Genomic DNA, 72,089 nt, shown 5'->3' with positions numbered 1-72,089 from the left:
ATTTCTTCCCATCATCAGCAATGCATGATTATTTTCAAAGTATACTAAAACATACAGATGTGCTTTTGATGTTCATTTGAATGCAGTATTTTCTTCCAAATTATTTTCTACTAAACTTAAAGTACCGGGTTCCATCCTTTTAAATTTAGTTCTTTTCCACAGTTATGTTAGAAGCTGTGTGTTCAGAGGCTTAAGTACCTGTAGTTTCATAGACTAACTCCACACTGCCAAAGGCTGAATCACACCAAAGAGACAGTAACTCATACGCATTACTTGTTTACATATACTTAACTGAAGAAACAAGAGCCAAACAAACCTTCTGACCACTCAGATGAGAAAGGTTGTTTATCATCCAGGAAAAACGGAAAATTAAGTGACTATCAAAATATTTATCTCAGCTATTACAACAGTATTTTAATGAATTGCTAATTGCCAAGTAATAAACTATCTCTGCAGGCCTAGCCTTTGGAAGGATGTGGGACATGTGCACAGTGTCTTGGGAGAAAAGAAACACAGCACCCACTGGCTTAGTCAGCCAAGCCACATACCCCTGAGGACTCCCTTATTGTTTTGGAAGGACCAGGAGAAGAAACCCAGCAGCACTTTCTGAATTACTGCTCTTTACTATCCAACATATTTCCATGCACATGGGCTGACACACAGAAAGGCAAAATAAACTCCCCACTTCTCCTCCTGCATTTGATTTTGAGAAGAATCCAAGTGTTTGACATTGCCAACACTCATGTCAGGTCCCAGCACTAAGGTCAGGGTAATTCTTCCATGGCTGCGTGGAGGGCGAATTTTTCCTCCCTTCAGAGTCAGTCACAGTTAAGTTCTAAATTCATAACTGGAACATAATTCACACAGCAATTTACATGCACCAAGAGATTATGTGGCCTCACTCTGGAATGCTGCACCACAAAGGAAGTTTCTATAGTTATTTAAAGCAAGCAAGCCTTTCCCCAGCTATTAAAGAAATTTAATCTTCTTATCCCTATATGGAAGCAGTCTTTGTTTATATATTTAAAAAATCCCCTTGCAATGCCCTATCCCCTGACCATTAATTTTTCTGTTCTTTTTTGCTTTGGCAAAGAAATTGTGAAGGAATGAGAAAAACTTTTATTAGGCATTTATTATCAATTACCAGATAATGAAAAACAGCAAAGTTAATGGAAAAAAAAAGTTATCACTGGATTTTGGTTTAGATTCTCCTTTTCTCACGGGAAACCCTGTAAGAGAAGACAAAGAGGAAGCAATCTGTGAGGTTTCTCAGATGGTTCCAGCAAGGCTGACAGATGGACAGAGATATTTTTTCACCCCCCTCCCTTGCTGAACAATTAGGGGATCTGACCCCTATATCTTGTAAGCTGCACTAATGTCGCAGAGATTCAGGTGTCTTCTTCAGGAGAAGAACTAGTTCAAGCTTATAGGGCTTCCTCCACTAGCAGCTCATGAAAACCAAAGCATAGGCAAGACTATCATGTTAGTCTGGCCACCAGTGTCACAGGCAGCAAACTGTAGAGGCTACTGGTTCCTGCTAAATTCCTCCTTTGGTAAATGGGTGAGAAGGGTGTTAACAGAGGAAGAACTGCATAGATTAAAGGCTTCATCCCCAAAAAGTTTCCTTGTGAGGTCTTTTATATTGGTTTCTCAAAGAATTTGAGAGCTAGATTGCAAGTTATTAAATCTGAATATCTCTCAGATGTTTTGCTAGGCGTTGTCCTAAACACTGTGTGTGTGTGTGCACAGTGTCCTAACCAGTGTTCCCATTACTGTAAAGACAGCTACAGGAAAAAGAATTGGGCATCTCTCCCACAAGACCAAATCACATCCTTCAAATACATCATTCTTTGTTCATGCATCTCATCTTGGAGATTCTTGTGATACCCCAGCACAATTTAAAGGAGAAAACAAACACCTTCTGCGCAGATGAAAGGATATATGATTTGTAATAAAATTCTAACATTGCAGAACACTCAAAAAATGTCACAATAACTATTAGTCCAAATTGCTTGTGAACAGCCATATGACTACAAGTGTATTACCAAGTTATGTACAATACTAAAGCTGATACAAAAATATAATCTCTTTCATCAGAAAGTTTCACCTTCAGTCAATTGGGGTTTTTATATTAAATAATTATAATCCAAGAATCCTGTGTAAGAACAGAATGTGTTTTAGAGTTTTATGTAAGGTAGAATAAGAAGCAGAGAAACCAAGATCAAGCTCAATTGACACTGACACCTTCACACACACAGAAGGTTAAATCTGATACTAATTGTTAGGCATGCCAAGGGGGAAATAGCAATGTTGAATTATTATTACATTGTGTGGACATTTTCATTCACATGCCAAGGTTTGAGCACAGTTGAGCTCCCTGATGTAAAAGTATCTAGAAGGCATATTTTCCTTCCCAATAGTTTTATTACAGGCAATAAAAATTTTAGCTTGATATCCAAATGGCATTTTATTTTTAGAAGTCGTAAGCAGTCCATATGTATTCCTTATCATATTCATATCCAGCATTATTGCCCTAGGGGTGAAGGGGCACAAGCCATCATTAAAAACAAAACGTCACCCCAAACTTCTAATGTCTACAAGTCATCAATAAGTGATCTTTCATCATGGGTTTCCTCAGCTATAGTAACATAAGCTATGTATTTATTTTTTTTACCCTTTATTCCAGTCTCTGCAGTTCAGAAAACTTACTTCTCTGCTGTTTTTCATGGCCTGGTCAACCATTAATCAAGTCAACTGACATTAGTAGAAATAAACCATCTCTATTCTAGACTTTTGGGGAACTCACCTGATCTCAGTTTGATAAAGAAACAAAAAAGACTAATCTCATTCATCCAAACTTTCCCTCTTCCATCCCACTTGGAAAGTGTATCCCTTTGCATATTTCCATCAGCCCTGACTGGCTACTTCTTCATTGGCCATTTGGATTGGAAGAAAGCCTGTTTAAGTCCTATCTAATGAGAACTGAATGGTAACAAGAAAGAAAAGAAAAGCAGATATGGAGGGGAAAGGGTAAGGCAGTTAAGTGATTGTCATTGGGTGCTAAATTGCGAGTTTCAGTAACTTGAAAGGCTATAGTATCAGACTTGTGAGGAAGTGGGGGGAATCACAGCCCTGGTGGGTGGTACTGGGAAGCTGGGAATACCAGGAACCAGAGCTCTGGTAGGAGGCCGGTGCGTGGGTTGGCATGATCAAAGGCACTTGGTTCCCCCTGCAAGTGCCCCAACAGGAAGCAGCTGGGGCTGGGAACACTGCTGGAGGAAGTCTGCTCACAATGAGAGTGCTTTGGTGACCAAAGAAGGCATCTCATGGTCCCTGGTGAGCCTCTAGCACTTGCTGGGGAAAGGAAGTGTAGTGGATACTCTCCACCAGCCTTGGCTGTTCATTACATCTGTTATCAGTGGCTTTATTTCCACTTCTATTTGTACAGTTTTCTCCAAGACAGCTAATTTAAACTTTGCCTTTTTTTTTTTTTGTTAGATTCTTGCACAAAGAAAGTTCATTCACCACTAAATTTCTAAGGAGATGTGCTTTCAGTCACCTCGAAAAACTTTCTCAGTTCTCCTACATTAAGTTTTATATTTCACAAGTAACTATACCCCTCCTTAACTCAAGTTTTCTGTAGTCATTAATAGCAGTGGTTTGGATGCGTTTGGCATCTGTAGATGCTAGCACTGGGAAAAGTGAAGAGTATCAAACTCAACCAGTTTCAGTAATTTAAGGCACCTACTGTTGCACTCGTTAAAGATTACAGACTCAACATCCCATTTCCAAAACTCATTCTTACTCTCACGAAAGTCCAAGGGTACTGAGCACATTTCCCCACTTCCAACAAACCAGGCGTTTTTTGCAGGTAGGCAGGGGCAACCAAGCCCCCCAGTGAAACAGTGAGGAAATCACTTACCTGCTTTCAGGTGGCCACAAGCACAGGGCAGTTCTTCTAGGGAAGTCAGGGGACAGAGGTCCCACCAACCCTCCAGTGAGCATCAAGCAAGCACAAGAAAACAAGGCAGAGCTAATATCCAGAAAAAACAAAAAACAGCTCAGGGCAAGAGCTGGAGGTTTAATAGGTCTCCAGGCCAATGTCCAGGGGTGTGGGTGGGGGCCCCAGGTGGGGCTGGTTAGGGACAGTAACACCTGTTAGTGCCTCTCAGCCCCTGACACTTGCAACTGTAAAAGGAAATCTGGTGTGAAGTTTCACAGCACATGGTGTGTCTGGAAAAATCTGATCTGAGCAAACTGGCATTCTTGGTCCTAACTTTTAACCAAAAATAAGCACCAGGAGAGTTACCTGTCAATGTTTTAAGAAACAGCATGTTCAAAATCCAAAGCAAAGAAGTAACAAATCAGAAGACTGGGTGAAAAAAAACTAAAACAAAACAACCCCTTCCCATCAGATCGTATCATACCTTAAAAATCACGTATTACTTAATTCTTCCAAAAAAGGCAATCAATGTTGTATTTATAACATCTTATATAGGTATAAATTTCTAGATAGACCTATTAGGTAAATAATATTAGGTATTTTTATTAGGGAAAATGTTTTCCAGCTTTTATACATTATGAGGAATGATCACAGGAGTATCAAAGGTTTTGATGTGACATAATACAAATATGGGCCATTTGTAAACTTGGATACTACTTGCTTTCATTGCTGTGTTGCAAAGTTCATCACAATCAGTTTCAGCACTGACCCTTCTTAAATCACAGTGGAATATAGAAAACACAGTGAGACCTTGAAATGTCAGATTGGGTTAAATCTGGTTCAATTTGGGTGACTCAGTCTTCAAAATTTTATTTTCATATACTTGAAAATGTTAGCAGTACAACTCATAACTATCTCCATATTTGGGGTTTCAGAACAAATTCCCTTTCTCACATATGTCTCTAAAGGCAATGGTTCAGCTTGGCAATACGGCATACTTTTTTAGATTAACAAGTTACTTCTAATGAGGATAACAATCAGCCACCTCTTTTGCCCATTCAAAGTGCCATGGAGTTCAACCATCATTTCAGACACCATTTCAGACATTTCAAACACCACTTCATGCTCCAAAACTAGGTACATCTGTATATCCCAGACCTCTATTAGAAATAGTATTCATAAAGAGTGATAAGTCACAAAATATTAACCTCCTCAGTTTTGGAAAACTAAAAAAGATTACACAATTTTAGTTAAAAACAATAATAAAATTAAAATATTCATCTGAGTCTTGATTTAATTTCTATTTCTTTCAAATCTGGGGTAAAATACAGGTTTAATTTTAAAGGAGCGCTTTTCTTACAAATTTTGTAGTGATCATACATGTCTAATTGATTGCAAACAAAAAACATATAAAAGAAATGAAGTTCCGTAGTAGCTTTTGGGGGCTAGATTAGATCTCAAGATAAACAAATAATAATAATAATGAAATAGAAATGCTAAGTATCTTTCATTATACTTCCTTCATTGTCAAATTAATGAGAGTGCTGATTTTTGCGTAGTTTAGAGATCTTTCTTCAGGTAAGAAAATAGTTTTTTATCAAAAACACCTCTATTAAAATCTAGAGCTGTAATTACAAACACAAATTCAATTAAGAACGTACAATTAAATTGATGGATGCTGTCTAGGTACAACTCTAACTCTTCATCTCAGCTGTACCTGGAAGACACAATTCTTAACTGAACTAATCTAGACTATTTCTAACCCGGGAGATCTTTCCAGAGAGAAAGAGTCCCTCCCAAAACCCTAACCTCACTAGAGGAGCATGCCTATTGCTGCGGACAAGCTGCAGCCCTGTTGCTGGTGCCAACCCTTCTATTTGATGTGATGTATTCATGTGCTTGTCAAACCTATAGTCACTGCTTAAAACACTTGGGTACTGTAACAGTGTGGCAATGTCATGGCAGCTACAACAACCCCATATCTGGGAAGTAAAATTATCAAAATACATGTATATAATGGGCCAAATTCACAGTGCATAAAAATATGTAGCAATATGTTAAATGAGAATGTTTCCCAGTGTTGTAGTGCAGCATGTGTTTATGGTTTTGGACGCCTGTCCAGTTTTATGCCTTGCATATTTATTTATTCCTTTCATTCCTTTTGTTTTTCCCAGTTAGAAGCAAAGGGAAGAAATAGTATCATGTAACCAATTAGCTCCTTGTGGACCATAAGCAAAAGTCCCACAGACAGTTTGCAGGCTGCTATATGTTATGTTCTTTCCACTCCACAGATCAGCGTCACAGTGTCCCTTTGCACACACAAGAGGTAGAAAGTTCCCAGGGAGCTTTCAGGAGTGTTGTTTTCACATGGCGTGTTCCCTGTGCCAAAAACACGAACATGAAGATGTGTAGATGTGGTGCTTAGGGATATGGTTTAGTGGTGGACTTGACAGTGCTGAGTTAAGGGTTGGACTTGATGATCTTAAAGGTCCTTCCCAACCGAAATGATTCTATGATTCTGATTCTATGAACATGGCATGTTTGCTCTGCCACTCGCTGCTCCGTCCCCTCTCAGAATACAGGAGATGCAAAACGCCATGGATGCCAGCAGAGCGCCATCCCGCATCCAGAGCCTGGGACCAAGCACTGCAGGTCACTGGTACACACGACTCTGCAGACAGATCGGGAGCTTGCTGGATGCATACATACAGCCTTTTATGACTCCCCTACACTTGTGATATATACCCTTGTCTTGTGCCTTCTTTTTATTTTAGTTATGGAGGCATCAATACAGAAGCTGACTTAGCACATTTCCTTTGAGGATATACTGCTAAGAGTCCCATACTACATTTTTATCTCCCAGCAGGCTTGTACCCATTACACAATGAGCTACGTGAAGTAATATGGGGAGATGTTAGCGCTTACCTCCATTTCAGTTCAGTGTGACTTTGCCAGCTACTTATAGCGAGTGATCAAAGAGTTCAAGGTCAGAAAAGGTATCTGTAGCACATCAAATATAAATCTATTAAAAGTGAGACAAATCTTGTGTCATCAATTCAACATATGCAAATGGAGAAAGGAAAAGTAATTTCTGGCCATTTCTGAAGAGAAGCAGCCTTCAAGTTTGAGGGTAGTGTGCTTTCCACATCGCTCTTCAAAAGGAGAAGATGGCAGAAGAGCAGGATCAAAGATTTGCATAGCTATTGCTCAGAATCGTCATGGAATGACTGTCTCCTCTACCTGCAGATTCCACTGTACCCAGGGAGGAAGCCAGCACTTCAAAACCATCAAGTTTTCTCATTTATTGATTTCACTCAGGTCAAAATTTGTCTTTATAAAATCAAAATTTCAGTTTGTTTCTATACCTGACTTAGTTTTCTTTAATAGCATTATCCTACCCTTCTCTCTCACAAGTAAAAATAATCTGAAAAATATTTGCAGTCCCACTGCAAGAGCTATTGTTTTAGCTCTCAGATGTCTAATCAGTATTCCTAAAAGTGCAGAGACATTGTGCATAGATGTATTATAAAATGAGCCAGTCTTTCAAGGGAAAGATGTCAGGATTTGACATGTACAAACATGGGAATTTTCAAAGCTGTGTGTTGGGTTTGGTTTTTTTTTGCTTTAAGCTGGCTTCTGTCACCATTTCATCCTGCACACAGTTCTTGGGTAAGCCACCTTTTTGTTGTTTTTTGTTCCTCAGAAAGAAAATCTATGTACCTATCAATCTATGCACAGTATCTATTTAATCTATGGCAACGATTCAACTTTTTTGTACACAGCTTTCGGTTATTCACTGCTTGCTGTCAAGACTAATGCATGCCTATCAGTTTCTATCAATGCACAGTGGATGAATATGACATTGCATTTTTTCCCGATGTCACCAGGTTCAGTATGTAATAAAAGCTCAGAGTTTAGGCTAAATCATAGTACCCTGGACTCAGATTTACATGAAGCTGCTTGGGGGGTAGGATTCAGGGGTTCTTTCGTAGCACTGCCATAGCATGCTGCGTGTGCTTTATGCCTTGGACACAAAGAAAAGTTTTGGTGTGTTTATTTGGGGCCCATAGGACCCAGGTAGAGTGCTTTGGTGTAAAGGGTGACAATCCTGTTTTCTCCATCTCTAAACAGTCCAGGACAGAGGGGCAAGTGCCATATGCTGGGTATGCTTTGTTCTAGCTCTGCCACAGGAGCAACATTTCGCTTAAACCTGATGCCTTATTCTTCTGCTAAGATACTTCTTACAAGTTAATTCACAGGGCTTTTGTATCTCTACAGTAAACCCATTCTGCTGACTTGCAGCAAGCGATGACCTTTTTGTCAGTTGCAGAGATCATAATTAAATTAACATTAAATTCCTCTTTTAGGAAATCCCTCCAGTTCAGCCTTATTATACTGGGCCAGGATAGCTTGAGGATACTCACACAGGTGCAACTTCAAACAAAAACCTATCAATATATTGATGTTCCTTCATTATTTGTGTAATATTTCACTACACTCAGTAAAACAATATGGATTACAGAGATTATCACTGCTGACTATGTTGATAATTTCTTTAATAAAAGGTGTAAAGTTTAATAACTGTCATTCCAAGCATAAATTATTCCTATTTTTTGACATGCGTCAAGCAAAGATTATATCTCAGACTGGCCTTATTTATTTATTTGTCGCTTTGCTTTGGTTCTTTCTTTTTTATTTTTATTTATGCTCCCCAGAAAAATCAGGAAAGTCATCACACTAATTGAGAAGAATCATTTGGAAAAATACTGTAGGGAATTCTGATAGAACATTTAATTACACATAATTAAAATAAAGATGGTAAAACTCGTTTGGTTGTAGCTCATGTAGTATTTAAGCTATGGAAAGCATAGACCATAAAGAGTAACCTTTCTTTTTGCTGTATTTCTAACCAAAGTCCATGGGACTCACTGCTCAGCAACTAGCATAGGTCAGGTAGAAACAAGAAGGTAAAACAATAAGACCTATGGCCACCTCCAATTTGAAAATAAGATATATTAACTACCACTTGATGCAATACAGAACAGGACTTCTAAGGTTGAATCTCAACAATTCAGGCCGCTTTTGTTCTAACTATAGAGAATGGTGGATGCCATATAAAATAGCTTAAAGGATAATATATAGGGAAAAGCTGATGGCAGATTTTCCTGCTTCCAGACATTCTTGTTTAGTCGGTACTAAGCCTTGGCGCTTGCTCACACTGGCAGATGTATGCGAAGATGGTCATAGCAAAGGCAGTTCTGGAGTATAGAGTACTTGAACAGTTACATCAAGTGACTATACTGTTAGACTATTCGGTACCACAGAGAAATTAAATGAGCAGAAATTCATCCATTGTCATGAATGTCATGCTTTAATATCATTCCTATAGCCAAATCAATTTTGTGATGTAAATAAAAAATACTTATTAAGTGTATCGTGATGTGGCATGGGTTCATTCAAGATCTGACACAATGCACTCAAACCTAGTCTTCATGAATATGGACACTGTGAATGCACTGTGCTTTATAATAATGGGGCCTTGTATGCTATAGATTTGAAAGCTTGCTTTGAACTCCTTGAGTTTATATAGTGTGAGACAGATTATTACGAAAGCAGTAATGAGTACAAGAGCAAAAGGGGGAAAATAGGATCTTCTGGCAGGATTCAGCAGCAGTTACTTTGGCTTCTCAGTCTGTGTTTTCTCAAGATTATGTTTTTAAAACCAACCTTTCCTAATCTGGGTTCTTAAGGGGTTTTTTTTTTGCACTTCTCTTACATAGAGAGTTTCCTCCTTTGTGTTTACAGCTTATTTTTTAATGCAGATCTCTTTCACAGTATGAACTTTGCCAGTCAAAGCTCCATAACTCATTTTTGTAATTCTATGCCTATCTCACGCACATCCCATATAGATGTTCCCAGGGTACTTAAACCAGCTATAGGACTCAAAGTTGCCTTCAGGCTAAATCTACTCTAACACAAATTTCATGGAAAAACTACTAGTACTTTTCACAGGCTATGAAACTATCATGACTATTAGAGTCTCAAAATCAGAATAGCAAATAAGCGGAAATTCTCATTTCCTTATCTCCAGCCCAAAAAGAACAACAAAAAAAGCCCCCAAAGAAAAAAAAAAGGAAAACAAAAACAAAAACTGCATGCATATATCACTATGTGTCTAGCTTAGGAAATTTAATGTTAAAAAGACAAAAGATATGAACAGTATGTTTTATAACAGAATTTTCCTTTAGATTAGTAAACTATTTTTTTTCTATTTGTTGAAGTGATTCACCCTTGGGGAAAAAGGAAAAAATGGTTTTAACTGGCAGGAGGAAATAACATTGGTCCAGTCCACGTTCATAATATTAGTTTCACAGATGCAAATTAGTTTGAGAATTGCAAAACTGAGAATTTTCCGTCTTTTTGACGTGTTCTGTACAACAATTACAACTTTGACACAACCAAGTATTTAAATGTAAATGCTACTATATCTATTAGTAGCTGGGTCAAATGTTCATCTATGTTTTAAATGCCCAAAGTTAGAACACTGTTGATCACCTCTCTTAATTCAAAGCCAAGATATTTTAATGAAATTTCTGTTATTTTCCAGTAACAACAGGCTTAATTTAGTATAATTTTTTTCTAACATGAAAGCATACATTTTGTAATTAAGTTTTCACTACCTAATTATAATTTCCATGAAATTGTCTGTGAAATTAGTAGGCATAAAATACTTTCTACTGTGCCTGAGTGGCTTAGAAGAGTACATCTCAGTTTCAGAGGAGATTGAAGAGCTCATATTGAATTTCTGTAGGACAGAGACTTCTAAGTCACTTGGGCATTTTCGTCAATAGCAGATGATTCAGTGTAGAAAACAAAATTACTGCCTTGTTTATTGAAGAAGTTACTGTATACCATTGAGCTTTAGATTAGGCTCATCCATGTATTGAAATAACACATTTATAAGTGGTCTGATCATTTTTGTTCTTTTGACAGCTGAAAACAAGCACTGCTCTTTTGACACCAAACGCTAATCAACAGCATACATTACTCTTATAAAATGACATCACACGGTGTCTAAATGTATACATACACAGATACAAGAAAAGCTTAAGAGAATATATAAAATCAACCCCAGTATGAGCATATGTAAGCAATACCATGAGGGGAAGGCAATAACTATGGCAACGCAATTGAGACCACTCAAAGGACTAAGAGACTGAGTCATGTCAGAGGAACATGGCCGTAATCGCCTCTCTCAGCCACTTCTGAGCTGATCATGACCCATATTTATTTGGCTGTTACCATTCTGAAATACAGTTATTTTAGTAGTGGCTTTATCCTTGTACCTTATCAAGGTAGAAAAAGATGATGAAACTTAATGTTAGAACTGGAGTTCACATTACTCTTTGGCAGTAGGTACCTTGTGAGATTCTTTACCTGAAGTGATTTAAATTGGTTTAAACCTAGTTCTGTTCAGATTAGACAGTTCTCAGTCCTAAGTTTTTGCATCCCAGTTTCGTGTATTGACGATTCCATCTTGCCATTGCCACCGCAAGCTCAGACTAAAATAATAAGTAAATACTTGAATATCTGGAGAAATGGAAAAAGAAGAGGATCTTCTGGCACTTTACAAAGTTTATAAGCAAATAATTTGTGAATTGGTCATATCACTGCTGACAGACAATATCTCTGTATACAGCAATGTTACTTGTGTTGAGACAAAGGCTGAGTTACTTATTACAGGGGTGATCATGCTGATCTTGAAATGACTTTACAGCTGTTTGTAAAATTTAGGTAGCAACTGAAATCAAATATGGCTTTAATTATTCAACTTTCTGGCATGTTGATGCAGTACAAACAGTTCAAGTGATTTATATAAAGTATACAAAGTGATTATATACATTTTATGTGATATTTTCATAAAATAACTATTGACTTGTGTGAGGCAATTATTAACATGGATAAATGACGGATAAATAAAAACTTCAGAGTTAATTATTTTATCATGGTCCACAGCTGAGTGCTAAGTGTTCATTTTAACTTAGACTTTATAAAGATGTCTGCTTTCATGTGTGTCTGCATTGAAATAGACAGAGTTCAGCTGCTCATACCAGAACTCTGAATGATTTAGTTATATGGATCATTTATAAATCTAATCATATAATTTTTGCATCTAGATCTTTCCTCTTTTTTTTTTCTTCACATAAAAAAAAGATTTTTGACAAAGTGTTTTTCACAGAAAATGTTTGCTTTTCTTAGAAACCTGGAATTTGCATTGAAAAAATCAGATACATGTGCACATGCACACACACCCACCTACACAAGAGTATTTTTATTGTCACAAAGAATGTCCAGGCACAGTTACTCTCTTATATGCTTGGCTCAAAGTGTAGATAGTGTATAAATCAAATTCAGTTTTCATGGTAGATGCATCCATGCAGAATCAATGTAGCTGTGATACAGCTCTCCCTGTAGATATGAATTAGTGGTGGAAATGCTGGCACATCATTAATGATAATATCCCCTCTACTCCCATTCCCAAGATCATAAAAATGTGTTTCTCTCTTATTCCCATGCAGGAAGCTCATCAAACCTCAAGAGACCCAAGTTGGAGAAATTCACTAAACAGATTCCAGGCTTGTTTTTTTAAAGCCCCATATCAGGGTTCCTGAATAGTTTGAGTATGGTCTTGAATAATTAATTCCCAAACCTTTGTTGTTTCATCAGATAGTAGATTTCCAAAGAAGTCTGTCTCTGTTCCTCAGCTGGCTAACATTATGTTTTGCACATTCCCATCCCAGAAATATGTTTCTAATTAAACCACATAATAAGAGTTTCCTGTGCAGGGGAAGAGATGAGGAAAACAAATAGTTTTGAAAGTGGAAGTTTTATTCCATTTAGGCCTGTTAGACTCAAGCCTCACTCTGTTTAAAATAATGAATACAGAAAAAGAAAAAAAAACAACATATATTTGTTCTGCAACGTGATCTGTAGACTTATTTGTGGCAAGGAACAGAATCCTGCTTCCTGAAATAAAATAGAAGACCTTCCACCAGTGAAATTTATTTTCTGCCACTGGTGGATAGGAAAAAGACTAGAAAAGTTTCTCAAATGGAGCTTCCTCGCCTGCGGGCTATGAAAGCTTATACTGGAGCGTTAAGTTAGAAAGTAGATTGTTGTTTCATTATTCCATCCTTACAGCAGCCCTTAAGGGTGGAAACACAAGAAGTCTGTTGAGTATGAATTCCTATCCTCTGGGCCTTTTGAAAAGAAGTTGACTCTAAATCAGCTTTCTAATATCCTTCTGGTTTTGCCACCTTCTAGTCACCTACTAACTGTTAATAGGTTTTTACTTTCCTCATCCTTTGAAACGCATTTCTTAAGCAAATCAGCAGATGCCAGCCCTACTAGAAAAAAAAAAAAAAGGAAAAAAGAAACCATAAAGATGTCCCAATGCCTCAGGATCTTTTTTGCAGTACATGCAGCGTGATCTCTTTTACTCTTTCTTCTTTTTTTTTTTTTCATTTCCTCAATAACAGTGTTTGTTAACTAAAAATGTTTCTATCATGTTAGACTCGGTTTGGGATTTACCACAGACAGAAAGTTCATTCAAATCTGTGGTTAGTCTGACAGTGTTTGGAATAGGAAGTTAAAGGACAACATAAGTTGTTGCAGTTGTTTTCTCAATCAAAAGGAAAGCTAACGGAACTTGCTCATTGCTCATGTGTTCATGAATAACTTATTCAGAACACTGTGTTACTGGAAAAATACCCTCTGGGCTGACACATATCCACATGTCACTGTTGAGCCAGAAGCTGACAATGTCAAAATGAAAATACCTCTCTTTCTAAAATATTTATTTTTAAAGGAGGAATATTTTTATTTTCATAAGTACTTTATGATCCTAACAACATTGGCACAAAATACACACACATCCTTTTTTGAGGGGGTGATTTTGTTTGGATTTTTTTTTTTTTGTATACTTGTTCCTTGAATCAAGTGCCAAATTTGTGCCTTGTGATCAGTAAAACCAGTATTTTAGGTACATTTTGCATAGTGTTACAAGTTGATTCAAAAAAGTTTGTACAGGATAACTCAGTGCCCTGCCAAATTCATGTCACCTATTTCATATTCCAGGTAAACTGTAGACTGTTTCTCATGAGCTGCTCATCAAAATGTTCTGACATGCAAGAACTTGTGCCAGTGAACCCTATGCCTTGCCCCTCAATGATTTCATTGTGTTACGATGAATAAATTAACTGTTACAAGATACAGCCAAGTACAAAAAGAAATTTAATGTTAGGGCTTAGAAATTTGGATGGAAGTTGCAATAAATATTGTCATCAGAAATTGTTACAACAGGGACAGTGTATTTACTTCTTGTTGGTAAGATACAACTTTAGTATCATGCAGTAGATAATACCTCTTATTTGGCCAACTAAAAAAACTTAAAAAGAAAAGACAGACTCTCAAGCGTGCAAGCTTTTTTTCAGGTAGGAAATAGAAATAGCATTATTCAAAGCTAAGTACAAGTGGTGAACAATCACTTGAGTTTGACTTGATAATATTACACAGAGCATCGGAGAAAAACATTCATCTTTCCAGAGAGTCTTACATTTCTAACTAACTGCTTGTTATAAGGACTGTTTTCTTTCGTGGTTGTTTTTGTGGTTTTTCTTTTTCTTTTTTTTTTTTTCCCCCTCTAATCATCTTCAAAGGATAGGGGAAAATGTCCCAAATAGTTCTTCATCCTCTTTGATATGGCCAGGATACATACCCTTAAACAAGGTCTACCTTAGGTAAGTAATCCCCTGAGATAGGCTATCGCTTTCCATTGTCTTCAAAGCTCCTATTTTAAATTTGAGGTACTTTGCAAATATAGAGCAATATGAAAGAAAGGATTCTAAAGGGTAGAAAAATAATTTTTAAAAGTATCTTGTACTCAGAGGTAGTATTACCTATATCAGGGCTACCATTCTGAGCATGAAAGAGCAGAAAAAGGCTTTGAGCTATATTCAGCAATAGATGTCATCCTGTCCTTTGCCTTCAGTGATAGGAAATAATTAATCTTGCACCTTTTTCTATTGCTCCACTAGACAGAAGTTATTTTGTTTTTTTACAAAATAACTTTTGAACATGTGCAAAGAAGATAATTGGTATTCCAATCTTTTGTGTGGTTCTTCCAGAAAGCTGAAATGTACTCCTAGGTATTCCCATAGCCTGTCTTCCTTCCTTAATACTGGAGTGCTATCAGACTAATCATGGGTGATGATCTTGGATCTTGGAAGGGAACAGAAGGACATTCAATATGCAAATACAGCTACAACAGACAATGCTGTGCCTACAATTCTGAATGTAAGAGCAGACCAAGACTCCATTAAATACTAAGTACAGCTGTCATATTTTTCCATAAGGTCAGCTTTCATTACAGCACACCCCCCACCAAACCTGTATTTTACTTCGTATTTTAGGAGGGACTAGGTCTTACTTTCCCTTTAATCCAATCTTCACAAGAGGCAGACAATTCCCTCCTATGTAATCAACAGTGTAATCAATTATAAGCATTCGTTAGGCATCCCCCATCTAAAAGATGGTGTTTATGAGTCTGGACTGGTATTCAGCAAAAGGTAGACTGACTGCAGACAGTGAGATGGAATAGGATAGATGCACTAGCATGAAGTATTGATAGGTGGCTTATATCTATCACAGCTGGATATTAAAAGCAGATGTATGTAATAGGGGGGATAAAATGTCAAAATGTAAGTTTAGCTAACCTAAAGAGCTCATTTCTTTGCAGTGTACTTTAAAGATTTTTTTGACTCAGAGAAATTAACTTAAACCACATTTCTATTCTAGGCAGAAGAAGACAAGCTATTTGTAGGCAGTGAGAATGCACAGTATTTCTTTGATATATGTAGTTTACCGAGTATATATGCATATAAAGTCAGATTTTTGGTGGCAAGTCTCCCAAGACCATGAACAAAACCAACAAAGGAATTGATGAAACCTATGCTGAATCCACTGCCGTGTTCTGAACCAACTGGGAAAACAAACACGATGTCTTTTCTGACAATTTGTTGCTACAGAAAACATTAAGGACACACTTCTGTTTAAAATAAAATTCATCTAGGCAGAGTCATCAGTGTTTAATTAGAGAGCATGAATTATTGAACATGTGCTGCTGTTCTCTTCAAGCTTTAAAACTAGAGCCATGTAGACTCCAATCATGGCATGACAAAAGGGCATGTTGCTCTGAATTATTTTCTAATGTTCTTTTTCTCTTTTTGACTGCAACCTTTCAGCAGTAAAATCAACTGAAGATGCTAAAAGCAAAAATATTAAAGGTGAATCTCCTTATATATGTGCAGGATAAAACATTTTAACCAAACCAAACCTAAACAATAAACCCTTATCAAGTCAAGTTTTGCCATGGTTAGTCTAATTTTCACCAGTTCCTTTGCTTGCAACTACAGCATCTGTCTGATCTTACAAAGTACTTTTAGATTTTAATACATGTGCCCACTTGTCAGTAAAAGGTAGCTTCCATATGCATAGTTCGAGTACGTTTTTATCTCTGGTCATGTCTGTCCTAGGAGAGGTCTTGTCAAGAGAGAACTTACTAAGCCCAGTCAGGCATTGCCTGAGGTAACTTCAATTTGCAGCTCTCCAAATCCCTGGTAAGGGAGCAGTCTACTTTGACCATATGTATATGAACCTTTTAACAACAGATCTCTGGGTTATTGTTGCACAGATTATTTGGTACAGTTGTTAAATAGGAGAGCATTTCAAATAAGAGAAAAGCTTAGTCTTGCCAGGCTGTTAAGTTTTCTGCTTATATTTGTAAAGCAAGCCTCTCTAGCTATTTTAGCTATTTCTTCCTTAATAAAAATAATTCTTTTGTTTTAGATAAAGAGATACACCACTAGGTACTGTATGTTACTGGTCTCTTTTTTCCCTGGTTCTAGATCACCGCCTGTTTGATAAACAGAATTTCTCTGGGCATGCTGTACTCCCGGGCTGGCTTTCCAAACAGGCACAGCATCCCTAAATGCTTACATTTAGCCAAATTTTTTTTCTGATTCTGTTCCCAGGAGAGATAGATTGTTCCTTATGAGTGTGTTACGAGAAGTCCCATTGTAGTCACGACTCTGCTAGATCCCACTGCAGAGCTGGAGTTCTATATATCATAGAAATATGAAGATATCAAGTGAGGGGTAAAGCCTTGTACTGCTGAAGTCAACAGCAAAACTCCAGGGCAGTATCCAGCATTTGGTTTTGAATGTTTATGAGCAACATGAGATTTGTATGTAAGATTCCTTAGTACGGTCTAGCTCTAACAGCTGGGAAGTGCTACCTGTCTGTGAGGTCAAGCTCATTTCTTTTATTACAGAAAGTTGCTCTTGTCCTTTTTCATATGATTCTATATTGCATATAGTAGCAAATAGAATCATTCTGTAATAAGGCTAAAATTAAAATTTTACAGTATGAAAAATACATGATATAGAAAAATACAGTGAAATTGTATAAAATATAATGAACAGGCCCTCGGTGAACACAGATTGCATCTGAACTAAACTACCCTTGGCAAAATCAATTTCAAAAGTATCTGGAAAGAAATACGCACTCTATTAATTTTGCATTTTGATGAACATGTTTTATGCATTCATTAAAATATCTTTTAGACTAAGTAACATTTTAAAGACCAAAAAGAGAAGTAAATATTTTATTCAAACCAGTTGTGTCTAACATCCAAAGTTTGTTGTATGTGCTGTGGGTAAGTGATTTAAAATTCATAAAGCTGCTGTGGTTTGTAGAAGAATGCAATTTTGCTTTATACAGAGAAACTTACTCTAAAAAGTAAAACTAAGCATTTTGTCAGAAAAATACCTTAAAACTGATATATTGTCTGTAACAACAGGTATGGCTTTCTTTTCTATTTTCTTTTGTATTTTTTTCAATCACAGTTAAGCTGTGGATATTTGCCAGAATTTCACTGAGAGCCTTCTGTGCTTACCTCAAGCTAAAGAGATTTGGCTGCAAATCTGTTTCAGGGATGCCAAGCCTTTACTGGGAGATTTACCTCTGCAGGTTTTCCTTCATTTTGTTTTAAAGAGTTTACTAAGACCTACAACTTTTCTTTTGCTATATAGTTAGTAACAATCATTAATATTTCTTCACAAAGAGCACCATTGTGAGAGCCCACAAGGTATAACGCAGGAGTAAAGAAAACATCCTTCAGAACATCCTGAATAAAGGCTTGGTAAAGCATAACAAGGAAGCAATACAGAACCATTGCTCCTGTACCTATATATCATCCACAATATTTCTTTCTACTTGACACACTGAATGTCAAATGAGTATTTTGCATAATTTTCTAATATCTCTTACAAGGCAGTTAAGTCACTGAGAACCTGTTATGTTACACAGTATTTAAACTGTTGTACAGTTATACTACAGTCAGATGCTAATTGTTTCCTTCTAACCTTCAGGTACAGCAGGGAGCAATGTTCAAACCCTTGCTGGTGGAACTGGATAGAAAGAGAAGGGTTATGGTGAGGCTGGACTCTGGGAAACAGTAATTAGGGCCCAGCAGAAAGACTAAATCTGAGGCTGATATTTTTTTAAAGTCCTTCTGTGTTATCAGTAGGTTTTGTCCAGAAAAAGGATGTGTGCATCAACAAAAACATGTAGAGGAGAGGAATGCGCCAATACCTGAGAGGCCATTCATGCCCCTTCTCTTTAGAAGCTATTAAAGCCATTCAGCTGTTTCACATCTGCTGCTGAAAATTCAGAAGTTAGAGCTAATTTAGGCTCTGGATACAGTTATCTTAAATCAGCTAAATACTGTCTTTACTGAGACTATAGAGCGAGAATTCCTGTCTGAGCCCTTTTCTACTCTGTTTCCCCTTCCTCTCATCATCCACCGCTCCACCTCCCTGCTCCCTCAAGTCTCCATCAGGACATGCCATTATCTCTCAATACTAGTGCAGAGCAACACAGTGCTGGTGGACATAGGTTTTAACCTGTATAAAGGATCTTTATTTCCATTAGGACCACTTTAATAGGATTCAATGCTATTTTCTATGGTGCACCACTGAATTTGATATATATGAGGAAAAAAAGAGGAGCTGACATTCTTACCGGCTTGTTTTTTGCACTACTTTAAACAATGCTGAACTTAAGAGTGACTTGTTCCTAAATGACTTAGAGTTTTGCAGTCTTTGTAAGATATGTTTTCGAGGTTTCTATTCATAACTGTGTTACACAATATAAATGTGCACACATGCACACGTACTTCTATGTATATGTTGTGTGTGTATATATATATAGCTTATACATTCTATACATGAAGGTAGGTGAAAATGGAAGTTAAAGAGGGAGAGGGAACTGAATTCTCATTTACAGTTTCATGGAGGATGAAGAAATGTATGCCTTGGAGGGAATACAAGCAAAGAACTAGCAATGAGAGGGTTGTGTGGGATGGGCACACCTATGGAAGAGGGAGACATGAAAAAATTCTTATATGCTCTGTATAAATGAAAAAGAATGGCAGCATTTTGTAATATGTGCGTCATTTGTTTAAATCTGCATTAGCTAGTCATAGCTGTCTGAAAGTTTTCCCTCCAGCAGCAACTAAAACTGGTATTAAGACTAATAGCTCATATCCACCAGGCAAAAATCAGGACTACCATTTTTATGCAAAATGTCTCCTCCCTTGCAAAAAAAAAACAAACCCAGAACTAAAGTTTGGCTATCTCTATTTCTGACCTTTGTCTTTTTCAACAAAAAGCAGTGTTTACGTCAACACAAATCTTCAGGAATTTTACTTTTGTCATGCATTGTTTCAGATTTTTCCTAAAGAGCTTTTGCTCTATTTAAAATTATATCAGCTGTAAGAGTTTTGCCTGCCTTAAAATCAAAGATCATGTTTATTGTACGTAGAGTTGTAAGCCACTTGCCAGTCCAAACAGGGAAATAGCACAGGGCAAGTCAGTCAAAGACTGAGAAAGGCAATGATAGACAAGGAATAAGCAAGTATTTTAGCACCTTACCTTCCCAGTGCTCACCAGATGAAATTTCTTTGCCATTAATAACTGCTGCTAGTTTTGTTCTATAACCCAACATCTATCTACATCTTAATGAAGACCTAGGTTGTGTCTTTTTTTTTTTTCTTTGCAAAGAAAGATCTCATTTTATATGCATTGAGGTTGATTGAATCCTAATTCCAGACAACTAAAGGTCATGAGTTGGGTTTTTAGGATTAACTAGGCAACCCAAGGCCCTCTTAGCACATGTGCTACCAACATTCAGCTGTGGCTGGTTAGGTCCTGCCTGCCCTGTGCACATGCATCCTTCTTAGGCGAGGAAATTATCCACATAAGGACAAGCTCATGCCTACCTCACATCTGAACATGAAGTCAGGAAGCAGCCAGGTGTTCTCAACTTCTGCAGCTTCACCATAGCCTTTGTGGTGCCACGTCTTAGATCTGCTGAAGTTCACATCAGAATTTAAATTATGTTGTTACTTTACATTATGAACAGTGAGGAGAACTGTCAGCACTATAGACTGATGCCAAGTGCTAGCTCAACTGCAAATGTAAATTTTACATGGTTTGTTTCTGCCGTTTAAAGAATTTATAGTAAAGATACTTTAAAATTAATACTCCATACTCCAGTTCCCAATAATGTGGCAATTTCTTCAATAAAGGAATAGCTTTTTTTTTTTAATAGGAATCTTATTATGGATTTTGCTTAATTTCAAAGGACTTTTTCAGTCTCTCCTGATGTTTTTTTTAATGTTGCACCTGGTCAAATGAAACATTGTTTTGATCAAAATGAAACAGCACATTACATTTTTACTATGTTAGATTATAGGTTAATTTAATCAACATTTCAAAAACAAGTATTGTTTCAGAACAAAGACTTTGAATGTAATCATCCTGTTTGTTCCTGTTTTATTTATAAATATATTTATAAATAACAATACACAGATGTTTTTTCCTCAGAATGTTTTAGTTTCAGTGAAAAGGTGTTTTCCAATTAAAAATAAAAATCTCACTTTGGGAAATTTTTGAGCATTGATCCACAGGGAATGATTTGCTCAGTCTTCTTCTATACCAAGCTCTGGTTCTATGATAGCTTAGTGGTTTAATGGATCAATGATGGTGCATAAGTCAAATACACTCACAAGGCAATTTTGTCAGAATATCGCAAAGGCTGTCTTTTTTTTTTTTTTTTGGAGGTGCGGGAGGAATATATATGTAGGGTACAAGACGGGTCTTTTTTTTTTTTTTTTGAAAAAAAAAAAACACGACAAACTTGTTCACAGTCTCCAGACACCCACAAGCCGCTAAGTACATTTTTTTTCTTTTGTAAAGCAGACCCAGTTCAACCTTCCAGCAGGTTTAAGAAATATCCATTTTTGCAGTTACAGTGATAAAACTTTGAACCTTTCCCCCCCACTCCCCCAAAAGAGATTACAAGGCTTACTCCCACTTGCTGTGCTGTTTATGAGCCTGGGGAGATGGTTACTGTGTGTAGCCCCATTGGTGCAGTCCCCAAAATGAAGGTTTAAGATTACAGAACAAAACCCGACTATAAAGGAGTAAAGGGTTCCCACATGACATAAAACTTTCACGTCGAGTGTCGACGTTTTTAGCGATGGGAAAGCACAAAGTGGGAGTAAGTGACACTATCCCTTTCCATCTGGTGAAGCCGCTCCCCAGAGCCCACAGTGGGAGCAGGGCTGGCTCCTCCGAAACACGCGGCCCTGTGTTTGGGGGCCTCCCCAATTAGTCCTGTAATTTACTGTCACTTAATAAGACGGACCGAGAAACTTGTGCCAGTAGGGATGGAAAAAAATCCTGGCCTCCAGCTGGGGTGGGTGTTCTCGGAGTTAGCCCAGCTCTCAGGCAGGTACAAAAGGCACCCACAGCTGAAGCTGGGGACGCAGAAAGGAAACCTTCAGCCTCCGATGAATTACACACCAGCGCGAGGCCCCAGGAACAGCAGATCAGCTCTCACTTTCAAGGATAAATCAAAGCTTTAATCGGGCCTGTCAGTAAAGCAGGTGTTTTGACTGCCTTTATGGTTCATTTTTATGCAAAAGGGTTGTGGGGATACAGAAATCATGGGGGATTGAAAATAAATGGCACTGACAGCACTGATCCCACCAGGCGAGGGGGCCAAAATCGGTCTGTCTTTTCATATTATGAAATATACCTAACGGCAGGCTCTTTAAACCCCGCTTACACAATGCGCTGTCTGTGCGCCCAGGCCCTTCCTTTCTCTCGCTTTCCTCCCTTCCTCCCCCACTCTTTTTTTTTTTTTTTTTTTTATTTGATATGCCAGGGGCCCTTTTCTATTCTCTGGTGATGAACTGCCCCAGCAGCCACAGCAGGTTCAGAATGTTAAAGAGCCGCAGCTCACCCGACCCGACAAAAGGATCCCCTTTTAAAGGGCTTAAAGGACACTGTAGACACTACCCACAGCCCCGTTTTAGGATAATGTCTTTTTCATCTTGGTTTTCATCATTCAACAACAGCCACAAATAAAACATCATAAAAATGTGTCAATGCAAATTTTCTAGCATGGGTTGGGGTGAGGGGGGAGCATCATTAGGATAGAGGCTTACGCAGCAGAGCCACAGGGCCCGTGCTGCTCCCTTGTAGAGGCTGTTTCATGGGCTGAAAGTGGGCACCCACAGCTACCCAGATTACCACTTTAGTATTAAGATTTAACTTGCTTAATTCCCAAGTCTCCATATTAATAGCAGCCTAATTTTTAAAGTTATTTAAATAAAATGTTCAAACACTCTGAAGTTGAACCATTGTAGCATCCTGTATTATTTAAATGGTGGTTGAGGAATGTTCTAACGTAGCACACTTTTCCAGAAAGCAAAAAAATGAGGGCCTTTTTCTTTGGTTCTGCTATAATTCAATACGTTTTACAGTGTATCCTGTAACATAATTTGAAATATTACTGCAGCGCATCGCTAGTAAATTTCATTTATCATTTACAAGCCATAAAGTAGGCAAGGAAAAAAAAAAGGCAAGTGCTTCCCCTCCTGTAGTTTCACACACAGTTATTCATGTCTAGTGCCTCACCACTCATAAACGACAGTTTTTCACCAGCTTTACTAAGGAATTGATTCTTTTCTCTTTCCATATAAATTAAAAAATATATTTTAAAAAGCACTGTCCAGCTGGCATATCCTTAGGGCAGATTGCCAGAGCACAACTTTTTCAAAACTTTTCAGGGATTAAGAAATTCATTATGCTTGATTGTGATCATTCATACTGCTGTGTCTAGACAGAAAATGGTATCTTTGTAAAAAAAAAAAAAGATGCATTTTATGACTTTTTGCATAGAAATGCATAGAAAATTATATTACTATCCCTTTTTTTCAAGGTAGGTTGATGCCCTCAGTCTCTATGCTCTCAGCCTCTATAAATGGTTATGTATCTTTGATTTTTGACCCACTGAACTACTCCATGAATTCCAAAGGAAATTTAACTAGTACATAAAAGTCACCATACTTTCACCAAAAAAAAAGTATTTACAGGCTACTTGCAAGTAATTTAGACTCTGATTTTCCAAACACACATTTTTATCATTAACCATATAATAATTCAATTTAAAATAGTAAGATTATTATAGTTATAAAATATGTACTTTCTACTCAAGGCCTAGGTATTGCATATTAGCACTGGCACTCATGTTGCTTTTTGACCAAACTTAATTTCAGTATAATTTCTTATGCCAATAAAGTTATTCCATGCCAATAAAATTCCATACATGCTTGCAGTATTGAGCCTTGAAACCCCAATTTTCTCAAATATTTCAAGGCCTCAGTTTATGCAAGCTTTGAAAATGAACTGCTTCCAATAATTTGCTTGAAGAAAGATGATACAAGTCATTAATCATGGCAAATATATTTAGTTACTGAGGATGTTAGCTGAAAATTCATTAACTTTTCTCTCTGGAAGAGCTGCTATGTTCAATAATATTTTTGGATGTTTAGATCATAAGGTAATTCCAACATTTTGATTAACAGTCTCTTCAGAAGAAAGCCTAACAAAATTTAACAAGAATTAAAAGTCTAATTCAACTTTGCCAAGTCACTGTTCCTGATCACCTGTTTAACACTCTTGCTGTGAGTCCACTAGTTGTTAATCTAGGCATAATACAATAAACAGTAATTAATAAATAATACAACATTATTTGCATTCATCTTCCATAGAGTTGCAATGACTTTTCTAATGAAGCACATTACTGGGGTCTGGTTTACAGACCAACCTACAAGTGGCTGCATTGTCCCGAGTAGAGGGGATTTTTTTTTTTAATAAGAAAATGTTTAAATAACTAAACCTTTTGATATGCACTGTTAGCAAATGCCTTAGCTCTGAACATTGCCCACACCACTTGTGGGAGTACAATCAAACATTCCCATTTTTTAATTTCAGGTCCATTGTTTCTAATTAGTCTGCCATTGGCAAAACTCAGATTTCTGTTTTCTGTTAGAACTTTATCTTACTCATGAGTAATTTTGGTATTGACAGTTTCTCATCTACCTCAAATATCAAAATGTCAAATCTTTCCATCATTTGTTGTCTCAAATAATTTGAGATATGACCTAACATGACTCACATATACCAAAATGCTAACATATGCGTGAATAGAAGGTGAATATATTGCAAAATTGTAAATCAGCTGGGCAATATTTCATCATAAATCTTGAAAGTTCAGTCTTGAAGATTTCTGTAAATGTGCACTGGTGGGTAGCAACCCTCATCATTTCTGGCTAGAGCTGTCTTTTGTCCTCACTACCCTCAGTCCAAAGACAGCCAGCTTCCACCCATTTCCTACCCAGCGGCACGATGTGGCAAGAGTTTATTTTTATCATGTGTTTGTATCGCTCCTTTTACAGTGGGATTTCAGTCCACAGTGGGACATCTAGACACTGCTGAAATACAAATAACAACAAACAATAGTGCCTTCAAGCTAAAGATTCAGTCCCTAGATATTCTTGGAATCACTCAGAACTGCAAATACTGAACAGCTCATGCAACATCAGATAAACCACAAAAAAGAAAACAGTGTCAGATAGAAAGAGGAGGACAGGGGTTGAAAAAATTTCGTTAGTGAAGATAGCGTTTGTTTGGTTGGTTTGGTTTTTTTTTTTTCTTTTTAAGCCTCATAGACTAATTCTAATGTTCATTGCTTTCAGGTTTCTAAATGGATTATGAATGTTGGGTTTGATTTAGGCATATTTAAATGGACAGACAGCCTACTTTTAGAAGGCTGTCTCAACTGACAGGTAATACATAATGTAGTTGTCATGATCATGCTGTGACCACATGCCCCTTCTTTTAATGAAAAACAGACGTGGGTGTACTTGCATTAGTCTGTTCTTTTACTTAGTTAAGGAATCAGGGGAATCTAAGCCACATATATAGGCATACAAGCCCAGAAGCTCTGGTCTTCATTTTTAGTTTAACATTCACATCAAACTTGATGCATTTAGCACTGATTTGTGAAGGTATAGGATGGAAATAATGATGAGTAGCACGTTCTCCCCCAGGCTTCTCAGGCCTTTGGGGCTGCTCTTTTTCAATGGGGTCTTCCCTGGTAGCTTGAGACTGTTAAATATCTAGATATGTTGTAAGACCAGCTTTTCCATCTCTGTCTAAAAATAGTTGGAAGATTAGCAACAGTAATTTAAAATGGACTTTGTGAAGACAGATTAATTATAGTTCACATTCCTTTAGTGTCATTTCATGGGATGTGTTTACATGCTGATGAATACGGAAGGAGTAGTGGAGAGTTTGCAGATGTTTGGTTATGCTTAGACTGTAGTTTGAACAGAGATTAAACTTGCATGAGAGCGTAAGAGTTATGGAGAATGTCAACAGCTCTTTGACACCCTCAAATGGTCAGAACCTCAGCTCCTCCTCCCATCACGTAGTCATGATACCTTGCTCAAACAGAAGTTATAGGAAACTACAATTGAATCTTCATGACCAGAATAATTGCCTGAAATTCTTTTATATATTCCCTAAAACTGCTCATCCAAGTATAGTCCTAACCCAAAGATCTTCAGCTTATTACGTACTATTACCAATGTTAGTGAGTTACTCTTTAATCTGTGACTAATGTGCTAAAACCGATTTGAATTTTAAGCCCCTCAGTATAACACATGTTCTAGCCTGAGTGAAAAGTTCCTTTGGAACATTACTTTGAACGGCTATTCCTGTCCTCAATGGTAATGTTTAAATCTTGTCCCTAATATGCTGTACTTAAAGTTACAAGACTGGTACTATTTGCATTACACAAGACATAAATAAAAATATTTTTAGTAACTCAATAACTTGATTAATTACTTAAACTGTTACTATTAAGATTAGACAGGATATGAATAAAAGAACAATCTTTTTCAGTAATTCAATTAGTAATGATTGATTTGTACATAAATTTTCTTTTATATTCACACTTGCTTAAACAGTGTTGGCCTTTCAATTTTAAAAACATATTGAAATATAAAATGCAAATCAAGTGTTTTGTTGTCTTTCAAATAATATAACGCCTCTCAAAATTGCTAAAATTATTCCTCTTAAACAATATATAATTAAGCAGTAGAACTTACTGACATAAAAATACTGCCTTTATGTCAGAAAGCTTATAGACATTTTTAACGTGAAAAGTAAGAAGATAATGGACAGTCAATACAATATATATATTTTTAAAAAACATTACTTATGGAAGCATCATTTAGATTATCGTGAAATAGGGCATAGTGTATTTAATTATGAAAAAAGGTTGTATTTTATTTGCCAGAAAAAAAGGATGTTTCAGGGGTATATATTAAGAGTCGTAAAAAAATTAAGTCATGAAAAAAATAAAAAATCTTTAGTTATCCTGCTTTAACTTCATACTTTCTTTATAAATATTAAAACAATATGGTTAGGTAAATTCATAGGTTTTTTTATCAGAAAAATATATCAAAAATGTAAAGCCTAACCTCTTATTTGCTATTTGTAAAAGAAAATATTACAAAATTCCAAGGGCTTTTGTAATTCAAAGCAGTTTTGAAATTGTGAATATGGATTTTTTTCCAGTGGAAAAAATCTTTATGTATGTCACTGAATTTTATTACATACTTTTATGTTTATGAGCATAAACAAACACTAATTGACAAAAAACGTACATGTAGGCCACTTCATAATTCTCTCTCACCTTCTGTTCTCAGCTCTATCAAAACACATTCTTAGAAAGAGTGACTGATTTACTGTGTCACTGCCTATGAAAATATGCATAAAAATTTTATACTATCCAAATTTTTGCCAGTTTGCCAGTTTCTGCTAATGTTGCATTTACAGAAAATATTGTTCAGTTTATACGATGGTGAGTATCACCCTTTCTAGCAGTACAATTATAACACTATTCTTAATAGTCTGGTTCATATCTATACATTTCTCTCCCACATAGTCCATCTTGTTTTCATTTTTTTTGCCCTTTTATCTCCTTCTGTCTAATAAACCAGCTGGCAAACTTTTGGGAGAAAAATCAACAGGTATTTAAACCTTTCATTATTTGGCAGTAAATAATTAAATCAATATTGGTGACTTACAGTTGAATACTCATCGAGTGTTTAAATAGAATGAAACCATAATACTTATTTGGTTGAGTTTCTAGTTTAACAGTTTACAATTCCAATTCACATTTTACAGGCTAAACAAATTTCTCCTTATTTTCCAATGGTAAAGGAAGATATAAATATAAAGAAAAAGTGCTAGCTGATAAGCATTTATTTTTAATGGCCTTTCCTCACGTGATTGTGAGAATATTTATGTCCATCTCCTATTTTCCCAAGACCTCTTCTCTCCTGTCCCCATTAGGAGGGTTTTAAAGTGGCCCCAACTGGAGCCAGGGTAACAGTAAGGAAGAATAACCCACAATATGAATTTTATTTTTCAGAATATTTTTATCTGGATATTAAACAGCTATTTCCATTAGGCTGTTCATATTACTTTTAATGACAGTTGTATTCTACAGATATAGGGTTGGGATTTTATTTTTGTTTGTTTTTTGTTTGTGTTTTTAACCCCAGGAGGTAGAACAGTCTCATTTATCTGATATAGTTCAAACTATGTCAGTTTTGATTATATTCTTCCCCTTCTGCCCATCGCTGCTCAAGGGAAAGGCTAATGGTAGCTACTCATCTCCTGTGGTTAAGAAGGTGACCATGAGCTTCCCTGGACTTCTCCATCAGATTGCGAGCACCAACCTAATTCAGACACCAACAATATAAACCTCTTTTGGGATCTCCCCTAGCTTCACACAGGAAAGCACTTGTAGAGTATAAAACCTTGAATTATGCACTGGGCTGTCCTTTCATTCAAAAGCATCAGAGATCAAAGGCAAGCCTTCCCCAAAACACAGTAATAATCAATTAATCAGTTTGGCCAGATATTGTAGCTGATATAAATCTGCTCAGCTATTATAACTTCAAAGGACATAGCCATTTTGACACCACAAAGATCAGACCCACACTACCTCATAACCTGGTGACTCTCAGACCTTGCAGACCTCGTATGGTAACAATTGCAAAAACATTTGTTGTCCAGAGTAGCAAGAATAGACCATCTTTGCTATTAAAAGACAACTCCAGCAGTTTGTCTTACTTCACCCCCACCATGTCACATTTCAAGATGCCAGAATAATTCTTGTACCAAAACAAAAAAACAAAAAGGTTTCATCAATCTTTAAAGCTGATAACTAGTTCGCTTCAGACTTTTCACATGCAAGGGTGAATAATTTGCACTTTTAAACATTTTTTGTGTCTGTTTCTTTCTCCTACACAAGTGTGCATACTGCACATTATTTACAGCAACTGTATGACTCTGCTTGGGACTGCATTTTAAAGAGTCACTCCAGCAAACACCCTCAGCAAAAAGCGATGGAGTGTAAGTATAACTGTGCTTTCAAAAAATTAAACAAAACAAAAACCCAGTCAGCTGGCTTCAGACTAATCTGCCAACATTTTAAAAATATGCAATTAAAAAAAAAAATGAAACCCAGATAAACTACTTGAACAAAATTCCACAGGGGGAAAAAAAACAAATCAAAAAAACCCACTTGGATTCTTTTCTGGCAGCCGTAGTTACATCTGTAGTTGGGTGATTGAAAAAGGCTCACAAAATTACTCAGTCTTGAATTACTACCAACGTGACCTGGCTTTGGTGGTAGTGGTTACAGGAATTGAACTTCAAAAACAGAATAAAAAAAGAGCGCACAGCTGAACAGGAAACAGAGAAGCAGATTAATTTAGTTTAAAATTCTGTTATTTTTAGCTGTCAGCTCCTTAAGGCAAGTCAAAAGGACTTCTCCCCTTTTACAATGCAACTTTGATATCGCTTTTGTCATTTTCTGGCTACCAGGTCAAAAGACCTCAAGTCCCATGATTTTTTTTTTTTTTCAGTTGCAAAATTTCCAAATTGCTGTCAAATGTCCCCTTTGGCACATCAGCCGTTGTCCATCAGAAACAATCTCGGGGTACCATAGGCACACCTCCAGCATGGGAGCAGTACAGCCCCCGAGGAGGACGGCCGAAGGGAAGGTTTTGGTGTGTGAGGATGAAGAAAGAATAGCTCTTACAGCAAACCAGATTACCATCGCAGCATTCGGTCACTTCCTATACCAATAAATTCAATAAAAGTACTTCAGGTGACAAAGTAAAGGGGTTTCCCATCTCTACAAGCATCCCCCAAATTTCCCCTCACCTCTCCCATCGTTTTGCATGTGGTGAAGTTCCTCTGGCTAAAAGTGACTGGGTGGGGCTCCCTCCAGAGTTTATTCATGTCATTTCCAAATATAGCCAGAGACGACATGAGAGTGTGACATGAGATGTACTTTCCACTTCTTTCCTTCTCTGCTAGCACTGAGAAACAGCCTGCATAACCTAATAAGTATTTTCTGTCTCTAATTTCCATCCTGTTATGCTTTGCAGGAACTGAATGAACTGATTGCGTAGAGCTCCTTGCCAGTCTCTGAACTAAAAGAAATGTTCTGTTCTTTCACTTAGGTCCCTCGTTTCTGCCATATTTTTTCCCTTTTTAAAAACAACTGTATCATTCATTTTACTCTCTTTTGCAGTCCTGCAGTTCCTATAAGTTCCTGTTTCTTGTAGAACTTTCTTGAAAGTCCTGAAATCCTAAATCAAGCTGAAAGTCTACATTTAAATTTAAACATGCATCTCTGTTACTTATCACTTTAGTCCCCAATAGCCTCCAGCTAAACAAACACACTCAGTGCTATGAGAAGACAAGATTACCGTAATACGGAATAATACAGGAGATACCGTGGAGATACTTCCTTCTCCCTAATGTTTCCCCAGCCCTCAACTAATTTCTTCTAATGATGGTCACTAAGGCTACTACTCATGATCCTGCTCCATGATGCTTGCTAGATACCTGCTGTGAAGAGTTGTGCTCTGTTTTCTAACTGACCAAAATGGTCCTAAGCACTTCTCACGGACAACCAGCTGCTGATACTCCAGTCTTTTCTCTTAATCATGTTCCACATTAATGAGTCACTTTAAAAATAAACTCAGATGTGGAAGCAGGATGAAGACATGCATTTTCCATTTGTAATATTTTGGAGATCAGGTTTCATGCTCAGTAAACCAGGTACCATTTCTTCGTTAATGTCCTTCTTGAATTAGATCCAGGACACATCCTCCTCATTGTCTCTCAGCTTTGCTTTTACTCTTATAGATGGGAGACGGGTCTTTTAATATGTCTGTTTTCTGGTTTAGGGAACCAGATAACTTTTTATAAACTGCATCTCATTAGAGAATAGAGAAAAGGAGGGACCTAAAACCCAGCTATATGAAGAGTTATATTAAGAGTATGCTCATTGTCTTAAATGATTAAGCATTTTCACTATCCAACAGAAAATTTAATTATTCTGTCAACAAACCAGCTAAGAGATAGCCTTCCAGTGTTAAACTCTTGCAGATATCAAGGTGATATTTTCTTTAAGGTATAGTAGAATCTGCCCCATTTCAGAAAAGACTTTTTAAAAGGGAGATATTTGTCCACCCTGGAGTTTAAAGTGCTGGGATATACTGCACTTGGCAAGCTTTTGCTGGAAAACACCAGTCCAACAATATCAAATTACTTTACTAATACACATAAGTTTGAGCAAAAAGGAATTGTGCTTTTCCAGAAAGCCTTAAGAGAACATTTACCACAATTTCCATTACCAGTGACACTGCTTAGCCTGAACTGCCCTTCTGTAAGTTTTGTTGTGTCTTTGTACAATAGACTTTTCCACCAATACAACAGAATTAGTTGGAAGGGACCCATAAGGATCATCGAGTCCAACTCTCTGCTCCTTGCAGGACTACCTAGAACTAAATCATATGACTAAGAGACTTGTCCAGATGCTCCTTGAACTCTGACAGGCTTAGTGCCATGACCTCTTCCCTGGGGAGTCTGTTCCAGTGAAGAACCTGTTCCTAATGTCCAATCTGAGTGGCACCCTTCTCCACACACTCATACGTTTAAATAACCACTGTAGTCCCTAATTGAGTGCCTTTTAAAGTAATTGCATTTGGAAAAAACACATATCCTTTTTGTAAAGTTAAGAAAGCAGCCATACCAGCACATCAGAATACTGATAATCACTTTATGAAAACCTCTTTAAACACTTTTGTATCCAGTTATAGTTTGTTTGTCCTCAAGCCAATTCAATTCACCTGGGACATAAGTCTTTCTGATTTTATTTTTGGTATTTAACATATTCTACATTGATCTCCTCAAAATGCAATGAAAACAAACAAACAAAAACCCCATTCCCATACCAAGAGAACACACGAAAATAATTTAGAGAATAGTCCTCTTGGTTGAACAGATTGAGCCCAAGTATTTTGCTAAATTTCCTGCTGTGTTATAAGATAAATTCGAGTCCCAGCAATATATATTCTAGGTTATTAGCCCAGTAGATTAAACAATCATAAATATTGAGAGATTCAACTGAGCAGCCAGCCCTGGCTGGAGTGAACAGCATGTTAACAGATACTGTAGCTCTAGGAGACACTAGAAAATTGTGCCTAAGTAAGCTTGCTAAATTAAGTTTACCAAATGCTATTTTTCTAAATACTTAAATTACGTATTTTACTACGGGCTCACCTGAGAGTTTTCCAATATGATTAAAACCCCTCATGGATCACAGATTAATTTACTAGAGCTATGGAGAGGAATACTGGGAGGGGCAAGGAGCCCTTACAGGCAGACAGGACCAGACATCCATCCTCAGGCAGGTTGAAATAAGGCAGGAAAATCACTTCCTATCATGCTGCAAGTGCAATCTCTCTCTCATCAATAATTTTTTCTGAAATAAGTATTCTAAACTGTGAGGTAAAAAAAGCAAAGATAATTATGTTGTGTCCAACAGTGCTCACAAAAAATGTTTACATTTTTATGGACTTGGAGAGATGCTTCAGCATACTGTCCCTTATTTCTGCTTTCAGGTATTGTTCCCTCAAAGTATGCTTTATGGGAAGGTAGCATTTAAACTACGTAACATTACTAAACATATAACATTGCTGCTAATGTTCTTTAGAAGTAATCTATCATATCTCATTTAATTTCACTGGTCTTGTACAATGAGTCCCAGGCTCAACATTTAACTAAATTGCCCAAAGACACTCTTCCAACCATATGTAATGTACAGTAAGTAACTCTTCTGTAAATTGCCTGGGAACATACTGCATAACAATTCTCAAGAGAAAAACTAGGGCTGAAATATTTTCTCATGCACCTTCCATCCCAGTGACATTCCTCTCTCATTGCAGATTTGCCCCCAGCACAACTGAACGGATGCTACCCTTTTGCACCCGTGTTTGTCTCCTGTTGATATTTATGAGAGCTGTTTCCAATACCCTTGCAGTATCATCTTAATTTTGGCAGAGGTTTCTGTGTGTTCAGGTTCCAAGGGAGATGGAGAGAACACAAGCTGTCTCCAAATTGAAGGAATCAATTTTCATTTCTGAAGTGAGACGGGCTTTCATTTATTGCCTATTGACTCCATAGAGAGATAATAATAATGTTGCTGCTTTCAGTGAAAAAGACCATTACCGAGGACAAAGCACTCAGTCAAGAAAGACGCCAGATCTCCTCTTCCCCAGACCACTCTTCACTTCCCGAGTTACAAGCTGGGCTCTCTCCAGAAGCACCATTTGCTACCTGGCCAGCTCAGAGCCCCAGGGCGTAAAGAGGGTATGAATCTTTTTGGACACCGGTCCAACAAGCAGAGAGAAAATGAGAGAGTGCGCACAAAACTTCTCCAGAGGCCCACCACATCAGCGGGTGGAGGAGCTGGCAGAGCCAGCTGCTGCTCTAGTCCCGCCAGCCCGAGGAGTCACCATATGTTTGGCTGCCATCCATGCAGCCAACAGCCCTTGGAATGAGGCACTGAATTCATTCAGACTCCTCTTGCTAGTGCTGACGGACATCCAGCCTTTTCAGGCCTCAGCCAAGCTTTAAACAGATCATGCTGGAACTGCTGGGCTTGATGAATCAGCTCTGCATTAACAGAGTCTACCCCAGTTCTCATCAGCCTCAGCCAAATCATACTCAGTAAGGCAACAGACACCTGACAAGATTTACCAGTCACAAATTACTAGGTCCAGCACAGCACCTGACCCAGAGGATTTATCCAGAAAGACATGTTTGACATCGAGCTAAGTGTCCCCAAACAAGCTCAGTACCTTCTCTGAGGCACTTAAACCCTGGAGCACAGTTAGGGCAGAGCACTCTTGCTCTCCAAGGACTGTCCAGGTCTTTTCCCTTCCCTTCCTTTTTCCTTGGAAATCTGGGATGAGAAGCAGCATAGGAAGTGAAGGAGAATAAGTATCTTTCTATGTGCTCAGTTTTATAAAACAAGTTGTTAAAATAATAAGAGAGCCTTTTGGGGGGCTTCCCTTGAGTTTCAGGGAAATAGGATCTATTCTTAGTCTTTCACATGCTAATTAAAGTTGATACTGATGATACATGGTTTGTCATTCTACTGAGTTTCATTTTCAGTGAAACACTACCATTAAAAACTTACTCTTAACACAACAGTCTTTCAGAAGTTCTTCTAGTCATGGCAATGATACCAAAGATGGGTTGTAAGTAGATGAAATAAATACAAACACTCAAAACCCTACACAATTTTTTTGCCATATCTGACCTTTAGTCTTTTAGTAAAGCTTAGGTGTCTGCACTCAGTTGTGCCCAACCCAGAAAGAGCAGTATCTCCAATACTTATGAATGTTTTCTCTTTCAGTATGTTTATATTTCAATTAAAAAAAAAAAAAATCACTACATTTACTTGCAAAACGATAATCCATTCCACATACAGGTTCTCATTTTATATTTGAATTTACATACTTCTCAGAAATTAAGCCATCTAAAAACCCCATAGCATGCACAGTCAATCACAAGAACATGATCTTTATTTTTGTTTGTGGTTTTTTTTTCAGTTCTCAGTCGAGTAAAGTCTACATGGATACAAGTGGCTTTGCTTCCTATTTTAACTTTTGAAGTTTCATTCTAATTTAATTGCCAAACAATCATGTCAGGTCCTTTCTGACACATTTTTAATACATGCTTTCTTTTGCCTAAATCTTGTATTTTAAGACTGCAGTTAATAACACACACACACCTTTTCCATAAAGCAGGTTCCCTGTGGTATGAAGGAATGAGGTAATTTACTCTAATACATGCAAAAATGCAGAACTACTTATGCTGACAAATCTTCGCTGTTGCTCTGCACAGTTAACTTGAACTGCTGCATATTCTCGAGGAGTTTTTTGTTGTAGACTTTTGTAAACGATGCTGAAGAAACCTGTCTTGAGTAACACAGAGCATCAGAACGTACTATTGCTGTCCACCCACGCTGGCAGAAAGCCACTGAGTTCTCAGTTGTTTACAAATGTTTTCAATGATAAATCTCTTTGCTATTTCCCATATGAAGTTATGCACTCAAAACACATGCAGCATATACTTTGCTGCTCTCCAGTGAGACAAGAACCATCAGAGAGACCTGAATTTTGGTTGCCCTTCAACATACACGTCTACACTTGTGGTTTTGTTTCACAGATTTTTAAGATCTTAAGGCATGACTGTAACAGCATAACTTGGTTCCTTAAAGCAGTGTAAACGCCATTCACCCATTGCACCTCTGAAACTGTAATGCCCAAATTATATTATCTTTTTAAAAGACTTTAAAAGTTTAAATTATAGGACTCTCCATGGAGTCAGGTCAGACATAAGCTTCCACAACAAAAAAAAAAAAAAACAAAAACAAAAATCCAAACCTGAGGATGTATAAGGATTTTAATATCACCCACTGATATTTTGAGAAGATAAATAGATCACTTCACCACAAACATTTTTTTAGTCTGGATACAAATCAACATGTTCTTTTTAGACAGGTGACCTAATTATCCTAAGAATTTAAGAAAGCCAGATGGGTCAAAATAAGCCCAGGTGGCCTGAAGCCTGCCAATTTACCAAGCTTATGTTTTCATTTTATTTGAATAAAAAAATGTCCATCATTCTTTGTCAGAGGTGCACTAAGCTGCTGTGGTTGTTTGTCATCATTTATATAAAAGCCAACCAGGTTACCTGTCAGTTTGCAAATATTGTGGATAATAGGCATTACTTGAAGCAGCACAGCCCTGATTAACAAGAAAATTGGATTTTTTTAACCTATTCCTTTCCTTTTCTTTTTGCACAGTACTACATTAATTTGGAAATGGATTTTTTCCACGCACTCTCTCACACACCGGCAGTAGCTTCAGCTCATTAGCCCACACAATTCTTACAATTAGCTTTTTCCAGGGCATCAGCAATCAGCTGCCTTACTACCCATCAAGTATTAAATAGTCTGTCCATGACCCGTCCGTACATGTAAATCGACTACCAGGCTCACATGTGCCTCCCTTTCCCTTTCACCCATGTTTTATAGCAATGCACTTTTAAACATGTACAAAAATCTGTTTATGTGTAGAGAGAGCAACCATTTTATTTCAAGACCAGCTGGAGCCTGTGGAAAGGAAACACAAACACAATCCTCTCTCATCTAGACTTTGCTTATTTTCCTTGTCTTAGCTATTTTTTTTCTGTACATAATAGTAATTGGGTAGTCTGAATTCTCCTTCTGAGATCTAAATATAATCATTGATGAAGTCTTATCTTTTTACAAGATAAAGACACTAAGTTACGCCAAGTTATTATAGCCACAGTACCATATGTGAGAGACTCTTTCATTTTCCATACACAGCAGAAAGAACACTTCCTTTTAAGGCATAATTCATGGTTTCTACTTAACATCGCCATGGTGACCCTAGGACACTGCCCTACCAGCTGGAAAGGAATCTTGCCAAGTGGGTAAATATTGCGACTCAAAAATACCGTTTTGCACTGAATAACTTAGCATAAAAAAAAAAATCAAAAATATTACTATCCATATTTGCTGTAAAAACTCTGTGGACTTTACATGCAGAGAGCTCTCCTAGACCACACAGGACAGCACTGGCTTCCCAGTCCCTTTACTCCCTCCTGCTAGTTTCCCCCCACCCCTCCCCCGAAAAAAAAAAAAGTCATTCAGTGTTTCAATGAGATGAAGGTATTAGTACCCAAACCAATGAGGGAGGGGACAAAACAATGAAGGAATTATTTGAACTAAACAAACAGGAGGTAGGCTTCCTCTCACACTAATTTTCTAAGGCTAAATGCACAAAGAATATATGTACCTTTCAACATAGCGGGATCTATAGCACTCACATGTTTTCTGTGCAATACACTGGGAGAACCTTGCACTTGACAGGGAATGTCACACCTGAACCAGCCAGTAAAAAAAGCAGACGATGGCAGTATGGATTAAGTCACCAGTCTACAGGGAGAGACGACCCTCCACAGCCATGTCTGAATCATTTAGGTTGTGTGTTACCGGCAGAGCAGCCCCAAAGCACTGAGTTCAGAGTCCGTCACCCAAACAGATCCTGCAGCCTGGCCTGTGCTCCGTGCTCTCACAGCTGCTTTCTTAGCAACGCTCAAACTACAACAGTTGCATGAGTTGCATGCTTACCAGTGACCAAGAGCAGAGTTCTGTGGCAACCGATGCCACCCAAAGCCCAGGCTACTCTATAGTCAGGACCCACCTCTGCAGCAGCACAAACCGTCATGAGCAAGCCACTAGTTTGCAGCCAGATCAACTCCTTGAGCTGTTCCACGCTATCCTTGTTCCAGCAGCAAAGAGCACAGGCAGGAATGCCCAGGGGCTGTTGCAGGGAGAAGATGGGAGGGCAGCATACTCGACTGATGTTAAAGGCAAAAGTTTTTTTTTTAAAAAAAAAGTTAAAGCTAAAAGTTTTTTTAAAAAAAACAAAACAAGCAACCCACCATGATCAATCCTGTCTTCAGGGCAAGAGCTTACAACAATTCTCCCTCGCAAAATACAAGTATATGAAAGTATAGTGAGTGCTTTAATCATTACCAGAGCTATGAGAAACTTCAGCTTCAAATCCCTTTCTCTTCCCAGGAAGCTTCAGCTTCTTGTCCAAACCACCAGCCTATCATACAATTTCAATTTTTCCCATTAAAGCTGCTGTCTTTCTTTAATGTTTCAAACACATTTTCATCTACAGAAAGAAAATAAACAAATGAGAGTTGAGGGGTGACCACGTGGAAGAGCAGACAATCGCTTTCCAGTGCCTGTCGCAGTGTGCAGCTCTTTTTCCCCTTCCTGTATTTTCTCTGGAGTCTGGTCTTGCATGTTCAGATAGACAAACCTCCACAGCACTGAGGCCCTGACACGAGTCAGGCAATGGATTGCTTGCCTCCCACGCACTTGGGCATTGACAGACTTTGGTGTGACCAGGCACAGATATTTCCCACACGTAGAGAATTTAATGTAGTATTTACATGGGAACATATACAGCAAATCACCTACATGTCAGGAGTCATTGGCAATGCTATAATTCATCGACATAAAATCAATCAACAAGTAGACATCCATGTTTTGAGATTCTATATTTAGGATTTAGATGAGTAAAAGTACGCTAGATGAATTTACGGTTACTTAAGAGATTTTGTAGCTCTAACCCTTAGTATGCTTAAGAATGTTTTTCTTCACAAATACGTGAAGTCTCCCTTGAGTTCTGCAGCTTGCTTCTGTGACTGTGAACTTCTGAACTTTACCTGGCATTCGTTGTGTGTGGTCATTACAAGGATAAAAGTCCCTCAAGGAATAGCTAGGCTATGTATAAGGGGTGCTGTTGATTCATTACGTAGTGCTTTCTTCTCTTGAATTAGTACTAAACCAAAGTCATGCGATGAAATTGGATGCATGGTGATGCTTTAAATGCTTCACGTAAGCTGCAAAATAGTTTGCATGGTCATTTCTCACTGTATTTCCCACAGTGCTATTTGGGCAAGTGGTGGAAGAATGTGTGCGCTGGTCAAATTTCAGCTTAGGTTATTACCCATTTCTGTCAGAGTCTCCCTTCAGGTTTAATTAAACAAGTTATTATTTACCAATTCTGTTGTAAATAGTTTTTACGGTACGGTTTAAACTGTTCCTGTGCATCTGTTCAGAGAGGCTCTTTTTTCAGTAGTGGGTTAAATGATCCCAGAATATTTTTTTTAAAGTGCTCAGTCATTTATGGTTCTACAGCTCTGAGGATGTAAAGTGCAACGGGGTTGCTAATTATGAATATTTTTTATTGATTGTAGTTACAATATTATCACTTCCTTTTTTTATTTATACAAACTGCGTTACAGAATATGTTGCAGGACAAGTTTTGTGGGCAGATAGAGTCTGACCCTGGGTTACACTTCCAGGCACAATTTCACTCCTTTCTGTAACAGTCTGCATTGTTGAAAGAAAATAGACACATACCATAGTCTCTTAGTATCTAAACTGAGATCCCGTGTTAACCTAATAGTAACTAAACAAAAGAGACATCTTTTTGCATGTGTTCTTTAAAGCAACTTGGACTAACTGCCACGTGTTGTCCTTCCTGACAAAGTTTAAACATAAGATTTTCTTCACAAATCCAGCCTTTTTTACTGCTTGCAGGCAAACTTTGGCTGCTTATCCTAGTCTAGGTGCTGCAGCATGGAAAGTTTCTGTTTCAAATATGCAGTTCACAATCGAGGTTTTGAAGTCTTCTAATCTTTGGAAACATTGGATGTTCTCTGCAGGTTGCAGAGAAGAGGAGGAAATTAAATTTCCTGGCATTTTCTATGAATTTCAAGTTTGCATTAAAAAAAAGATAGGAAACCGTAAAGGTTAAATATTTTGTGGTAGCTTTTGTTTGCATTCTGTTGCTGTTCTTAAACCAAGGAACTATAAACATGACCAGGGTGTAGAATGCAACAAAGACATTATTGACAGCCACATCCTCCACATCCTCTCAATGTGTTTATCCTAATGGACATCGAAGAGTAAAGTGCGAGGCAGTGGTTACAGAAATACTTTAAACACAAATTAAGTAAGTGGTCAAACAACCCAGTATCTCTGATCATTATTTCGGTACATTTTTGAGTTTATCCATTTCAGAAGTGACTATAAAAGAAAACATACATGGAGTCTAGAGAAACATAGTGGTTGAGTGTCCATTAATTAAGCTTTGCATTTGTTCAAAAGTCTTACTAATTTCATCTATGGTAGCAATGACAGAACCACCAGAGCATAGTAATAACCAGTATTTTGGTAATTAACATTTGCTTGACTTTCATGATATTTTCTATCATTATGATACCAAGGAGGAAAAGGTTTTGGCTTCAAGGATAAAACTGTGCCAAGCATTTATAGAAGTGATAGCAACCTAGTGTTCTGGACAGGATAATCATGCTCATGTTTGGTGTTCAAAACACACCATCAACCCCCAACCCTCTATTAGTTGTCAAAATGTAGAAAATCCAGATTATTTTTTTTTTTAAATCTATGTAATATCAGTTTTCCCTGTTCTTCACATAGAAAAGATTTGGTGCTAGGGTTTTTATATATATATATATATGCATGTTTATACAAGTATATATATATATAAAAATATATATAATTTCTCTCTTTTATAAGGGAAGCCTGAGAAAAAGAGGAACTCTAAACAGAGTAGGATTAAGACAGATTTTTCCCTCATTTACCACAATCTACAGATCTTTTAGCAAGCTTCCTATTGATAATAAACACAGCTCAAACTCCAATGCCTTTCAGATACAATCCAAGTACACATTTTTCCTCCTGGAGACTGGTCTTATAACTGCTCTCTTTACATGATATGATTCTTGCAGCAATGCACATACCAAATACTGTGTGTTGGTATAGAAATCCCCCCTAGGAACACCTCACGTATTTTATGATATTTGGATGCCTGGTGCTACCAGAGAAATTCATTGCAATCTATTTTTGCTGGAAAGCCCCCTCTGCAAACAACGGCTCTTTAAATCATTGAGACTATCCATGTGACATGGGCCAGTGGGCATAAACTGATGTAAGGATTTTAAATTTAAAACAGGTTAGTAATCCCTGTTGGATGATGTGACTGTGACAATGGAGCTTATCAAGCTGCCCTGCAAGTCTATAGACAGCACAAACCAATCGAAGCCTGAAGGTCTAATATTTCCTCTTCTAGAAATGGGAAGCAATATCTATCTGCATTTATTTGTGAAGGAGGGATCTGCACCACTTGAAGGGGAGTTTCATTCTCAGCTTCTGATTTCATAACAGACAGCAATGTTTTACCCAGGTCAATAGAAAACTAATTTCCAAGTTTAATAGCTATTGTCAAACTACCATCATGTACACTTTTAACATAACCGCCAGTCCCCCCGTACACCTCGCACACCACGTGTGCCCAGGCTGGAATCAAATAACCAGTGATTTCTGAAGCAGGCATGAGTTTTGCCTTGGGAGTTGCTCTGCCTGAGCCTCCCTCTCTCATCCTGCTCCTGTTCAGAGTCAGCAGCACAGAGGTACAGCCAGACACATCAGCCCTTGCCACCCGCTACGGTCACCCGATGAAAGGCATCGCGTGTGGGGGAATTCATGAAGCGAGTGGAGCTCACAATGACACATGAAAAATTAGGGCAAGAGAGGATTTGAGGAAGGTGTTAACTTGACCCAGCTGAAGAGGTAGAAACTGGGAATTTCAGTCATGGGCAATGTTACTTGGACACTAAGAACTTTGTAAACACAAGAGTAGAGGCATGGGCTGTGCAGGATTAGTACACGGGTAAGACTGACTTAAGGGAAGCATCATCAGAGAGCTGAAAAGGAAGGAGAATGAGGTGAGGGAACTTGGAGAGCAGGACCAAAACTGGATACTGATGAAGAGGGCAACTGAAAGGGTGGGCTGAGACAAGAGAGAAACATCCTAGCTAAGGAGGAAGCCATGCCCTTGTGAACTTCAGGACTTGGCAGGACTGCTACAGCATCTAGACTGGTTTCAGAGTCAACCTGACTTTGCAGATAAAGAGGCAAGACTAGGGATGAATATGGGGCACAGGATACTGTCAGGGAGCACCAAGAGCAGGGCTGCTCCGGGGAGGAGGGCAGGAGACAGGCCAGGAGCTAAGAGCAATCCCAACACAGGCAGTACCCTCCCTGACAAAGTACCACCCTACAGTACCTGAATGCAGCAGGTTGAGCCAGGTGCTGGTAATGGGACCCATCAACAGCCCCCAACATGGCAAGGTGACAAACCAGGATGAAGGTCCGTCCAAGGACTCCTGTCAGCAGCAGCTGGATATGAGGTTGGAGACACTGCTGTAAAGTAAGTCCCAGGTCCATCCAGGAAGCAAGCGTAGGGAACAACACTCATACAACAGCTGAATGCCCCACTCTGAGCTTAATGAGCTCCTGAGTCCTTGGTGTGAGGGGAAGCGTGAGGGTAGGACCCAGGTGAGGCTCATTGGGGCCATTAAGGCCTATTTGTGGGAAGGAAGGCAAAAAACAGGGAAGAGGTTTTCAAATATTTAATAAATGAGATGTTACGACTTCCTCCTTTCAGTAACAGGCATTAGCTCAATGAGACTGAGGCCTTGTTGGCATTCAAAGGGGCTATAACAACTCTCCAAAACAGAAACAAAGCGTCCACTGTTAGAGGACCTTCTTGTACCAGTACGGATAAGCCAGTTCCCTTAAATGTGTAAGTCACATTGACAAATTCACACTTTGGTAGCTTCATCTGCCAATACAGATACTTGGTTAGAAATCTGAGGTCCCGGTATTTCTAACCAGCATGGCTATACTCATGAACTCCTGAAGTGTAAACAAGTTGAGAATCTCTCCATTATTCAGGTGTCAACAAATGTCTACGTGTCTACAAATGTCACATCTACAGCACTGAGACCAACAATGATACAAAAGTTTCCTTACACACAGATCTAACAAATAAAGATTATGCACAAAACAAAATTCTGCCTTTTTTAGGTAACACTAAAAAGGATTTTTCTGTATCTACCTTGAAAAAAATATTCTATAGGGTACTTTACAAGTGCAATTCTCCAGAACAAAGATATGTGCCAGTTTTTATGCCCAGGTTCACTTGGATTATTTCAAGTTTTTCACACTTCTGCTAAAAAATATACCCTATAAAAAATTTGAATCTGCAGCTCTGAATGAAAGCCCAAAATACCAGTTTTTCTGGCCATCTCTTAATAACTTGACACTCTGCTGACATGAGCATCAGGAGTCCAGAACACACCCACGTTTCTCAACTATAAAATCAGTTTGTTTACTATTACAAAAATCTCCCTGTGTGTGACAGGCTAACCAAAAACTGTTTTGAAAAAAAAAAGGAACTAAAGGAACCACATTGACTTTTATCTGAGAAATACTAGTGACATCACCCCCCCACTGGTGATGGCACCATGGTATAAATCACTGTTTTCATTGAGGTAGCTTCAGTACAGGGAAAAGCCCCACGATGGAAGGATGGGATTCAGTGGGAGCCTATGTACCTGCAGGATAGCTCTTTTCTAGGAAGTTCAAGTATTTCTGTACCACTTTGCAAATACAAGGCAGGCACACTTACAACAGAGGCAGAACACAGCTATAATCAGCTGCTGTCCTGGGAGATGCAACATTCCTTTTATTTTGGTGTCATTTACAAGGATAAAGCAGTCAATTGCAATTTTTTATTTACATACATTGAGAATTCAGCTTGAGGTCAGAAAAGCTGATGTTATTGCTGTTTTTCAAGTATACACTGCTCACTTCAACCCGCTTTGCAGCATAACAATGGCAGAAGAAATTTACCTTTCTTTGCAGAGATAACATTGGAAGTCCCATCACTGAATTCTATGATTTGTTCACTTGGGAAAACACTTGTAAAAGAGAGGAAGACCCCAGCCTGCAATAATTCATTAATTAAATGAGAAAATGACTCTGTAGATCAAAAGCATCAAAATAAAAAGGACATTTTAGGTTTCATGGGAGTTGACAACTCTTTATTCTAAGAATGAAACATTGCAACAAGGTGTTGGATCATTTACTGAAACTAATGTTTGCATAACTTTTCAGTGGTTTGAATTCGTATTTGTAACATTTGAGACTTAAAAGAAATAACAAGGGAAAGCAATAACCCTCCTTTTTTTTTTTTAACGTGCCTGTGTGGCAAGAACACTGGAAGATTGACAAGGGTGGTACCATCTATGTACATTTAGGAAAACATGCTTGCTGTGGGTGTACAAAAATAAAATTTATTTGTTAAATTACACATAAATATAAGGTACAAATGTATTTTTAAAATACAGATAAAGATAATCACACTTGCATTGTGTACATATGAAAATACAGTATTTTAATATTCAACATACACAGACACATTTATGATAAATGCAACTAGTTGGCAAGGCCAGTTCTTCTCAGTCTGTTTTTTGTTCTTTATTTTTTTTTCCCTTCCAGTTTTCCATAAATATGGAAAAAAAGGCTTTTGAAACAATTAGTTCTGCCGGACATCTTGCAGCAGCTTGTTAATTTCTGCCACCAGCTCACTGGCATCCATGAGTTCGTGTTTGCCATCGCTGAGGTGGTTGAGCACATTGTCAAAATCATCTTCTTCGTAATTCTCTGGGATCTCCTCCATGGCTGGCAGCCATTTAGAGGAAGGCTGCGCGCTCGAGTGAGTCCCCAGCGCGGGCCCGTTGTTGGCAGGGTTTTGGAAATGTGTGCTGGCTGCCCAGGCTGCCACCCCCTGCGGATAATTTACAGTCTTGGCTGGCAAATGTCCCTTCCTGCGCTCCAACGAGCTGGAGCGATCCATCTCGTTGCACTCTGTGTAGGCATCCAGCGAGGGAGGCAGCAGGCGCTGGAAGACGCTGCTCATTTCAGAGAGGAGAGAGGAGGTGCAGGTGTCCCCCGACTCCTCCTCGCTCTGGCAGTCTTTACCAAACGTTGAAAAGCTCTTCTTCTTCTCACTGGCGTCAGCAGGCTGTGGATCCTCCTCGAGGCCCTGCTGCTGCTGCAGCTGCTGCTGCTGGGGAGACTGGAACTCCTCCCCAGGGATGAACATGTTACTTCTGTAATCGGAGGAGGGAGAGGGCAACGGCGGCATCCAGCACTGGTCGGAGTGCCCCAGAACCCTGCACTCCTCCGTGCACAGCCGCATCGCTGCAAGAGAGAACAGAGGAGAGTGAGAATCCCCCTCCTGCTGCAGATACCACTTACATTCGCAGGGACTAACACAAGGGCTGAACTTCTCCAAAGATGTTCAAATCTGGCGTTTGGGTTCACCTTCTGTGTGCAGGAAGGTGGCACCTGCAGATGGTCTGGTTCTAAATGCACTTCCATTTCCAAATGGCCTCAAAAAATGAAAATGATAAATGCAGAACATGTAAGACAGTAATGGGATCTCTTAATCAGGGCTGAAGATATGCATGTAAATCCCAGGTGGAAAACAAGCACTTGTGACTTAACACCATTTGTTCCCTTTGTACAGTGCTGTTTCATTTAAAAAAAAAAAAAAAAAAAAAAAATTGAAGGTGTTTCTACCTCCAAGTATTTACTTAAGTTTTAGTGAGGTCTTCCATGTGCTATTAGAGAAGCATAACAGAGTAATAAAGTGGGAATAAATGGACAGGGGAAATAAAGAAGAAAGAACACGCAGAAGGATCTTCCTCTTCATTAACACACCTCCTTTTGATCTGACAAGGAGATGTATGTTGAATACGAGGTGATCCACTGCCTTATTACCTTTTTAACTGAAACAGTTACATTTTAATCCAGTACCAGAATACCTAGGGCTTAATTCACACCCCGTGTGACTCCAGTGTTTCCACTGGAGTTACTTTGAGGTGCACTTGCAGCTCTGTAGCTCAGGTTACTGGACCATGTTGGCTCAGGCATTGGCACAAGGTGGGCTCTAACCCTTGAGGTGGGGATCCAGGCCAGCCAGGAGGGCTGAAGAGCAGAAGACAACACAGCCGCTCTTTCGGCTGCTTGGGTTTAGTGGTGTCTGTCAGGGAGAAGCAATACGATGGGGCAAGTGACTGCATCCCTGGGAGCTATGCTGGTCTGAACTGGCCCATGGAAGGGCACTGCAAGAGTCCTCCGCAAACACCTGAAGAGGTCTGGGAATGATCCCTGGAAGCGGAGATGGGCAAAGCCCTATTTGATAGACCTGCAACGAGAGATGTGCCAGGAGAGAGGCCAAATTTTCCTCTCCAAAGGGAACCGACTCTCTAGGACATGAAGCCTCGGCTCAGGCTGGGCACTGCCTGGGTGCCTCGCAGACCTGCTGGAAAAGACCTGGGTGCTGCCGGGGCCGCTAACTTGAATTTGAGTCCCATACTTCAGAAGAAAGTTTTCAGAAATGCCAGACTCTTCGCATTACACATATTTTGACTGTAAGAAGCTTTTGCCCTAATTCTGTATCATTTAATGGTTAGATTAGCCCACACAGAATAGAGTTTCTTTTCCTTTCTCTCTTTACTTATTGAATCCATAAGAAATGTTTGCAGTCATGCCCTGTAAGTTTTCCTCGCTTTCTCATCACGTCTCCCATCTGGCTCTGGATCCACTCAGTTTACCAAAAAATCTTTTTACCACGGTGTAAGCAGCACTGAACAGGGTTATTTCAGCTTAGGACGTACCAGTGATTGATAAAGTCCTACTCTCATCCTGTCAGCATTATTAATCTCTGTGCTTTACACAGCTTATCATATTGTTTGCTTTCATAATGCCCTTTCCGTTCCTCTGAGTATAAACTTTCTCTGTCTTACATGTGAGAGTATGAATTTCTTCAAGAATACAGGTTCAGGCCGCAGGCTGGATAGTGCACAAGCTATTGCAAATGGCTTGCTGATGAGTGAGCTTCAAACAAAAAAAAGCAACCTAGAAAACAGCAGTGCCTGAAGTTTTGATACGAGTGACTGAAATGCCTTCTCAAGTGCTTTGTTCCCATGTATGAAAAGCACACATCTGCTGTTTTACAGAAAATGCCTAAGAGTTGGAGAAAATATATCTAAGTGATCCATGGAGCCTGGACCAGCTCTCAACTCCTCCCAGAAGGTGAGGATTACTCCTCTAATTAAGACGATCCCTGTAAATTAATGGGAGACTTTCAATGGTCTAGCATTTCATTAGCAGGGAGGGTCATTTTAGGGTGAGTTTTGTTACTGATGTTATCAGGATTGATTTTGGTATAAAATAATAAATTGCTAAGAAACAAGTTACCCAGAGAAGCTGTGGATGCCCCCTCCCTGGCAGTGTTCAAGGCCAGGTTGGATGGGGCTTTGAGCAACCTGGTCTAGTGGAAGGTGTCCCTGTCCATGGCAGGGGGGTTGGAACTAGATGATCTTTAAGGTCCCTTCCAACCCAAACCATTCTATGGTTCTGTGATATGATTCTATGAAATTCTGACATTCCTGAGCATAAGGTTGAAAGATACTCTGAGGAAATGGAATGCTGTCACAGTCTGCCCTTAAATCAGCAATAAATAAAAAAAAAAAACAGATGTACAACAGCTTGCTTTTTTTTTTTGCCAGAACTTAAAGCTTATTGGTGAGGATTTAAAAAGTGAGAGAGAAAGAAACAAGTCTTTCCAGGACAGTTATTGAACTTTCTGATCATGTCCTTTTTGAAGTTTCGAGGGACTGGTTCTGTTCCTTTCCAGTTCCACCTTACAACGACAAACGGAAAGGATTTTCTCACAGCATTTTGAAAGGTTTCCAGACTGACAATGCACAAACCTTTCAAAATGGAGAACAGAAAATCTCCAGGAATTTTTCTTTTCTTTTTTTATTTCTTTGGACTGCAGATCAATTCAGGTCTCATCTGAACAGGTTCAGCATACTCATCTGATGGGTTAAGACCATGTATAGCGGCAAATGGACATCTGGGCGAGATTAAATGCTCATCTTGATAGCCCAACCCAGTTCTGCCTGTACTCAGCGGGAATTTTCCTTACTTTCAATGTGATTAGTGTTGGGCGAAGGCACTTTTGGAAATCCTACCCTTTGGCTTCCTGTTTAGAGCCCGAACTGCAAGAGCTGAAAATGAGTCATGGGCATTTCAGCCAGCCAAGAGGGTAACTGCTCCCACCCGTCAGCAGCCCCCAGCTCCCCGGGAAGGGGACAGCTCTTCCTTGGCAGCGGCGGGGCTCAATGCCAGGGCAAACATCATTTGAAGTTCCCCTGGCAACTGAGAGCTCCAGCAGATCTCTCCCTGCCTCCTTGCTAACCACAGCAGGGAATGAGACATGCCTCATGCTAGCTGGCAGAGGAATGAGTAGCAGGAGCTGGAGGAGATGAGGATAAAAATATATTAGGAGTCCAGATTTAGATTAAAGATTCTGAAAAACTAGTAACTTCTCAAGGCCTCCAGTTTTGAAACATTGGGTTCATAAGACTAGTTTGAGGAGGCAGGTGAATGCCTGGATAGCTGATACAAGATCTAGTCTGGAGCAAAACAGACAAAGGAAAATTTAAAGTTAAAATGTATAAGAAGAACAAATTAAACTTTTGGGCTTTACTCTTGCCTAGCATCAGGGTAAAACACACCAAGGGCAGGTACAACCCTGGTATTTTCCGTGGCAGCAGACGGAAGGAGCCACAGCACTGCAGCTCCTCTCCTCCAGCCCTGGGCAGTACGTGGGGGGTCACTTTAGGAGGGAATACGTGCTGCACCACCCCACAAAGCAATGTGCCCCCGTGTATAAAATAACTTTACTAAACTTTTAAGTTTACACTCTTGGTTCAGTGAACCATACTGAAACTATCTGGCCCTGTCGGCTATTCAGAGAAAATACGATCTGAAATAAGCACAAGATCTAGGGTACAACCACTGGCTGTGTAATTATGAAAGTTAATTACAAAACTCTCATATCTGTATTTCACGTGATTCCCCATAGCTTCTTTTATTCAACTTATAACTGGGCATAAATTTAAAAGTGGTACCTCATATGCATGAATATGTACGTGTGTGTTTATCTTACTTTCACTCACCGTTTTCTAGCTTTTCTCTTTTCTGCCCTCTGCCCCTGAATTGTACCTCTTAAGCTCTTTCTTCTAGACATTAGGGTTGCAAGATTTAAAATCTGGGACACATTTAGATCCTTCCCTTGCCTCTCAAGTTCATTTTTCAGTGGGAAAAAAATACACTTTTCTTTCTTCTCCATCCATATTTCTAGACCACTTTCACAATCCGTTTCTGAATGGCAGAAGTTTGTATTGTATGGATCAAACCCACTGTGGAAAATGTATCTCCCAAATTACAGTTCAGGGTATTTTTAACAAACCGCAACTGCCTGGGCTTTGCAAAAACATCCACCCAGTCATTAAAAGTCTAAGGCCATGGAGCAGATCTTGCTTTTGGGGGGAATTTGGAGCCAGCTCACGATGATGTGAATAATATAAAAAAGTAGGCATTGCTCTGGGCAGATTTTCAGCTGTGTCTGAGGTTTCATTTTTCTAGATATGTGACGGCTTCAGCTCAGTATTTATCATGAAGCAGAGTAAAAAGGAAGGAAACACAGGACTTGAAAGCTAAAGAATTTTTGCTTTCTCAGTAGTAGCTTTATCAAAGTGACAGCCAGGCAGGACTGCAAATAAACTGTTCAGCTTCCATTGTGCTCTTACCTGCAGGAATTCTCCCGTCTGTAAGGAAAAGGTCACTGAATCCTTCCCCAAGAAGTCTGTCAATTGGAGACTCTCTCCCCAAATCATAATCACTGTCTCCAGCTTCGCTGTCACCCCGGCCACTGTCCTTCAAGCTGAATTTATCCATATCTTGTAGGGCATATCTGTGAAGAGAATTGTGGTGATGGTGGAATTAAATTATCTCACGTACGTTATATTCCACTTTTTGATTAAAAATACATGCCTGTATTTTCTGATACATGTACGTGCATATGTAGCAGAACAGTCCAGATCCTTACCTGTAGCTTCTGGAATACTTGTTTCCTCGAAAACTTGGCCTTGGTTGATACTGGCCCTGGTGAAGCATCGAGAGAAGCTGAGAAACCTGCTAAAGAAAAGATGAAAAGACTGATTCCTTGAAATGAAAGCTCAAATTCCTAGTTGTAAAACCATTAATTCACTTCTCAGGTTTGTTTGTTGGGTGTTTTTTTTTTTCCTTTAAAGTTTAATTAATCAAATTCCTGCACATATATAATGCAGTACAACAGACTATTTCATAGTATAGTGTCTGCCACAGGAAACATCTGAGGACCTTGTACAATGAGGAAATGCACTGCTGTTCATTAGCCTCTGAACTCATAATAATTAATTCATTAACAAGTAAAACAAGTAATTAAACAGAGGTGGAATTTTGTTTTAATAGATTAGAATCAACCCCTTAGCATTCCAGGATCCTAATTCAAAATAAAATGTCATTGCTCTAAATGTAAAGAGTTACCAGGACACAGGTCTCATTTGAAAACTGTAGTCTCAAAGTTTGAGATACCACGATCATCTGTTACAACAGCTGTACTTAAACTGTGTCAGTGTTTAACCTTTTAGCTCTCCATCCCCACTAATGAAAGCATTTCCTGTACTGTTTCTGTACATAACTACTCTGGCACTCTTTCTTAAACAGGGCTATACGGAGGGAAAGGGAAGGCAAGGAAGCAAGAAAGAGTGAGCAGTAAACCAGAGCAGAGTACTGTCTATGTTACACTCCATTGTTTTGACCTTACAGAGAAGAACCAAGAAATAATGCTATTAATAATAGATTTACTCCTGTTCCCCATGGTAATGGATTCAGTTGATATTGGAGTAAAACTGCAAAGCTGTGTCATCTAAAGAGAAATCCATAACACATTCTCATTAGGCATAGACCTAATTGCCTATTGCTCTCACAGGTTGCATGCAGAGAACCTCCATGCACCCAAGTGAATGTATGAGTGAATGGATGTGCAAAACGAGGTATGGACCTTACCTCAACAGCCGGAGTAGCATGGGTGAGCTCCAGTGAGAAATTTTCAGGCACGTGGTTAGAGGAGATTGTCACCAGGCTGTTCAGTGATTGGTGGCTGTGGTGGCTCTGCCGGCTGCTCATTTGTCCCCTTTCCAGGGTTGGAGATGATGATGGAGAAGCTCTGTGGTGAGATCTGATGGGTAAAGTGCCATTAACCGTTGGCACTAACGTAATGTCCCCTTTGTGAATCTGTCTTGAGGGTCGTTTTGGGTGGTGCTGGTAGGTCGATTCCGCCACGCGACAGTTGTAGGACCTGGTGTCCTTTTTCTCTCGATTACATCTTGTAGCAAAGATAACCATAATGACCAACAACACAGCACATATTGATCCTAAGGATATAATTGTTATCATGGAGACATCCAGGGAGGGTTGGCTTACCAAAGTTGCTTCTGTGCTTGAAAATGAATAAACATACTCAAAAATGGTACATTTGAGAAGTGCTTTAGTACTAAGCTGAGGACTGCCTTTATCCTGGACTATCACAAAAAACTCCCACTGTTTTGCTGGAACTGATTCAACACTCACATTGATAGAGATGTCACAAGTTTTAGGATCCATCACGAAGATGCTGCTTTCCTTGTCAGCTGCTATGGAGCAGCTGAGTTCAGAGTTCATACCAGAGTCTCTATCTGTAGCCCTTATCCTGGTGACCAGAAAGCCAATTCCAGCATCTTTAGGGATTGAGATTTCTGCTGTGCTGTTGCGTAGCGCCGGCCCCACAATGACAGGAGCGTTGTCATTTTCGTCAATGATGGTTAGTACAACCGTGGTATTGCTAACAAGCTGCTGACTCCCTCCATCCCTAGCTTGAACCATAAAGGCAATTTGATTTACTTCTTCGTGATCAAAGGTTCGCAGGGCATAGATCGCCCCGTTGGAGGGATCGATGGTCACATAGGTGGTTATAGAACTTCCCAAAATATAGCTCTCCAAAATAGTGTAGGTCACCTGCCCGTTGTCACCTAGATCTGGGTCTGTGGCTGTGACTGATGTGATGTATGCTCCTGGAGAGTTATTTTCCAAGATAACAACTTCATATCTGTTTGTCTGGAAGCGGGGTGGGTTGTCATTTTCATCACTGATTTGGACAGTAAAGTGTTTCGCTGTGGAGAGACTTGGCGTTCCCTTGTCCTCCGCTATTACAGTCAAGCTGTATTCAGATCTCTTCTCTCTATCTAAAGTGGCATTAGTCAAGATTAAATAGTTATTTTCATAAGTCTTTTGAAGTTTAAAGTGGCCATGTCCATGGAGCTTGCAAACTATCTCTCCATTCACACCAGAGTCCTTGTCTTGCACTCTGACCAGGGCAACAAAAGTGTCCAGGGGTGACCCTTCAGAAATGTAAGCTACCTCTTCCTTCTCTGGGGACATCAAGTTTAAGCTAATTTCAGGTCTGTTGTCATTCACATCCACAATTTTAATTATAATTTTGCAGTGGGCTGGAATAGAATTTGGCCCCAAATCTTGTGCCTGTGCATCAATTTCATAGGATTTGGTGACTTCGTAATCCACTTGCTTCAGAAGGGTCAGATGCCCTTTTTCTGAATCTATCTTAAAAGTCTCTGTAATTTTGGCAGCCACATGGCTACTGAAGGAGTACACGACTTTACCGTTAGCGCCCTCATCTGGGTCAGTAGCATTGAGGTCTATGAGCAAAGTCCCAATCGGTGAATTTTCTAGAAGTTGGATTATATAGGACTGTTGCTCAAAAACAGGGCTGTTGTCATTGGAATCAGAAATGCTGATTTTCAGGAGGGATGATCCAGACCTCTGAGGCACCCCTTTATCCGAAGCAGTGAGCTGGAGTTCGTAACTTGACTTCAACTCCCGGTCCAGCTCTCTAACCACGATCAGCTCTGCATACTTTGCACCATCAGTCCTGGTTCTCACCTCAATGCTAAAAAAATCATTTGCAGAAAGGGAGTAAGTGTGAAGGGAGTTGTCCCCCACATCTGGATCAAAAGCGCTGTCCAAAGGGATGCGGGTTCCTACAGCTGCGCTCTCGGATATCTCGATAGGAATAAGAGCTCTGGAAAACTGGGGAGAGTTGTCATTAATGTCCAGCACTTCAACTTCAACATGGAAAAGCTGCAGATGTTCAGTGGGCAGAGTGATCACATCAAACTCTATGGAGCAGTTTAAGTTTTTCTGGCAGAGTTGTTCCCGGTCAATTTTAGCTCCGATGCTGATTTCTCCGTTATCCTCCCGGACTACAAGCAAGGGAGAATTCCCCCTCTGCATGGCTCGAAAACGAACCAAGGAAGGGTTAGGCATTTTTAATAAAACATCAGCTACATCCTCCGATAGTCTTGCAATTACCGATCCAACTCTCTGCTCCTCATAAATCCTGTACTTCAAATTCTTGCCCAGCGCAGCTTTATTGAAAGATATTATCATCAGTGCAAATATGAATATAAAGTGCATTTTACTGCCGATTTGGTGCATTTGTAAGTTTTTGCAATTCATTTCTCCAAGCAAGTTTTTTTTTTTTAAAAAAAAAGCAATTATTTCGACTTCCTCCGGTCCCTTAAACCCACATCTGGTCCTTTCAGACTTGAGAACACCTTTCCCAGCCAGCCGAGCAGCAGTATCTTACCGGATCAGAAAACTTTTCGGGGTTGTTTATTTTGCATACACACCGTGCCAGGACATCCAGAGACAAAGCTGTACGCAAATCCACACTCCCTCGCTGGACTCCCCGCTCCTCTTCCCGGTCGCGGTGTGTGCCGGGGCAGCGCGGTCCCCTCCCGCCGTCAGCATCCAGCACCGCCGGGCAGCCAGCGGGAGCCGCCGCCGCTCCGCCCCGCACGGCTCCGCTGCGCCTTCCCCCTCTCTCCCCGCTCGCCGCCAGACTAAACACCCTCCCTCGCCTCCTCCAGCTTAAAAAATCTTCCGCAACTTCACTCCCCAACTCCCCAGACAAAGCTTTTGGCCCCGGCATGTGCTGAGCCCCGGCCCAGCCAATCAGCCCGCCGGGGGCAGCGCGCCCGCCCCGCAGCCCTGCGCGCCGCGGAGGGCGGAGCGGGAGGGCGGAGGGGCACGGGGGGGAACGGGCGGGCGAGAGGGGGGCCGGCTCCCTCGCCAGCCCATGCTCGCCGCCAGTGTGCCGCCGCGAAGGGGGGGGGCGTGGGGGGCACACAAATGGCTAAAGGGCAACTTTAAATCAACTTCTCGCCCCCCCCCCTTCCCCCTCCCGCCGCATTTTCTGGGCAGTTTCAAGTGGGTTTTTGTGATTTTAATTCCTCCCCTTCCTGCAGGGAAAAATGCGATCGCGCGCCTCATTTACATACTTTTTAAGGTTCCCTTGTTTAACTAACCGGGATCATCTCAGGGCGTTTGCTTAGTAAAGGAGCTGGGGTGAGGTCTCTCTAACCGTGCCTCAAGAGCGGCTTCTTGCTGCTCATTTACCTAATACCTGCTTTTCCTCAACAACTGTGCTCCTCCGTGGAGCACGGAGAGCTCTCCTTCGTGCCCTGAAATCTCCCCCTCCTCCTTCCCAAGCCGGTACCGTGCTGCACACTCCGCTCCTTCCCCTGCCTCCCTCCTGCAGCATCGCTGTCTTCAGCGCAGCTGCATTTGCCTGAGCTTGGCTCTTCTGGATGTGCAGTTGCCTCTGAGTGTGTTTCTCTGCTCTTTTTCTTTGCTGTTCCAGTGGTTCTTCAGAAGATCTTTTTCATCCTAGTTGAAAAAGCGCTTCGTGCTTCACCGTGACAATTTGTGCTAAGTACACCTTCTACATGCCAAGTGTTTTAAAGAAAAAGAAGCCACAAAATAGACTAAGTGGTCAGAAAGTGACAATTTCCTTGCCTCTCTGCTATTGCTGAAAGCTGTTTTCACGTTTACACTGCAACACATTTGTACAAACCCCAAATATATCGATAATATATTTTGTGTACGCCAGAAATGCTATAGGTCGTGACATGAGCTTCAGGCTGCACCCAGGTCACAGAAGCTGATGCATTCTCCTCATTTCAAATGTATCTATTTATGATGTGATTTCTATTTCCTCCTCTTTGCATTTGCTTTATACGTTTATCATTTTAGCCGCAGTCTCGCCGTGCTTTTCATTGTTTTTCTGCTAACTTTGTCCATTTGTTTATTGGTGTTGCCCATAATCATACCATCACTCTCTTTTATTGCTCTTTTCTATTCCTCCCCTTGCCCCAAAATGTAAAAAGTAAATCTCTGATTTTCCCAATTTACTTTCAGCAGAGCTCAGCCAAAGTCACTAAGAAGGTTCTCGCTAAAAAAGAAAGCAGAGGAGGCTCAGCGTGAACTCTCCTTCTTTTTAAGCATTCAAAAGCATTTTATAAGCCATTGTCTCTTTTTTTTTCACAAACCAGCGCCGTGTGGCAAATTGTGCAGAATAGAAATGCCCATAATGAATGTATTTAGTACTGGGTCACGCTGATGAACATTCTGCCCCCATGAATAATACTGTTTTACAAGTTTGCAGCCCTTTCAAATTGCTGATCCCCAAACCCTATAGGCAAACTAGAAAAGCTAACACAAGCAACTGGGACTTTAGAAACCCATAGCCATCTGGCCTAAATCTCTAACAATCCAAGCCAATAATTATATCAATTCAGGCTTTAGTGAACCCCTTTGCAAACACCAAAAGAGCAAAGAAAGGAATTAGTGGCCATTCTAAGTTCTGGTGGAGAGAATTCAAAGATAATCTAATTCCATTAGTTCATGGACAGCTTTTTTTTGCAGCTCTGATAAATCTTCCTAAAACATTTTTCCAAAACACCAGTGTAAACTCTTTTCTGACGATAATTGGGGAAATAGGTTCAATTAAATGCTGTTCTTAGTGTCAATAAAAAGTATTTTGTTGATAAAAGAAGTCACTGCCCCTTTACATGATGAGTACAGGAGATGAATAATTCATAGTAAAAATCATTTCACTGCATACAAACTAAAATATTATGTATACTCTTAAATGATAACGTGTTCTTCCAAGTAACTGTTTAGTACATTTAGATATGCAGAATTTGCTTTATGCAATTTTTATCACTTTCCAAATAGTAATTCCACTTTATCACGTCAGTCTTTCTCAGAGACATAGTCTGTATATTCATAGATAGCAGGATACCTACAGACAGGAATTACAGCACCTCTTTTTTTTTTTTTTTTTTTCCTTTTTTAAATTTATATTTTATTTTGCAACTTCACCAGTCAGGTTATATGTAATATTATCACTCAAGTCCACACTGTCTTGCAACTAACTGTTTACATTATAATGATGCTAAAATGTCATTGGCACAATAGTCCTTACCTGAATTCTGAACTGAAGTAATGAGAAAGCCTTGATTTTCTTTTTTTTTTTTTTTTTTTATCTGACATTCATTCGAACCTACAAGTGAGAAGGAACACATCTTGGGGTTGTTTGCTTAGATGCAGCAATATTTAAGCACATGGCGCTTCTAGAAGTAATACTTCTGTAGGGTGCTTATGAGCAATCACAGCTCTCCCAAAGCTGATCCCTCCCACATCCAGTGAAAGAGTTTTGTCTGAAAGTCTCTTAAACTCCAGCCCACCTTTGACATGGCAGACTTCACTTACAAAGAGAAGGGAGTCCCACGTGCAGCCAGCAGACACTTCTTGGGGAGCGTGGTATTGTGAGTGCTGTTAGGCACGTGAGCGGAGTGCTGCTGGCCTCCTGGAGAGCAGGCTCGGTTATTCCCACCTAATACGGATCTGTTCACCACAATGTTCTTCTCTAAAGTTGCATTCAGATTCTCCAGTGATGTACCTGAGGAAGAAAAAACAAACTGACTCCAAACAGCACTTCCACTTGCCTACAGGACTACTTCAGAAACCACAGCTGCACAGCAGCTTAATTAATTTTTCACTTAGCTGAAAGTAGGTTTATTTCTGTGGTCGATGTACTTTAAAGTCTGTCTTGTTTCTCCAAGGAGTTTTATTGAGCTCTCAAGCATATATTTTCTTCTAAAAGTTACTGATCCCCTAGATGCACAGTATATATGCCAAACTTAGGTGACAGAGAATTTTACTTTGAAGAACTAGTTTGAGAAATAGTCCCTTAGCAGGGATAGGGGCGAAAGAAAATAATTTTCTTCACAATGACAGAAGCACAGTGAAATTAGCACAGTGCCATTTGGTTCATTCCCCTCCCCGCGCACACGCACATGCAAAAATGAGGTTTTATTCACTCTCAGGATGATTTATTGCCTTATGTTGTATCATGTTACAAAATGTCATATGCGCTATGCTCCGGCGCACAAGACGTAGCAAGATAAAATTTGATTTGACACCTGCGTAATGAGTGTGAAAGACAAGGCTTCCTACGTCAGAAATGTATTTTAAAAGAAAATTTCCGTCATAATGAATGACAAAACTGGGGGGCTTCCTCTCTCCCTCTTCCTTCTCTCCCTCCTCTTCTCTTTCTTCCTCCGTCTCTCCCTGTCTTTCTCCTCTCCCTCCATCCCTCTTCAACAAGCTTGTTTCCCAAAGTAAAACTAATGCCAGACCTCTCCCTTACGTTTCCAGCTGTTGCAGCACGAGTGCAAAGAGAGTGGAGAGTATCCTTGTAGGCAGCCGAGTGTTGCCATTTTATACTCACTCTTGGACCCACAAATAAGCTGATCAAAGGTCAATATGATGCTGTTCTGTGGAGGGGGTGAAAGGACGCTGATGTTTCAGTCTGGTTTCCTGCACAGAGAAACATATCACAGAACTCATCACAAATTAATGCTATACTTGTCAAATCTACTATCTCATCAGTCATGTTTATACCCAATATCTTTTTCAGAACTGAGGTGCATCAGAGGCTGGATTACTTTAAGATATATTAAAGGCAGAATGGGCCATTGGATTATCAAATATGATCTCTGCTTGACAACCTTCTTAATTAAGCCCAAATACATTAGATAGAGCATATACTGTAATCTGTGGAATACTAAACAGTGTACCTCAATCAGGCATCAGTTACCTGGTTCACCTGAAAAGGCAGAGAACTGATGATCTAGAATGGGGTCAGGGATCCTGGCAGGCAAATCAGAAAAGCAAAAAAATCCACTTGATACTATCAGTCCTGACCTCCACAAAATCTGTACCTTAACTATATACCTATAGCTTAAAGTAATCCTGCTGAAGATACCCTGCTTAACAGTGTCTGTTCCCAGTCAGAGCACTGCCCCTTCGATGCAGTGTCCAGCACGAGCAGTCTCAAAGGCCACCCTCTGTCACCTCAGAGACACCCAGAAAACACTCAGTAAAGGTAATAGCAGCATTAGGTAAAAGTATCTTCCTGCCCCAACAAGCAGCCAGTCGAAGCCCTGGAACAAAAGGCGAGGTACCCAGAAGTAGGGATTAACAGAGAAATTTAGTTCAGAGCCCTGATCTATAATTTTTACTTTTTCAACTTGCTTAAAAAAAACCCTGATCATTCATTAAAATACATCCAACCACAAAATTCTATACACCTGCGATGGGTGAGAAATATTTTTTGATAAGTGAGTTCAAAATTAGATTTTACATTATCATCAATCATCGTGGCAAAGGGCAGGGGAGCAGATTTTCTGCTACACGAGTAAATTTCCATGGCAGTTTTGCAAAAAAAAATGCAGCAGTGTGTATATGAATAGCGAGTTAAACCCATACATGTTCTGTGCATGGTGAGGACTGTACCTAGGTATTCAGTCTCTTTCTGAACCAAGGAAACGTTTGTCTCTCGAAGTTTTACCAAGTGCAAAAGAGAAAAATGCTTGAGACTTACAGTTTACTAAATCTCTATTAAAAACAAATACCTGTAATATATCACTGGATGCTTTTGAATTATTTTGAGGATTAGTTAATACGGCACAGTACGTAATGGAAATTCCATTGTTTGATCACTCTGATGCATTTGTTTTGTTGTTTCCTTGTATATCCTGAAGTAGAATATCTCTATTTGATAGCTGTTTACCCCAAATTGCCTTTAAGAGCAATATGTGCACTTCAGCAAAATGAGGGTTTGAGTATTACATATGCTTGGGATAAAAGGCACCGGTCAGAACCGTGGCACGCTTTTTTCCCACCGCACCTAAGCCAACAAGGGTAACCCTGTGTGGCCCTGTTCCACTTTCTCACAAAGCCACCTAAAACCAACTAGGGGTCCCGTTGTGTACGACAGATATACCTGCCCGTTCCTTAATGCATCATTTTTTCCTTCTGTCCATCTCTGTCACTGCAAATACAAATACTGAGGAGAGCCGGATGCTTCAGAGGACAGTGGCTATAACCTTCTATCCCTGCAAAGTGGAACTCGAGGAACAAAGATGCTCTGTCACCTCTTGTGCCCTAATGATGCAGCCACCATGGGGCTGGAGTGGTCACCAGTACAGTCAGAGACCCCAGTCCTCTCTTTCCCCATAGGGAAAGCCCTATCAACATCTGTGCTCTGTGCCTGAAGTATGCTTATGGGTTTTCAGCCTTACACATTGGTATACTTGCACTGGATTTCCCACATCTGGTTTTATTCCAGATGTTAACAAATTAATACACTGCATGCACTGGAATTTGAAATACTTTACATGAATAAATTCAAAAGGCTTTCTGTGTCTTACACTGCTGCTCTTCTGCTTTGACAAACGTCTTGCTGTTGTATCCTACAACAAACTGGCTTGTGATGGTATTTTCAAGGCCGCTCTTACTTTATACAGAGCAGAAGGAGCAGCTGCGTTTGTGATACTTCCTTTCTTCACAGGAGTGGGGTTTCTGTAAAAGAAGGGCTTGGAGTTTGGTGTAGATGTGATTTTAGTCAGGGCTTGCAATACATACTTTGTCAAATTACCAGCTCAGCCCAAGCTTTTCACAGAACTATAACTTTCTCCATTGCCCCTGGGAGTTTAAAAAAGGAGCATAATTGCTGTTTCCAGTGTCTTCAGACCAGACAAAGCATGTGTTCAATCTTCCACTGACAGCCAAAGCCAGATGATCCAGATCCACTCATGTGTACCTACTGCCAGCAGCTGTTTGCGACCAACATGCTCTAAGGTCATCAGGCACTCGGAAAAGGTCCATCACCTTCAGCAGAGCCAGAGCTCGGCTGCATGCAGCCTTGGTGGAGCCAGAGGCAACTCCAGAGTTTTTAAGACACTTCTGTCTTCTTCTGACCCTGAGGCTGATGGGACCCAACCCAATCCACAGAAGGATTTTGAACAGCTTCAGGGTCGGTTTAAATTGTCTTGGAGAGTGTGAGCCTCACAGGAGCACAAAGCTGGACACAAAGTCTTGCAGCAAGAAAGGACGCTTGATCAGATTTCTCCAGAAATAGATGTTCTTGGGCAAACGTTTCCTGGAAGGATCTGAACCTCTCTCTACTTGCAATGTTTAGCAAGCTTGTGTTATAAAGGACTGTCATTAAGGGGCCCTTAATGGCCTTCCTCTCTTCAAAACCTCAGGCACAATTCACCACCCAGCCTGCTTTGTGAATAAGGACCAAATATGTTGCTTATTTTATTTTACAGTAAATATTTATACAGCACTCCACATGGGTATCTGCATTTTTTTATTCTTGATATTTCTGGGGAAAAAAAAAAAAAAGAGAGAAAAAAATGCTCCCTGCTTCAATGTCATGGGAAAACATGTGGAAATGTAAACCTGCTGTAGGAAGCAGGCACAGTGGGAGCTGTAATGGGAAAAAGGCAGGCATGGTTTATCAGCAGAATATGTAACATATACTGAACATCCGGCTTCCCAAGTAAGTTGTTAACAGTACTCAATACAAATGTTTCCCTTTAAAGAATCAGATGTTCCTCTTTTTTTTTTTTTCAATAGCTGCACTATGGTAAAACTGGTGCCGCCATAAAGTCATTGCAAGAGACAGCAAACAACTTTGTTATCATAATAGGCTTTTTTTTCCTCCTTCTTTTTTAAACAATGGCTCTAGCAGGTGGCATGTGGCTGAGACCGGGTCTATCACCATCTCCAGGGTGCCAAGACGTCCCTCAAAGTTTCTGTGGGAGGAATTTGTTGGTGGGATTTGGATTGTAAAGGCACGTGAGCATCTGCTGCCTGCTCAGTCTCATTACCATTGACACAATTAGCTCCTGCAGCTCTCGGCCCGGCAGCCAGAGCAGGGACTCAATTTTCTTGCCTCTCTGACAATGCTCATTACCATTCATCTGAACGTACGGGTTCCTCTGCCTCTGAGTCTGGGCCAAGGGGCTGTGAAAACAGATCACACTCAGAAACACTCAGGGAAGGAAGAACAAATTGACATAATAGGTACTAACAACCTAAAATCAACTGCCTTGCATACAGCACCACCAATAAACTTTCAGTATTCATAGTAATGGCTCTATTCCCTTCTGTGTAAGTAATTTTATTCCTGAAAACCACATTCTATGGTTTTATGCTATCATATGCTTTCTGTAAGTAGCTTATAACCTTTTTCTGTGGTTCATTACGCAGCATTACTATTGTCCTTCCATATACCCAGCTACTTGCAAAGTTCTGACAAACTTTCAATTTTTGTTGCATTATGTACAGAAAAAGTCCATTTTCTACCTTTGAGTTAATTTGGAAACCAGACTAAAAAGTAAGATTTTTGCTCCTTACAGTCTAGCAGAAAGTAGGAGTTTATTGACATTTTCCTCTGGCAGCCACAGCCTAAACAAAATGTTAAGACATATCTGCAGATAAAGACTTCACATTCCTCTAAGTGTCCTCATCCCATATAAAAGTGCAATTATTTTACATTTCCTTACAATAGATGCTGCATAATTCCTCCTTGCTGGCCTTACATCCTTTTATTGCTACAAAGAACCCTTAGCCCATAAATGAAAAATTAAAGAAGTCACACATTTTTCAAATAAATCACTCGGCTAAAAGCAGAGAGGAGGTGAAGGAGAAAGAGGGAGAGAATTTAAACCGATCTATCTCCTGAATATACGTCAAGGATCTCTGTCTTTGAACAAAGAAAACAGAAGGGCTTCAAGGCCTGAATTTGCAATAATCTTGCCATTTTCAAATGTTGCATAGAGAGCGATTTTGACCTTACTGAAGAATATTAGATTAAAGCAGAAATGTATTTACCATAACATGTCTTTCCTGAGACTCAGCTTTTACTAGTCTTTGTAACACAGGAGGATGGAAAATATCCCATAGAGCAGGGGCATGACATTTGCTTTCAGATGTTTTTGAAACTCGAGGAAGTGTTATTGTTTCCATGAACCATCACTATAGGTTTATTTTCCTCAACCCCCTTGCTGTCTTATTAGACAAAACCTAAGTTGGGCATCGTCATCGCTCAGGGATAAAAAGAAAGAAATGGTGGCATTTTGGTGAGCTTCCCAAGGAGATGACTGTCACGGCTTTAATCCCAGGTTCCAGGCAGCACAGTAGTTGTGCAAGCCTGGAGCACGAAGGAGAGGAGGGACGAGGGCCATCTCCCATACCCACGTCCAGAGCCCATGCTTGTTTGCAGAACTGCCCCAATTCCCCTGGCTTTGTCATGGAAATGTGAACCGTGAAAGAAGAGTCTATTATGTCAAATTACAAATTATATTATAGGGTTTTAAGTGATTGTTTGCTGACTGTTGTCATGCACACATGGTTTGTTGGAAGTTGATGTAATCATTTTGGCAAATTTCCACCACCCAGAATCAGCCAGGGTGAACTCTTAAATCAGCTGCTGTGGGGGTTTCACATTGTGCAATTAATGGGTGAAAGACTAACACAGACACCCTTCAATGTTAATTTACACAGACCCATTTAGAAGTAGTGCATTAAGTCTCAACTGTATGAAACGTATTGTGGACATATTAGCATTCATAAAATTCATTAGAAGCCCACTAGTTCAAATGAAAGAGTTCTGTTGCTTTTGTACTATAAAATTTAACATTTTTACAGCCAGCAAAAAGATGTAAATTGTATAGGAAATACAGCAAAAATATGTGCTCTGTTTTTCTGCAGCCATTTGAATAAAGTTTTCATCCATCAGAAAGATTTTTGTATCAGTCAGACACCAATTAAAATAAATATGCAACACTATTGCAAAATAACCTTAACTTACTGGAATGCATTCTCTCACCAGGCTACATAAATATGGGTACACCCACATTTCTTCCCTAATTCTGTGGTCCAAAACATCTATGTCAGATCCTGGAACACTTCAGTATGATGTAATGAGGCAGCTGGCATTTGTTTTTCATAAATTCACTAAAACAGTAAATAGTAATATGACGCTGACTGGAATTCAAAGCATAAACTGACACACTTACTTTCCAAATATAGCTGTGTAGACTTTTCATTTTAATAAATTGTAGGGGTTATACACATATACATATGTATTTGTATGTATTTATGCATATACAACATTTTTAGAGAAGCAAGAAGATCAGTAAAAAGAACTTTGTAATGAATCTCAATAAGCTGCTTTTGCAGTTTTCAAGTGTTTATAATTGTTGTTTGTGGGTGCCTTTTCGTAGGGTATCCGTGCTATTAAGATACTGGTCTTTTGTTTCGTCCTTCCACAGACTTCTTTCACAAAATTAAGCTATTAAGCAAATGCAGCATAAATCAAGCACACACGGTATGGCATATGGATAATTTCCATTAAAGAAGTTCAATATATAGATAAAAGGAAAACTTGATAAAAATAAATGGCAGAGTCTAAGCGGATTTGGTATATTGCTATCGGGATTAAGTGTTGCGCAAGTTGAGCTCCATGACAATGTTTAGTATTATTGCTAGGAGCTGTTCTCCGAGCCATCTTGTATTGCTTAAACGCTATTTTTTTATATAGCTTCTATAACACAGTTCAAATGTTTTTCAGTACCTTGGTAAAGAAATGGTTCAACAGCTAACAATAAAAACCCCCCTCACAATTTGTCACTTGAATTCTAAAAGCTATAAACCCAAGTGATAAATCTACAAAGCACATATTAAGAAAACCTCACTGTTTTGACAAGTTTGATGTTTTTTGTTGTTAGCTTTGGTTTATGATCACTTTAGACAAAACACCTGCACTGGTTTTAAACCAGCTAAGTAATATGCAACCTGTCATATGTGCTATGAAAGCTAACAGCAGGTATTTCCCCAGGTCTGCTGTGGTTCGAAACTAAACCAGGCTGCTTGCTTTTTCAACTGCGGAAACCTTTTTCTTAAATGATCATTATTTTCATTAGGGATCACATCAGCTCATTTAGGGATGTCAAAGAAGCTGACTTTAACGCCAGCTTTTGTTGACAGCTAATGCAGATAAACTCCAGTCTCTTTGTTGATCTGAGCATAAGAAGGATGAAGACTGTTGACTCAGGTATCTACGTGCTGAGATGAGTTAATGGTTTAATTTCAGGCAAAGTGCATATCACTGAATCCAGATCAAGTTTATAGGAAACTCCTAGATCATATAGATGTTTCATACCTGCAGCCAATAATATTTTAAGAGTTTAGTTTTGGAAGTCATAGTTTATATATCCTCTTAACTAAGTTCTGTTCATATGCTCCTTCTGCTATCCACCCAGATCAAACAGCATTCAACTGCAAAAAGCAGTTAATCTCTTAGTAAATCAACATGGTTATGATCCATAACTAGTACTTGAAGCAGACATTCTTCTCATAACTACTCCTCAAGCTTCATTTCAGTTCACTAGCTTCTGACAGCTCGGGATGGTTTGATTTGCTTGTGCCATTTAGGGAGCTCACCGGACTCTCTCTGGCTTTGGTGGATGTAAAGGGCCGTCTCTTTCTTACCTTTCAGTTAACTGGAGTAAGATGAAAACCTGGAGGCTGCAGAAGTACGTACTGTGTTTCTGGTTTGCACGGATTGTATATATTAACCGACCTGAATGCCTCTATAAAGTCCACCTTCCAAAATATCTGCTACTGGGCCCAATTCTGCTGTCACCAGTGAGTGTCTGGGCAGCACAAGTCCCTCCTTTTAACAGGATTAAAAGGAAGAGATGAACTCTCTTTCACTGTACTACTCCTGATGTGGGCCACATTCACGTCTCATTTGCCATAAGCGAGTGTAACTGAAAGGATCTCCATTTTTTATAAGTTCATTTATTCCCTTGAAGCACAAAAGAGGTGTTTGCACTGTAACAGCAATAACCCGCCTGAAAGAATATGTCTTTTTACAGCAATAAAAAAGGCAAAGAACCCTGAACCTATATAAGCTCCATCCATGTGGAAATGAGACCAAAATGATTGACCTCTGTTCTCAGCTGAGGTATATCCATAGTCTTATGATTCACACATTCAAGAAACGAGAAGGACAGTTCAGAGTTATTTCCCTTCAAAACTTACTAGCTCAGATCTCTGTTACTAGGTTTAATTTACGGTGCTCCAAAATCACAACAGATAAATGGTTACCTTTCTTTTTAATAGATCTTCCAAAATGGAAGAATTGTGAAATGACTTTAATGGAGCTGAGCACCCTGGAGATTATTAGGCTTGTGATTGTACGTATACACAAATAGTGAGAGATAGAGAGAAGAGATGGAAAGAGAGCACTTCTCTGACATCTCATCATTAGTATTTTGTAGGGCAGCCAACCTACTGTAAAATCTATTTGGAAAAAACAATAATTTTATTATTTTTGGATTTTATTATATGTACTTTCTTCCTAACATTGTAAAACCATGAGAGCCTGGTGTATTTTAAATCAAAGCATGCCCTGCGTATTTAAAGTAAGAATCATAACTACTCTAAGAGGAAAAAAAATAATAAAAGTCAGCCTTGAACTAAAGACATATAGAAATTTGCATATGAATCCTATAAAGTCAGCCTGACTTTGCTAACAGACAAGTGCTATTATGTTATCTTTGTCCCGTCCTTCCTAGCAAAAATTCCCCCAGTATGTTACTTTTTGTTGAAAACTGAAAAATAATACTACTTTATAGCAGTTTTCAGTTCTCGGGCTCCCAGTTGGTACGTCTACCTTACTACACGGCATATACCATTTCTGAGGCTGACTCTGTGTTATTCTGCAAAATTGTGCTCTCAGTATTTTTACTACTTATTACAGTGGTAAGGGACTGACAAACAAATCCAAGCCTGAAAGCATTCAGCCGTGAAGTTATCCCTCCGTCCTAAGTGTTTTCCTTGATGAGGCCTCACTTCTGAATGCTGTATGCTACATAAGGCACGTATAGTGCACATATTTTGTAACCGATATGATCTGAGATAGCTCACAAAATTGATGGTTGGGTTGGTTCTTTCAGCAGTTCTTTCTGCTTTATCAAATTAATACAGAAATGTCTGATACAGTCAGTTATCATCTAACAATCAAAGAAAATTACCTTTAAGTTATCTGGTTTTGTAACTAATCAAACTGAGAAAAAAATAGAATTACATTCGTTTGGCTTATGGTTTGTGCTGGTTAAACAGCCCCTAAGAAGGAATACTTCTTTCCCAATTAATTAGACTTTTCTTTCCATCCAGCATGAATTTTCCCATATCCATTTAAGTACAAAAAGTTAGTAATTAAAGCCACTGACCATTCCCTTAGCCAATTTCTTTTGCTAAATTACTTCAGTGAATCGCAACCTGTTATGTGGCTTATAGGGTTGTTATGGCACAGAAATGCTACAAGCAATTACTATGGCAGTAACAGAGAATACCTACATACCTAGATATGGACATCTACCTTGATATGGAAAATCCATATGAAAAAATCTGTATATCAGTCTCGTGTTTGAGATTTGAGGGAAATATTTTTTCCATTTCCTATGATTATCACTATATTTGATCTAGATGCCTTACTCTGTTATTTGCTTTATCAGGTGAGTTGCTTTTGCTGCTTCTCTACTGCTCATTGTGACTTGTTTTCTGAGACAGCTTAGACGTAGTTTATATACGTGTATACATACATCTATACACATACACCTTTCTAAAATTAAATAAATCCTTGATTGTTCCATAGAACCACTTTTGTTCAAAGTGAGTGCCACACTTGGGGCTTTCTCCCTTGTAATTCTGTTAGTGGGAAGGGGAGTGGATCCTTTGGTAAAATGGGTAATTTATCAAGTCTAAAACTTTGATCTTGGTATCTATCATATTTCATGGGAAATGAAGAGAGAACAGAGTGCTGCAGTGCTGTTTTGTCTACTGTCTTTATAGCTACACAGGGAATTGGCTGTGTTCTGAATTCAGTGTACCTTTTTCAGGGCCAGTTGACAAGCAAATATAGTCCTCCGAGTATAAACAAACAAACAAAAGACGTGACAAAGGTACTGAGAAAGGATGTCATTTTTCATGACTCTGCACAGAGGAGCAGGGTGGTTCTGCTGATGCAGAGGACCATATGCTGCGAGCCAGGACATGTGGGGCTCATTAACTCCCATCCAAGTTACGAAAGTTTGAAGCAGAAAAGAGCAAGATGTGAGCAGTGAAACAGTTGGGAAGAGCCCACAAGTCCAGCAAATATTTTGTTCAAAAGCTTTTTGTTTCGTCAATTAGTATTGCAAGGAAAGGAAAGGAAAGGAAAGGAAACTCAGGAAGTAGGTTTGCCCAGAGTAAATGTATTTTGGTAACAGCATGAAATTCTGCTTCAAAAGACTGAAGAATCTGCACTACTTGGAGGTGAAATCTATTAGAGCGTATGAATCATGTCATATTTCTTGATATATATGAGACTTACACAAATAAGAATTATTTGTAGAATATAGCAAGGTTCATCTTTCATTTGCATGGGGAAATATGTCTATAGGTATATGTGCATATATGTATACATATCTATATACATATATATACATACAAATGAAATTTGTCTTTAAAGTGGGAGACATTTCAGGTCCTCATCTCAGGGAAGATGAGTAAAGTCATGAAGTTAAGATATTCATAGAAATACAGCTCCTTAAATGTTTTAGTATGGAGTTGAGTTTTGATCAGAAAATGTTGCCAGAACACACACATTGGCATTAAAAAAAAAAAAAAATCAGACTTGATAAATCAGCATTTTTTAAAAATATATATCATTAAACTACTCCTGAATCACTGCATTTATGAGCAGCAGAAAACCAGAGAACAAGCTTTAATTGGAGCAGGTTTAGATCCAAATGGAAACAAATGCCACAGTGTGGAAATAGCCTCTATGCCAAAATGCCTCACAAGCTGGCTGCAGCCAAACAAGTACAAATGATCAGGAGAAAGGAAGGACATTTAATGCTTCAGCAGCAGTAGCCAGTTCCCATCTCTCTAGTCCACATAATGGTTAAACCTGGCAATGAACAGTTGTTTTATGAAGCTTATACTGCACAGGGGAAAAAAAATCCTCAAAGCGGTCCAATGCCTTCTTGGCCAGCCTGATGTTTGTCTTTGGAGTGATCTGCTTGTGAAAACTCCCATTACTTAAATACCAGCTCAGTCTTTGTAGCTCAATTATAATAATTGATTCCTTTTAAAATTAAAACAGGATATTTTTTTCTTTCATTTATAAACCTTTACTTTTGAAAAATCAATTATTTATACTCCAAATCAATTCCAAAAAAACCATTTTCATTATCATGATTCAAAACTAACTCCCACAACACAGCTGAATCTTGTTCACACTGCCCAGGTACCAACAGCCTTGCAGTAGCACTTCTATAGCCTTTTAGAAAGTCTACTTTTTGCTAGTTACATATGTATATACACACACAATAGAGTTTGGCCCAATTTCTCTATGTACATGGATGTATTTAACCTGAAGGAATAAGTTGCCTGAAAGAAAAACACCCTGCACACCTCCTTGACAAAAATATGAATTCAGTAAGGCTTCATTTTTATCACTTGTACAGCCCAGCCAAGAACCCACTTGGGTTCTGGTGGTGACGAGGGGTTCAAACGTCTCTCAATATTGTACACCCATAAGTACCTCATTTACACGGAAGTCACATACATATATTTTTACTATACTTTTCAAACTCAACTTTTCAACGACACCTTATTGATTTGTAAGAGAGGTATCTGACCTGAAAATCCACTTTGTTCCTGTGTGGATGAGATGAATGGCAGATTAAAAAGGAATAACTTCCTCAGAGAAAAACACAGCAAGCGGAGAACTTCTTGTGGATTTGAAGACCTCTTTTTTTTTTCTAGGAAGTAAAATAAAGACAGAATTTATGAGAAAATAAAAAATATAATAGATATGAAGAAAAAGTAGGATTTGACATATATTGCTGGAATTGATTGCATTTGAAGTTGTTATATTAAGTTGGAGCCTATCCAATAAATCAGTAAGTATGATCTTAAATCTTCGTGTTAAGTTGTATTATAAAACAGCTTCTCAGTACAACCTTGCTAGGTGAAATTTCATGATGAATTATTTTCATTATTGTGGAAAATCTAAACAAATACCAGTGATGATGATGATATTTCAGTTGTTTCATTATATAAAAACCCATGATATTGAGTGACCTGACAATTATGATTTTACTCATGAAAACTCCGTCAGGAGTTGCTTGACCAAACATAAATGTTATTTCTGAACATTGCATACTCATCCTCACCTAAACCACACTTATTTTTTGGTTCTGCAGTTTTGCAAATTTGCTAACAAAAATATAATCCATTATGATTACCTTTTTTTGTAGATACGTATACATAAATATGTGTATACACATACATACAAATATATAATCAGCACTATATTTAAATTAATTTTTTAAAAGTTGAATTTTAAATTGCAATGAAACTAATGAAGTTACATTTGTTTTGTAAGCTATTTTTCATTATTTTTTTAAGGAACTCCAGTTTTTTCATTGGCAAACAGAAGAAGCTGTCATCTTTCCAAATGTTTATGCCCAAACTTTGCTCAGAAATTTTACCATTTTCTTCCAGCAGTCCCCAGCAATGGCATACAGTTTCCAAACAGCTATGAAAGGATGTGACCTCAATGGCAGATCACATCCAGGGGCTATTTTCTTAGACATTATTGTGCCTATATTTGTATGTGGAAAGGCTAAGTTCATTCATCCAGTCAGGTGGACATTTGTGACAACATCTATCCTGAATGTAACAATTTCATCTATGTCAGAAACTTCTGTATATGGCATATAGGTGAATACAGCAAATGTGCTTTTTGTGCACTGAGCTGTATTCCATGAGGGCTTTCTGGAGGGACCAGCCAGTTTATATTAAGTTTGGATTCACCTTGTTACAGATAGATGCATATTGTGACATCTTACAGGAAATTTTTCCTTGTTATTTCTTCTCTGTTTAGGAAAAGTAAAAGAACTTTGGGCTAGAAAGGTATACACCGCTCATGGGATTTGAAAGTTTATAAAAGTATGAAAGACATTTCCTTTTGCATTCTGGATGCAGGGGAAGAGCTGGGAAAAATGTTTCAGCGGAAGGAATGTGTTTAGTATCCAAAGCCACAGAGGATATGCTTATTCTATACAGGTACAACTAGGTAGGGAAGGAATATTGTCCTAAATTCACAAATCAAATTGAATACACAGCTTACTGCTATTAAATAGCATCTCTGAAATTTTGTTAAATAAAATAATGAAAATGGCATATAAAGTCTAGTTTCTGGTTTAAGACACTTAAATATCACTGAGAAATCAGCCAATCTATCCTGGAAACTGCAGAAGTAAAAGCAAGTTTGGGTGTAAGTTCAAACCCTTTACAGCCTGTTCGAGCTGCTTACGGGTGAAATTTGGATAAGATCTTGAATTGTCAAGCTGCAAAGCAACGAAAGCTGCTTGTGCCACTGAGCTGATGGGCTCAGCTCGATTCAGGAGCCAGCATTTCAGCTCCCCAGTTGCTGTGCCCCTTTTATCCATGGAGTAAGACCTTTGCCCCCTCCCCTTGGCCCTCTGGCTGGCAGAGCAGTTCTCCGGTTGCAATCAGAGGAGGCAAAAGGACAAGCAGAAAAGGGAAGGAAGGAGAAGAGAGAGTGGACAGGAGAACCTTTCCAAGTGCACGCAGCTCTCCTACAGCCTGTTTGACGTATCTCAGTGGAGTGTGCACTGTAGGAAAAAAAACATGTCACTGCTCTAAAACTGTCTTTTCTAATTCAGTGCATCCATGTATTGTTATAAATCAGTTTCCCAGTCACTGAAAGATACAGAGACAAGAGAACAACTTTGACTGTTAGCTATCATTTCAGATAATGAAAACTTTCTTTCAGCATTAAGCCGCCAGCGTATGAAAAAAAGACTAAAAATATAAATTAATGCCTGCATGTTTTGCCTAGAAACGGGTTCCTTCTTCTCATGTGCCTACATGCTCATAGGAGTCAGGCATGTGCATTCATCCCAGTTCTGGGGTTTTAAAGGGAGTTTTAAAAGCATCTGGAATTCTGCATTACAAATTGCAGCCACTATGTTTCCATATTCTTAAATCCTAATTACAGTGTCGCTCACTGGCGAAGCTGTTGGACAATCAAGGATCCAAGCTGCGATGCTTGAGGTTAATTTACTATGACTTTGTAAGAGGTTAACATAGAAGCATATTGATGATGCAATATACCTTACACTTGAGAGTCATATTTCACAACCAAGTTCTTTGGAATATATGTATACATACACATGTTTCTGCAGGTACACTGGTAATTTTACTTTAAACCTATGTTATGATGAACTAAAGATGGAGCTTATGTCTAAGAAATAGAAAGATAATAATACTTGAATCACATTATTGGAATGCTGTACTTATTCCAAGGTCAAACATATAAAGCAAGGAAATTTTGAATGAGTAAAGCGGGTGTTTATTGACTCTGAGAAATGCTTCCTTCTTACACGTACCTCACCACAGTAGGTAGTCTGCTGTAAATTCTTGATTTTTCTGGTTAAAGAGTTAGGAGCATTGAGAATATATATGATCCACCAGCCTCACTTTGTCACAATAAACAAAATGCTACTATCCATGAGCACCACATGAAAACAATAGATACTGTCTTCATATTAGCATCTCTGCATTTGACAGCAAAGATATATTTTGCCACATGACTAAGTCTCAGGGCAGACAGCTTATTTATATAACTTTGGCTTACCCGTTTCCTTCATAAAGAATGAAACCTTTCTTGCAATGATAATCTTTTGACCTCTAACAGGCTAGTGATTTACAGAGCCACAAAGACAACACACTGTATTTAAAAAGCTTTAAGATGCCATTTAAAGCTTTTATGGTGAAACCTTGCTTCTAATAATACACTTGCTGCTCTAAGTTCAGACAGGTTTCTGAATAAAGAAATACCTTTTGTATGTTTTAAAATGAAGAATTTACTCATGTTATAAATATATTTTACTCCAACATGCGAAAAACAGCTCAGAAAATATAGCTACAATTTCACAGTACCTTGTAGTAAAACAATGAGCAGTGAGGGCAGAGCGGGAGGAGAGAAAGGCTGCACGAGAAACCCGTGGATGTCTGATGGAAGATAAAATGACATCTTTGATGTAAAAGCACTCTAACAATGTAAACTAGAAGGATGATGTACATAACCATTCTAGTGTAATGGACATGATTTTCACTTGGACAGATAAGATGTTATTTAGATTCTGTCATGAAATGTAAGTCTTCATTTTCTTTATACATTCAAGTAACTAGATTTTCCACTCAGCAAAGCAGCACAGTCAAGTAAGTCAAAGGCATAGCATCAGATGCTCAAAGTTTAAACATACTCTCTCTTGTGGGGCTGTGTTATACTTACTGTACTTAGACAGCTGGTGGTAGTAAATTTATTTCTACGTATCTCGAATGCGTAACTCCTTTTTCTCACGATCATTTC

General features: G+C 39.0%; 1 protein-coding gene across 2 annotated transcripts; it reads right to left on the bottom strand.

The window, feature by feature from the left end:
- Nucleotides 1-43,488: 43,488 nt before the first annotated feature.
- On the bottom strand, nucleotides 43,489-53,251 carry PCDH18 (protocadherin 18). 2 transcript variants are annotated; one of them, XM_068403455.1, is made up of 4 exons: nucleotides 50,378-53,251; nucleotides 49,377-49,465; nucleotides 49,078-49,241; nucleotides 43,489-44,611 (listed from the first exon to the last, which is right to left on the bottom strand). In XM_068403455.1, the coding sequence occupies exons 1-4, from the start codon at nucleotides 52,880-52,882 to the stop codon at nucleotides 43,944-43,946; spliced, it is 3,426 nt and encodes a 1,141-aa protein (XP_068259556.1). In that variant the 5' UTR covers nucleotides 52,883-53,251; the 3' UTR covers nucleotides 43,489-43,943. The 2 variants fall into 2 exon arrangements, with proteins under 2 accessions (XP_068259556.1, XP_068259557.1); XM_068403456.1 differs by having other exon boundaries at nucleotides 49,377-49,462.
- Nucleotides 53,252-72,089: the final 18,838 nt, after the last annotated feature.

This window comes from Nyctibius grandis, chromosome 6 (assembly GCF_013368605.1).
Source record: "Nyctibius grandis isolate bNycGra1 chromosome 6, bNycGra1.pri, whole genome shotgun sequence".
Lineage (NCBI taxonomy): Eukaryota > Metazoa > Chordata > Aves > Nyctibiiformes > Nyctibiidae > Nyctibius > Nyctibius grandis.
Note: the sequence above shows the minus strand (reverse complement) of the source record. Positions and strands in the feature narration are given on the sequence as shown.

Bases quoted from the DNA above. Each gene is read 5' to 3' on its own strand.
- PCDH18 (XM_068403455.1), bottom strand. From the start codon at position 52,882: ATGAATTGCAAAAACTTACAAATGCACCAAATCGGCAGTAAAATGCAC. The intron at 49,466-50,377 runs GTAAGGTCCATA...TCTTTTCTTTAG, and splicing joins ATGCTACTCCGGCTGTTGAG to CAGGTTTCTCAGCTTCTCTC. The intron at 49,242-49,376 runs GTAAGGATCTGG...TTCTCTTCACAG, and splicing joins AAGTATTCCAGAAGCTACAG to ATATGCCCTACAAGATATGG.